The 72,089-nt window shown below is 48.3% G+C and overlaps 1 protein-coding gene and 1 pseudogene across 1 annotated transcript; both read left to right on the top strand.

The window, feature by feature from the left end:
• Positions 1 to 30,976: 30,976 nt before the first annotated feature.
• On the top strand, positions 30,977 to 31,675 carry LOC144144133 (uncharacterized; annotated as a pseudogene).
• Positions 31,676 to 32,311: 636 nt separating this feature from the next.
• Positions 32,312 to 48,437, top strand: LOC144144132 (uncharacterized). Its single transcript, XM_077675514.1, has 5 exons — positions 32,312 to 32,451; positions 32,889 to 32,988; positions 34,706 to 34,766; positions 47,534 to 47,582; positions 48,358 to 48,437. Exons 1-5 carry the CDS (start codon positions 32,331 to 32,333, stop codon positions 48,435 to 48,437), a joined length of 411 nt encoding a protein of 136 aa, XP_077531640.1. The 5' UTR covers positions 32,312 to 32,330.
• Positions 48,438 to 72,089: the final 23,652 nt, after the last annotated feature.

The raw sequence follows: 72,089 nt of genomic DNA, 5'->3' as shown, positions 1-72,089 counted from the left end.
ATCACCAGCTCATGAGGCTTAATGTTTTCTTCCCAGGTTTGATGACAGTTCATGATAAGCTTAAACGCTTTCAATGTATTGCTGCACCAGACAATACCCCACCCAGAGTGCATCAGTGCTAGCGTACTTGCAATTCACTGCCCCATCCATGTGAATATATAGCTACATGGCGCAGGATAACCAATATGCTGCATGTGTAATGGTGAGTTCAGAGGGTTAAGTTAAAAGCAATAAGGGAAGTTGCCCTTTCACCTCATCCCTGTAGCGACGAGTGTAGTACTGCAAGTATTTTACCGTGACACAGGTCATTTTCCCGATTTTTCTGATTTAAGCCACTTATAAACTACTGCAATGATGACAAATGTTGTGAGAAAATTAAAATGTCGGGCAGTAAGTGCTACCTCTTTTCAAAACAAGTGCATGTGTTGTGCGTCATGGGCTTGCCGCTTCAACAGAGTGGAAAACTACATGAGCAATTGACGTTCTTAAGTTGTACCTGTGTGCTGGTTGAACATGCCAGTTTGACGAAGAAGTGCATAGCAATATTGGCTATGTTTGCTGCAGTAAACTGAGACCCACAGAGCGTTAGCAGGAGCACCAATGTATCAGATTCATGACGTTTGTCAACATAGTACTTGTGATGGGGAAGAAAGTCTGAAATAGGACATCTGGCACGGCTACCTATAGGCATAGTGTGTGCACTGTTGTCACATTTTGCTGATATGAATATTTGTGCACTAGGTGAACACCCTGGAACTGTAATGCTTGCCCCAGTTTACAGAAAAGAGGTTCATAAATTGTTTAATTGAAATTGTGTTACACTTGACTGCACAGACTAAGTTGCTCTCTTGGACAACTGATGTGTCCCACCAATGTATGTGAATCTTCGACACAATAGCCTTGAATGCAAAAAGTGCTGCATGGGGATGAATGTTAACGACTGCATCAGATGTATACTGCGCTACTGTTCTGTAAGAGGCCATCAGGGAGTAGTACCTTGGGTTTGTAGAATTCAGCATTAAGCACTGTGACCGTGTCTTGTGGCATTTACAGAAGGCATGTGGTTTCACATTCCTACATTCCAAGCGTGTGGTGACGACCCGGTCAACCTTACAGCAGTACCTGGTCCTACTTTTCCAACACCACCTCAGCTGCACCAATTGCAATGAGCCATTCTGTGCCAACGGCATTATGTCAGTGCTCTTGCATATAAGCACCACCAGAATTCCGTATACTTTAGTGGCAAATCAAACGAACAGTCATTAAACCTGCAATGAAATGGTTTGGTCGGGGGAAATTGTAGTACTTTACTGTATAAAGCGTGTGATGGTTTTTAATACCAATGTGTGCATAATGGAAGTGCATGAATGTGATCAGGTGTAACTTTGGAGTAGCATAGTTATAACACCTCCAAAGTATTGCTGTAACCCAACCAGTGCAAAGCCTTTGCAGACATTGTAGTTACTCAGTGCAGCTTTATTTTTTATTGTATAAAACCATGCAAATAGTACCTGCTCTTGTTGCCACCATTGTTTTATGCTTTAGACTATGAAGCACTGTGTTACCGTTGCTTCAGTACTATGCAAACACATAATAAGGTATCTCTATTTCTATACATCACAACGAATATCTTCAACAACAACGGAGCCACTGATGTATACGCCTTGAGCTTTGCGATCGCTGCGCCGCCTGCCGCCGCTTCTCCGCAGCCTTTGCGGGATGAGCACTAGTGGCGATAGGGGCTCATGCAGTGTGTCGGTTCTCGTTCGCTTCTCTTCGCCTTTCCGCGGCCTAAAGAATTTATGGTGACGCCTTGAAGCAAGCAGTACATTTAGGCACTTCAAGAAACAGCTGCATCTTGGTACGTCCTCGAACACCAACAAGAGTGTTCCGGAGTGGTGGTTCTGCGCAATTCTGGCGCACTGTTACGGCGGCGGCAGCAGTATATCACCACTGCCACCACCAAACACGCCAGACACAAGTGACTAGTGTTGTCACCTTGCTTAGACGTGATACTGGCACAGGGAGAGGTTGGTTGAGTCTTGCAGCGCGCACAACGAAGGCGGCTTCGGTTCGCATATATACGCCGCAGCAAAGTATGTTTCGGGGATGTGATTACTCAATGCCTAACACTAACTTGTGCGTTTAAGGGAAAAAGGTTGTGTCGCACTAAATATGTGCCCACCCATTTCCCATAGCAAGAACTAAGGTCGATTAATGAAACCACGGAAAGATAAATGCTCTGCAAGTCCAAAAGCAACAGAATAGCTCGTACGTGCGTATGTCCATTTCATGGTTACGCACATGGCATGAGTGGTTGGCATATATTTTATACATTGTTTTACATTCACCTGCCTGTTGGCTGTGTGTGCCTTGGATAAAATACGTTTTTAAAAAGACTGCCTGGAGACGACACGCTCAATGTGTATAAAAGGGTTTATTTTGTCTGTTTATTATCAGTTTAATAAATATTTTACGGCATTGCAAGAGACTTGCACTAAGTGAATTTGTAGAGTAAAAATGTCAGAAAGAGTGCAACCATTCACATGGCACCGCTGTGACAAGTAACGCGCGCACACCTCGGTATAAGGCACTGCTGGCAGAGGAGTAAACATGTCATATTAAAAAAACTTTACGCCACAAGAATGAATTCACTTGGCAATATCTCAATTAGTGTAATGGATGCCTGTGAGAAGTTTATCTGCGACTGTCGGAGCAATTTTTTTTGGCTGTACAAAAATGATGATGATGATGGTTAGTGTTTAATGGCGCAAGGCCAACGAGGGCAAAGAGCGCCAGAGAAGACGTTATTTAATGGAGAAGTGATTACCATACAAAGGTAGGTATAAAAGGAAGAAAAAAAAAAAAGTCTAAACCGAACATAGTAAAATCAATTAAAGAAAATGGTGATGGCTGGTGTATAGGGCCAGATTTGATTATGCGTGATAGGAAATGAGGTTTAAAAACTTGACGTCTAACAAATACTCAAACACACGTTTCACAGAAACAATGGCATCGTCACCTAGAAAAAATGATGGATGTAGGGGAATATGTTGTCTGTAGAGTTCTCTGAAGTGTTTGTGTCGTGTTGTGTGAAGTGCCTTGCATGTGATTAGTATGTGCACTACGGATAGGGCCTCTCCGCACCTGCTGCACTGGGGTCTAGAAGATCCCGTCAGCAGATGCGAGTGCGTCGCATGGGTGTGCCCTATCCGCAGCCTTGCCAAGACGACTTCTGTGTGTCTGTTGTGTGAGTCAGTTGTGTACCGTCCCAAGTGTGGCTTTATTACTTGTAGTTTGTTGTCTGTCTGTTCACTCCAGTGTGTTTGCCATGTTCTGCGCAGGTGTTGTTTTATGTGAGGCTTGAGGTCTGTATACGGTACGCTTGTTATGTCGACAGTGTTCCTGAGTGCAGCAGCACCGGCCCTCTCGTCCGCCAACTCGTTCCCAGCGATCCCAGCGTGTCCTGGGACCCAGCAGAGGAGCAGCCGATGCTTCTCCGCATACACCGACATTATAGTGTTGAATACAAGATTAATTATGTGGTTTTTGGGGGGTTTATGCGATGATAATGCGCGAACAACACTCAAAGAATCTGTGTAGATGATAGAATTGGGAATTTGATTTTCAAGGATATGTCGTACAATCAGTAAAATTCCGTACGCTTCTGCTGAAAAAATTGTTGTGTGCACGCTCATAGTTCTGGCTGCATTGAAATTTGGACCATGAGCAGCGCACGACACCATAGTGGAGGTTTTAGAAGCGTCACTGTAGAATTCAGCACGTGGGTATTTGAACTGCAAAGAAAGAAACTGCTGAAGTATTGCAGCTCGCGGTACCCGATTTTTGTCAAGCTTTATAAAAGAAAGGTCACAGGACACAGGGCGAACTTGCCAAGGCGGTAAAATGTTTAAAGAGGATGACCTGTACACGTCTAAAAACGAAGCACTCAGATCCGAGGCTCGCTCTCTCGCTCGAAGTGAAAAAGGCGGGGTAACGGACGGGCGATTTACAAACAGCACAGATGTGGATGTATCGTTAAGGACAGGATAAAAAGGATGATTATTCAGCGATGAAATTTTAAAAGCATAAAGTAAGTCCATGTACGTTCGCTGGTTCTCAAGGCTCCACTTATTACATTCAACATATAGACTCTCGACAGGGCTAGTGCGAAAAGCACCCGACGCAAGCCGTAGCCCCAAGTGTAGTACTGGGTCAAGCATTCGCAATGCTGTTTTACTCGCCGACCCATATACCACACTGCCATAGTCCAAACGAGACCCAACCAAAGCAGTATAGAGCCGCAGTAGGAGTTCTTTGTCAGAACCATACGAATGGTGGGAGAGAACCTTCAGGATATTCATTGTTTTAAGACATTTTTGTTTTAGTTGTTTCATATGAGGGATAAAGGAAAGTTTTTCATCAAGAATTATACCGAGGAACTTGTGTTCTTTTTTGACCGGAATCGAGACACCATTCAGTTTGATGTCTGGATCTGGCCTGATCCCACGCCTTTTGGAAAACACAACACAAGTGCTCTTGACTGGGTTCAGCTTAAAACCGTTCTGATCTGCCCAGCCTGCTAGTTTGTTGACACCAAGCTGGACTTGGCGTTCGCAGATTGACATATTGCATGATTTAAAAGATATTTGCACATCATCTACATATATTGTACAGGAAATGGTTCGTGGCAACGCCTTTCGAAGTGAGTTCATCTTGACAATGAACAATGTGCAGCTCAAGACGCCGCCTTGAGGCACGCCGTTTTCCTGCAGGAAAACATTTGAAAGGGCAGTGCCAACTCTCACACGAAAGGTTCGCTCCGCCAGGTAGCTACAAAGTGTATTAAACATATTTCCCGAGACACCGAAGGCTTTTAGGTCGCAAAGTATCCCGTATCGCCAAGCGGTATCGTAGGCTTTCTCGAGATCAAAAAACACCGTAGCACAAAACTGCTTATGGACAAACGCATCCTTGATATACGACTCAAGGGCGACGAGTTGGTCGTTTGTGGATCGCCCCACCCTGAAGCCGGCCTGGCAGCTCTCGAGAAGACCATTGAACTCTAAGAAGTACACAAGTCTCCTGTTGATCATCTTCTCGAGAAGCTTGCCCAGGCAGCTTGTGAGGGCGATGGGTCGATAACTGGCGGGAGAAGAAGGGTCCTTACCCTCCTTCAGGACGGCCACTACAATAGCCTCCCTCCAAGATTTTGGGATGTGCCCCGAAAGCCATATGTTGTTGTATAGGTGTAGGAGTGTTTCAAGAGTGTCCGGGTGTAGGTGTTGTATCATGGTGTATGTAATCTTATCTGCGCCGGGAGCTGAAGGTTTACACGTGCTCAGTGCAGCCCTCAACTCATAGAGTGTAAATTCAGAATTGTAACCAGATTTTGACCTGTTATTGCAATGTAGGGACTTCTTTTCACATGTATTTTTATGTTTCAGGAAAGTGTTTGTGTAGTGTGCAGAGCTGGAAACGTGTTGGAAGTGTTGTGCAAGAGTGTTAGCCTGGTCTTCGAGTGTGTCCCCTGTTGTACTGACCAGGGGCAGGCTATGTGTATGTTGTCCTTTAAGTTTGCGTATTCTTGTCCATACCTTATGTGCATCTGTGTATGAGTTAATGGATGTAAGGAAGGTGCGCCAACTCTCTCGTTTTGCCTCACGGCGCACACGTTTTCCGAACGCCTTGGCCCGTTTGAACAAAATGAGGTTACCCGACGTGGGGTACCGACGAAGGATACCCCACGCCTTGTTCTGGGCCTCTCGCGCCCGCCTACAGTCCTCATTCCACCACGGCCTCCGCTGGTTGCGCGGGGCTCCAGAGGCGTGGGGAATGGACCTTTCGGCGGCGTCGAGGATGTGCGCCGTGAGGAGTTGGGTAGCTTCTTCAACGTGTAGGTGTCCTATGGATGAGTGGTGTAGTTTGGATGTCTGTGTAAATGTATTCCAGTTAGCTCGTGCTTCATTGAACCTATTATGGGAAGATGGACTGCTTGGGCCTTTACCTATGTATGTGAGTGAGGTGGGGAAGTGGTCACTGCCATATGGGTCAGTTCCCACTCCCCACTCGACAAGAGGAAAGAGAACTGCGGAGCCAATAGCCAAGTCAAGACATGAGTATGTGTTGTGACCTATGTTATGGTATGTAGGCTGTTTATTGTTGAAAAGGCATGCTCCAGAAGATGTAAGGAATTTTTCTATCAGGCGACCTCGGGCATCCGTTCTGGAAGAGCCCCAAAGAGAGTTGTGAGCATTAAGGTCGCCTGTAAGGATGTATGGTTCGGGCAGCTGGTCAACCAGCGCCTCGAAGTCGGAGCTCGTAAGTGAAACATCAGGAGGAATGTATATGGAGCATACCGTTATCAACCTATTAAATATTATTAAGCGTATTGCTACAGCCTCAAGGATAGTGTTCAAGGTGACAGGGTGGCATGCTAAGGATTTCCGGACGATTATGGCCACACCGCCAGAAGAGTGTGTGCAGCCATCCCTGTCTTTCCTGTATACCCGGTAACTATTCAAGAAATTTGTGTGTTTAGAATTCAAATGTGTTTCCTGAACACACATTACACTTGGCTGATTGGTATGCAGAATCTCATACACGTCGTCAAGATTATTCAGAAGGCCTCTGCAGTTCCATTGAACAATATTTTCTCTTCCCATTATTTAGTGTGAGAGCTACTGGAGTGTGTATGTTTATGTGTCGTCTTTCGGGGCTGTGACTCTTGGATTGGGCTTTTTGGGCGGCCTATCTGAAGGCTTGGACGTCGGAGGCCGCTCCTTGCGCTGCGTTGCAGGCAAGAACGGCACGACGTCCATCTCGTCGTCCGATGTCCTGGGTGTGCCCGTCGAACCGGGCCCCCCGGACTTGGCACCCCTTCGGGGGCCCTTCGTTTGAGCCGCCACCGCCGGTGGTGTCGGAGGCACCAGAAGTGGCACGGGCGGTGCGGTGGCGGTGGGAGCCGGTGCGGGGCTCGTGGTGTCCATGGCACACTCCAACGCACTGGACGATGGGGAGTCACGGACGGGAGCGGCACCGGTCCCGACGGAAGAGGTTGCCACCACAACCGCTGCTGCCTCAGCAAGCGGCGTGGTGGTGGGTTGGGCGGCCAGAGGCAACCCATGGGGGGGCGGGGGCGGGACCAAGTCCGACTCGCGGTACTGGGTCCCCGCCGAAACCAGACGCCGCTCCGCCCCCCGGCGAGCCGCGTCGGCGTACCTCCCCAGGGGGAAAGAGGCGAACCTCTTCCGCGCCTCTGGGAAGGTGATGTTTTCTGTCACTTTTAGATGGATTATTTTCTTTTCCACTTGGAATTTCTCACACTTCCTGGAGTAGGCCGCATGAGGGCCCCTGCAGTTTGCACATGTGAGGTTGTCAGAATTGCAATTGTCAGTGGGGTGGTCCTGCGCTGCACATTTCGCACAGGTAGTTTTGCCGCGGCAAGAGGTTGTGCTGTGCCCGAACCGCTGGCACTTAAAGCAGCGGCGCGGGTTCGGTATGTACGGTCGAATAGAGCATCGGATGTAGCCTGCATTTATATATTGCGGAAGTGTCGAACGGTCGAAGGTCAGGATAATGTGTTTGGTTGGGATTATCTTATCGTCCCTGCGCATCGTGATGCGCCGCACAGCTGTGACGCCCTGTTCCTTTAAACCTTCAAGAAGGTCGGAATCTGTTTCTGAAAGGAGATCCGACTCTGAAATCACACCCTGGGAGCTGTTCAGGCTCCGGTGGGGCGTGATCTTGATGTCCAGATCATGGATGCGAGTTTGGGCAAGAAGTGTGCGGGATTGTTTTTCATTGTTGAGTTCGACAAGGATTTCTCCTGTCCTGAGCTTTTTGGCTTCATACTTTTCACCTAATGTGCTTTGCAGAAATTTCGAGACAAGGAATACCGACAGTGAAGCGACGGGTCTCGTTGGGTCAGCTGACTCGATCACAAGAAAACGAGAATAGTTATTCATGTTTGTTGAAAGGACAGTTGTTGACAGAGGTGGGAATGAAACTTCGGTGCGGCCCCTTTTCGGGGGCCGATCACGTCTGGGGGGGGGTTTAGAAAATGCCATATATCATAGTATAGAAGCAGGGAGACGGGGGTACTTTCTTCCACAACCTTACCCTGATAGCTGAGGAGGTCCCGGAGCTCCCTGCCTGGTAAACAGACAGGGAGCCCATCCGCCGGAGCTTGACCTGGGCTCCGACGGCCACCGTTAGAGGTTTCTACCCTTCACCTTAAAAAAACACATCACCACGGTTGGATCCAGCTTATGTTTGGGGGCTCGGGGTCCGCGGTATCGCCAGTACCGTCACCATGATTGCTCAAGGTGCCCCGTGCGGGGGGCTGTACAAAAATACATACATTGTCCGCCCTGAGACGCGTACACATTGCAAGGACCACCATACCCTTTCCCAGTATGTAAAGCACACAATATGGTTCTGTGCATGGGGTAATTAGCGTAACGCTGCACACTAACATAGAATAATATACACAAGCACACCGATGCAACGTGCTGGAGCTATTGTAGAGTCATGTCATATTGAATCTAAGTTATTAGTATTTGCATATAGGTAGCCAAGTAAAAAGACGGCACAAATGCATCCTACAATTGACAAGGACCCAGAACCCTTGATGCATGAACAAAAAAAATTCAGGTAAAGTTTTAATCTTTGGAACGAGGGCAGCGAAAGTTTTTACATGCTTCGCATGGAAGTTTTGTCTTCGGAAACTTCAAAATATCATACGAATTAGCATACATTACTGTTTTTTGAAGGGCTGTACGATGCCCCATTGCAGGCGTGTGCAACTCTCTAAGCATGTATCACTTTGTCAGAGCACCAGAGCTTATGCTTACTGCTCCGCTCTGAGCGCGTGCGATGTCAACCAGTACCTGTAGATAAGCGGGCACAATGATCTGATTTATTGTAGGGTTTAACGCGCCGACGCAACAAGGGCGATGAGGCGCGCCGTAGTGAAGGGCTCCGGTTTAATTTTGACCACCTGGGGATCTTTGATGTGCTCCGAAATCTCGTGCACACGGGCGTTTTTGCTTTTCGCCCCCATCAGGAAAGCGGCCGCCGCGGCCAGGAAACGAACCCGCGGCCTCGTGCTCAGCAGCACAACGCCTTAGCCACTGAGCCACTGCGGTGAGTGCGAGTACAATAACTACTGTTTTGGCCACCTATTCGGGATGATACATTCCAAAGCATGCCTTGTGGTACCGGGGTCTTAGCGCACGGCCGCGGCTCCCAAGAAAGACACCGAGTCCCCAGAAACCACACCTTTAGTCAGCTCTGACCCGAACCCGTCCGGAGACGTCTGATCTTCTCCAAGCCCAGGCACGCACTGCCTCAGTCCCTCGTCACGCTCCATCCAGCGCGCACCCGCTGCGCGTGCCCCGAACAGCGTCTTTCTCCTCTTCTGCGCGCCGTTCCCACACTCTCCCCCCCTCCAAAAACAAAGTCAAGACTCGTCGGGCATGTCGATGACGTGGTCGGCCGGGAGAGGGTCGCGGAGGAGGTCCGGGCGGTGGTGAAGCAGCAGGGCAAAGGCAGCAGCGACTGAGTCTTCAGTTCGGGGTCCTGCGGAGGCCGACGCTGCAGCAATGGCGGCAGTCATGCAGTCACGGTGCAGAGCACCTGCCAGGTGCGTGGGCACATGGATTTGCGGCACCCGGCAGTAAGGGCAAAGGCGACGGAGCTCCTCTGCCGTATAGATGGATGGAGGTTCCTGGGGATGTCGATCCGAGAGTAAACGGCCCCGGAAAGGCTCTGGGATGTCGGCCGCTGGATCCCCACGTTCAGGACGGGGCTGGAGTTCCCAGGGGAGGCGGGACACCCAGCCAACCGAGCGATCTGCCTCCACGACTGTCCAAGTGGCCACGGTGCGAAGTGTTGGAGGGCGGTGACGTGGTGCCCGGGGAAGCCAGGGATGGAAACGGGCCTGTGCGTACGCAGAATGACCCCATCCCCGAGAGGGCCCAGGAAGATTGCGTGGTGGCGGGGGCATCTACGAGAGCGTGCAGAAGAACATACAAACAAAAAATATTGAAAGGGGACAAAAAAGAGGAAGCCAAGCTGGTACTACGGAACAGGTGAACCCCACAATAACCATAAAGGACTGATCAAGGCTTTACAGAAAAGACAAGTCAAGAATAAACAGAGGAGAAAAAAGAAAATGTGGATAGTAAAAGAAAAAAACACTAATTCGGTTATTTCGCTAGCGCCCATACGCAACGCTAGGCGAAGGCGTCCTCTGAAAAGAGAAACATGATCAGTCCGCATGGTACCGTTTAAGGTCGGCTATATTAACCGGGCCTGCATGTTCACCTGTCCTGTTGTTGCGTAAAAGATACGTGATGGAAGAAAGCTTCTCGCTTACGGTAAAAGGGCCCTCCCATTTAGGAGCTAGCGACGCGGAAAACTTGCGTGAAGCGTCGCTCAGCGGATGAGTGCGCCGGAGAACCATGTCGCCAACCGCAAGCTGAACATCTCGACGACCCCGGTTGTACTGCTCCGCCTGCTGGAGACGAGCAACATCAAGCTGCTCTCGGGCAGCCTGTATCGCGTCACGCAGGCGCTGGCGGACGGCCACAGCATGAGGCGACAGACCAGAACCCGCGTCCGTTTCTGGAAGTGTCCTGTCGAGAGGAAATGGCATCTCCCGACCGTAATTCAGATAAGCCGGCGTAAACCCGGTTGAACGATTCACCGTGGTGCGAGTGGCAAATGCAATCTCAGGCAGCTTAGCATCCCAATCCTTGTGTTGCTCCGTATGAGCAATTAGCATCGCCTTGAGGTTGCGATTCACACGCTCAGTTATGTTTGTCTGAGGGTGATAGGTGGTCGTACGTTTGTGTTTCACGCCTACAGCTCGGCAGTTGTCCTCAAACAATTTGCTCGTAAAATACGTAGCATTATCCGTTATGAGCTGTGCGGGGAACCCAAAGCGCGAAAACACTTCCATTAGGCACCTCCATACATTCGGTGTATTGACGGTACGTAGCGGGAACAGCTCTACCCACTTCGTGAAATGGTCCGTCACCACAAACAAATAACAATTCCCACGCGGGCTGCGGGGGTAAGGGCCCATGATATTGCAAGCAACGATTTGCCAGGGGCTCTTACTATCAACAGACTGCATCAATCCGGGCGGGCAACCGACTCGGGGTTTTGCTGTCTGACACACGTGACAGCTCCTGGCGTACCGCAGCACATCCTGCCTCATTCCCGGCCACGTGACAGTCCGACATAACTTCTCATAAGTTTTGCTGCTAGAGCTGTGTCCAGCCAGAGCTGAATCATGAAAGTAACGGATGAAAGCCCTCCGAAGCTTACGGGGTACAACAGCGCGGAATGGGGAATTAGCTTCTTCATCGTCCTGCGGGATATACCGTAGCAGGAGACCGTCTTCCGCCAACACATATGTATCAAACTCACCGCTGTTGCTGGTGGGAGCTGCGCCCTGTGCCCCGACGTGCTCAATGATCTTACGGCAGAGTCCGTCGGCACGTTGCGCCGCGAGAAGATCTGCCCTGCTCACCAGCGTACCCCAGCGTGCGTCAGCATCCACTGCAGCCACCAGCGCCGGCGCTGCCGCGTCCGAGGATGGCGGCAGGGGCGCGCGCGATAGCGCGTCAGCGACTTCGTTCTGCGAACCCTTCCGGTGCTGGATAGTAAAATCGTAGCGCTGAAGCGCAAGCACCCAGCGCGCAAGACGGCAAGCAGGGTTCTGCAAACGCTGCAGCCACGTTAATGCCATGTGGTCTGTCTGAATGGTGAAAGAGGCACCGTCAAGATACATGTCAAATTTCTTTAGTGCAAACACAATTGCCAGGCACTCACGTTCTGTGACCGTGTAATTGCGCTCAGCCGGAGTGAGCGTATGGCTAGCAAATGCGACCGGACGGAGAACGCCCTCAAACTCCTGCATCAGCACTGCGCCCAGTCCATAGTCGCTAGCATCGGTCTGCAACACAAATTGCTCGTTAAGGTCCGGTATCCTTAACGCCGCTGTTGTCGCGATTGCGCGAGACAGTGCTTCAAAAGCTTGCTGTTCAGCCTCTGCCCATTGCCATTTCACGCCTTTCCGTAGTAGCTGGTTCAGCGGACGTGATAGCTCCGCACAATGAGGGATGAAGCTGCGGTAAAAGGCTATCATGCCCAAGAAGCGCTGCAAGCTCTTAACGTCACGCGGGCACGGATACTCTGTAATTGCTTTCAGTTTGGCATCGTTAGGACGAAGCTCTCCCTTGTCCACGGGTCAACATGAACTCGTCCGAAGCACCCGACGCCGTCTTGTAAACATTGAGATCGTTCAGGAAGTCCGCCACGGATTTGAAGTCGTCATAGCCCGTGAACCGTGGCACTGCGAGGCTCGGGTGGAATGCCGGCACGCGCTGCGGCGCCTCGAGGCTCGTGGGGGGCGCATGCCCGGAACCAGCGGGCCCCACCTGCAAATTCTCCAAGCGATTAACAAGATTCTCGCAGAGGCGTGCGATCGGGCCCAGGGTAGCGACGACCTCCGAGGCATCCGATCCAAAGCCAGCACCGTGAGGGTCGGCCGAGAGGCTCCGTCGAGCAGAAGGCGTGGCTGCACCCTGGCGAGGCCTACGCTCCATGATGGAATCCGGTGCACCACGAAACGAAAAAAAAAGGCACACAGCGATTACCGCCGCCGCGCTATCACAAGGGAAATGCCACTGTTTGCGAGAAAAGCGACACAAAAATCTCCAGAGAATTACCGGGGAATACCCCAGACACCAGCGACGCGAACAGCGAACGCTCTAGAACAAAGAGGAAGAAGACCACAATGTCTTTCCCGAGAACCAACGGCCGGCCCCACGTTCAGGGCGCCAAATGTGGTACCGGGGTCTTAGCGCCCGGCCGCGGCTCCCAAGAAAGACACCGAGTCCCCAGAAACCACACCTTTAGTCAGCTCTGACCCGAACCCGTCCGGAGACGTCTGATCTTCTCCAAGCCCAGGCACGCACTGCCTCAGTCTCTCGTCACGCTCCATCCAGCGCGCACCCGCTGCGCGTGCCCCGAACAGCGTCTTTCTCCTCTTCTGCGCGCCGTTCCCACAGCCTTTATGGTGAACATTGGGTCACCGCAGCCCTCACCTCCTCTTTCTAGTGTGAATCAATTGCTGCACACATGGGGTACTCACAGGAAAACACAGGTGGCCTCAGTAATGGTGCCACCAATTTCACAGACACTTGCAAAATGTGGATGACCATCACCTTGTACACCGACTGTGGGTGTTAAATACACATGGTGGCTTACAAAACCCGTTGATGCACCACTACTTAGAGCGGTCATTGCCGAACCGTACCCAACGTGTAGCAGCCTTAACAATACCAATGCAGACTGGCCTCTATCCCTCGCGTGTACTTGAACGACTAGATTAACAGCATCCCGGAGAAGACACATAAAAAGTCAACAGAGAATACAGCTAACCACAAAAAGGTACTAGGCCACATATATAAGTAAACCAGTCGTAGCTTGCCATAACAGCACACAGCAATAACACGAGCATTGGATTCCGTTTCCCAACTAGTGGCAATAGTTCAGCATGGCTGGACTAGGCCATCGGCTTGCAAATGCATGGATGAACTTCAAAAGGTAAAGCAAATGAAACTACATACCTTTCGATATGTGCACCATGTGTGAACAGCTCAAAACAAAGTACATGTGCAGTAATAATGAACTGAAAAATTAGCATAGTAAACAGGCAAAATGACACATTAAGTGACCACAAGGACATACTGCAGCCACAAACATAGGTCAGAGTTGCCACGATAAAAAAAGAAGACAACGCAGGCAGACCAAACTACTTTGCGAGAGCCACCGCAAAGCAGAAAAATGTAGGAAAAAAACGAAAAGAAACGTACTCTCACAACTGCGATTGGTGGTTTCCAGACCAAGAAAACCTGTTTCTTTCTTGAAGTCACCAGTGGTATGCGCACATTGTAACGAAGCCCTTCCACCATTCTGCGCATTTCGCGCTGGCTTAAGGCATGCAAGGACATAAATCATCGACCACAACTTCAACACATCCCACAATGGCGATTTAGTGCCTTGCAAGTTTGTCTGAGCACACTTTGTGGCCAGAGTACACGCTTTGGCGACGGAGACAAAAAGCCATAATGGGAGTGTGCAAGATTTCACTGAACGTGAGAAATTCCCACATTATGCAACTAAGTCTGCAGCCCTCTACAGTGGTGATCTGTCTTCTTGCGCCAGGTATACCTTTGGCACACAAAAAATCAATTGCACCAATCAGACAAAGCTTACTTCGGAGAAATAAGTTGTTCTTCGTAAACAGGCATCCATATGGCACGCTGTCAGTAGAGAAAAAACGATGAAAACAAATTGCAAAGCTGACAACATGGTGCAAATTAGGGTGATGAACTCGCCGACTTTAAATAGCCGTGACTAGCAAGAAATGGCCGTGCAGCTTGCACGCTGTCAGTACAATGGAATGCGCAAGGGCAAAAAATGAAAGGAATACGCAACCGATTATGTGTCAGGGTGTGACACCTGTCGTCCCTGAGTAGACGTGACTAGCAAGAAATGGCCGTGCAGCTTGCACACTGTCAGTACATTCGAATGCGCAAGGGCAAAGATGAAAAGAATATACAACCGATAATGTGTCAGGGTGTGACACCTGTCGTCCCTGAGTAGACGTGACTAGCAAGAAATGGCCGTGCAGCTTGCACATTGTCAGTACAACGGAATGCGCAAGGGCAAAAAATGAAAGGAATACGCAACTGATTATGTGTCAGGGTGTGACACCTGTCGTCCCTGAGTAGACGTGACTAGCAAGAAATGGCCGTGCAGCTTGCACACTGTCAGTACATTCGAATGCGCAAGGGCAAAGATGAAAAGAATATACAACCGATAATGTGTCAGGGTGTGACATCTGTCGTCCCTGAGTAGACGTGACTAGCAAGAAATGGCCGTGCAGCTTGCACATTGTCAGTACAATGGAATGCGCAAGGGCAAAAAATGAAAGGAATACGCAACCGATTATGTGTCAGGGTGTGACACCTGTCGTCCCTGAGTAGACGTGACTACCAAGAAATGGCCGTGCAGCTTGCACATTGTCAGTACAATGAAATGCGCAAGGGCAAAAAATGAAAGGAATACGCAACCGATTATGTGTCAGGGTGTGACACCTGTCGTCCCTGAGTAGACGTGACTAGCAAGAAATGGCCGTGCAGCTTGCACACTGTCAGTACATTCGAATGCGCAAGGGCAAAGATGAAAAGAATATACAACCGATAATGTGTCAGGGTGTGACACCTGTCGTCCCTGAGTAGACGTGACTAGCAAGAAATGGCCGTGCAGCTTGCACATTGTCAGTACAATGGAATGCGCAAGGGCAAAAAATGAAAGGAATACGCAACCGATTATGTGTCAGGGTGTGACACCTGTCGTCCCTGAGTAGACGTGACTAGCAAGAAATGGCCGTGCAGCTTGCACACTGTCAGTACATTCGAATGCGCAAGGGCAAAGATGAAAAGAATATACAACCGATAATGTGTCAGGGTGTGACACCTGTCGTCCCTGAGTAGACGTGACTAGCAAGAAATGGCCGTGCAGCTTGCACATTGTCAGTACATTCGAATGCGCAAGGGCAAAAAAATGAAAAGAATACGCAAAAGATTATGTGTCAGGGTGTGACACCTGTCGTCCCTGAGTAGACGTGACTAGCAAAAAATGGCCGTGCAGCTTGCACACTGCCAGTACATTCGAATGCGCAAGGGCAAAGATGAAAAGAATACACAACCGATAATGCGTCAGGGTGTGACACCTGTCGTCCCTGAGTAGACGTGACTAGCAAGAAATAGTGTGCGTGTAGCTTGCACGCTGTCAGTACATTCGAATGCGCAAGGGCAAAAATAAAAAGAATACACAACCGATGATGTGTCAGGGTGTGACACCTGTCGTCCCTGAGTAGACGTGACTAGCAAGAAATTACCGAGCAGCTTGCACACTGCCAGTACATTCGAATGATCAAGGGCAAAGATGAAAAGAATACACAACCGATAATGTGTCAGGGTGCGACACCTGTCGTCCCTGAATAGACGTGACTAGCAAGAAATAGCCGTGCAGCTTGCACGCTGTCAGTACATTCGAATGCGCAAGGGCAAACATGAAAAGAATACACAACCGATAATGTGTCAGGGTGTGACACCTGTCGTCCCTGAGTAGACGTGACCAGCAAGAAATGGCTAGCACGCTGCCAGTACATTCGAATGCGCAAGGGCAAAGATGAATAGAATACACAACCGATAATGTGTCAGGGTGTGACACCTGTCGTCCCTGAGTAGACGTGACCAGCAAGAAATGGCTAGCACGCTGCCAGTACATTCGAATGCGCAAGGGCAAAGATGAAAAGAATACACAACCGATAATGTGTCAGGGTGTGACACCTGTCGTCCCTGAGTAGACGTGACCAGCAAGAAATGGCTAGCACGCTGCCAGTACATTCGAATGCGCAAGGGCAAAGATGAAAAGAATACACAACCGATAATGTGTCAGGGTGTGACACCTGTAGTCCCTGAGTAGACGTGACTAGCAAGAAATGACCATGCAGCTTGCACGCTGTCAGTACAATGGAATGCGCAAGAGCAAAAAAGGAAAAGAATACGCAACCGATTATGTGTCAGGGTGTGACACCTGTCGTCCCTGAGCAGACTTGACTAGCAAGAAATAGCCGTGCAGCTTGCACACTGTCAGTACAATGGAATGTGCAAGGGCAAAAATGAAAAACTACAGAGCTGATTATGTGTCAGGGTAAAACAACCGTCGTCCCTCAATAGCAGTGGCTATTCTTCCCGTTCCCCGGTCAAGAGCAGCAATCAGCTGCTGGTGCCTGAGCTTCTTCTCCTCCTCTGCCTGGCGTCGAGCAGCCAGGCGCTCTTCGTGACTCTTCTGCCTGTCAGCCTCGGCTGCCTCGATGGTGCCGATGGCCTGCTGGATGAGTGCCCGCGTGTGGTCTTGCCGAGCCCTCCTAGCAGCACGGCCCACAGGGGGTGGCTGCTGTGGCTGGACGTCCTCCTCAGCTGCCTCCTCCTCCTGCTGCTCAGTGGCGTCGTCCCCCACACCTGGGCCTCCTGGTCGGTCAGCGTCGGCCAGTTCACTGGGAGCAACAGACGACTGAATGACCAATGAGCACATGATGGCCACCTCAGCACATGTGGCCTACAGCTTCTCCCTTTACTCCGTTACGCAAAAGGTCCTGCCAAAGAAAAGCAAAATGCTTTTCTCGTGTCCCCCTGTGGAGCATGCACAAGATAATTTAATAGAGTTAATAGAGTAGACTGGTAATGTACTTGTTTGTTGCCATCCACGCCATGCTAAACCCTTAAAATTAATTATATTTTTCTGAACACATTCATACAGTTAAGCCTCATTGTAAGAGACATCCATGGATGTAAAAGACAATCGAGTCTACGTGACACTTTTCACCCACATAGTTGGCTGCCCTACCTTTCCCATTAAATTGACCTCTTTCATACAGACATCGAATGTAGGAGATAGTTGGACATAAAGGTCAGGTCATCCTTGAATTTTTTTCAACAATATTGCTTGTAACAGGCATTTTAACTTCAGATGCAGTGCCATCGGTCCCTAGCTGCAGTTGCTTCCATTTGTGACATCACAGGGGGACGACGGACCCCCACAGTCGCTATTACAACGTTAGCAAATGAAGGGGTGGTTCAGCCAGCTATGAGGTTACACCGAGAAGCTCTACTAAAGGGAATGCAATGTACAAAGCTGGTGAAAGCATGAAATGAAATTGCGCTAAAAGGACAGGGGGAACAGAAGACACACCATGCAGCGCAGTGTCGTGTTTTCTTCTTGTGTGCATCCTGTCCCTGTAGCACACTTTCATTCCATTTATGTCATACCAACTAGACCGGCATATCGCTTTCATTACAGCTCACTGCTATGCCCATGAGCGTGACCGCGCATGTGGGCTTCCACACAAGCCAAGAATACAGTGACTACACAGTGGGCTCTCCCAATCGCGTAGATCCCAATAAAGAGGCACCGCAGATGTTGAGCCGTGCAAGTGCTGTGGATAGCGCACACAGTGGAAGAAGAATTGCGCTCTGGCTAGTAATGAGGCGTGTGAAAGCGACATCTGCAAACCCTTTTCTGCAAACAGTAGGAGAGAAAGCTTGTAGAATCTGTTGCAAAAATACAGTCATGCAGCAAACAAAAATTCGGAACTATTTCATGCATTCTGGGGGCCAAACAGAAATGAGACTGACCCTTTTGCAACATGCTGTAGCTTAGTAAAGCTGTAGACTAGGCTAGTTGGTAATTCACAGTGATTGAACGTAGATCAGGTATGATAGCACAATGATGTGACTAGTGATCAAACCTAGATGAGGTTTGATCACATAGTGATGAGGTACCTATACCTGAGAATTCGCTTCCTTGAGGCCGAAACGAGCTGGTGTTACGAGTCTATTGCACAGAATCCCATACTGCCATTCACATCAGCTCATAGCAAGCTTGTTAAGACAGCAATTGCACAGACACATTTTTCGAATGCTTTGCAGAGGTCTTGCCACCACACCTAGTTAGCCAGTCAGAGCACCTAGATGCAGCAGGGTACCCTCGCCCATTGCTTGTATCTGTAGCCGAGACAATGCGAAGGAAACAGAAATGCAGGGGAACTGCCCGCGGCATACAAGGACAAGGTACAGGGGAAACACGAGAAAGAGGGGTTGTGCTTCCTTATATGCGCTTTATGTCCCTTCGCCTTAAGAAAATGGGACATCGTGTTAACGTGAAAGTTGTTTTAAGCGCTCTTCACAAGTTGTCCCAGCTGGATAGTAGTACCTGTCCCGTAAAGCAACGTAGGGCCCAACGCGCTGCCGAACACAGAACACAGTTCGTACAGTGTGTTCAAACGTTAATATACACAACTCCTTTGTCGTGTGGCGCAAGCTACGATGGAACAGACGGGCAGATAGATGCCTCAATGAGCGTCTACGTGAGCATGCCAATAATGTGCGTAATGGCAAGGAAGGCGTCTTCGCACAGCATGTCAGCTTGTGCACGGGTTGCACTCCGCAGTTTCCTGGCACCACAGTAGTCGATATCATCAAGTACGAGCAAGCGCACCTAATCAGTGCGGCAGCTGAGCTGGCACGTGGAAAAACGACTGTGTAAACAAACCGTCGTCATGCTACCTGACCGTCAACTGCATTGCTTGCAATGTGATGCCATACACAACAGGCCACTGTGGTTTTCAAAAAATGTTTGGCACGTGTTGGGTGTATTCGCTCTTTCTTTGACAGTATTTTGTTGTTCCCTATTTTTGTTGTTCCTGTGAAGGCAAAGCATACATATTTGCAGCTACATGAATAAAGAATCAGTTGGAACTTGGCGCTTGTCCATATGCATTCTTTCCGTCACGTGTGTTTCTTATGTGCTATATTTGATCACTATGCTAAAGCGTTCTTTTGAGCTTATTTTAGTCGTACGGTGCTTACATTGAACTAGGGGTTCATCAGTCTGTGAAAGCATGGTTCCCTGCTTATAAGAGATTCCTCGTATAACAGACCATAATGGCTCCCTAGTACGTGTCCCTTATAAAGGGGTTCAAATAAAGGTGAGGCTTTATTTGGATTAATTCTTTTGCGCATTACAATGTGCACAGTAAATCAAGCACACACATTCTGTGCGACGCCCAAAGAGCTGAGACAAGAAGCTGATTCCAGTGTAGCACGTTTACAAAAAAGAGCGTTCGATAACGTTAGCAGTCCACCACCTTGTTTGACTCCCAGAACACTCACCCTGCATCGTTCAACCTCCTGATTCGGCCTGGTCCTGCCAGGTATGTGGGGTTGGCCGTATGTTCTTTTTCGGGCACTTCGGTGAGTTCCCTGAGCAAGAATGAAATATTCAAAATGGCATTACACATTGCAGCTTTTTTGCCTTGTCCTTTATGCGTATGGTACATTAGCATTTCAAAGCTATAAACGCAGCTGGCTTTCTCAGAATCCTAGCAAACAACACGCTGGCCGAAAATTTCCCATGAGATTGACTCGACATACACGCGTAATTACTGCTGTCACTGGACTTCCCTTTATTTTTGCGAAATGACTAGTGCTTTGAATCACCTGCGCATCGATCCACTTATACATTTATCACGAGTTCATACGTCCAGGATCGCAATGTGTGCTGCTGTTAATTTTAGCTAGGTAATCACCACTAAGCATTTAACCCACTCATTTTTAATGGTTTGTACTTGCGGTAATCTACCAAATATTTGTACACTATACGCTCGAGGAAAGACGAGCTGATCTGCACGGGTTTTCTAGGAATAACTAGAACGTTGTTGCATGTGAAAATACCCTAGATAAAATGCGAGTTGTGGACAGCTGGTTCATGGGGAGTACTCAATTTGGAAAATTAAGCCCAGCTGGGGTTTGCTTGGAATGTGCACCCCATGCTCACATAGAACTTTTCGACGAAACGTCAATACGCGCACCGCCCACAAAATGTTCACGCTACATCAAGAGCGAAACGAAAGAGCTTACCTTTCATACTCGGCACCGGTTCGCCGATTCGCCGTTCGCGCACGGTTCCAGGCCCGCTCCATTGTGCGCCACTTGTTCTCAATCTGGGCCGGCGTCAATTCACTTCCCGAAAACTCCTCGTTCACCTGCGCCGCCAGGTCCTCCAACATCGACCGTTTGGTGTACTGCCTTCTGCTGTGCTTGGTGTGGAACAGTTTGAAGGCGGAAATTAGAAAGAGCGCCTTCGGCCGAGGCCAAAGTGCGTCCGACCTGCTGCCAGCAGCTTCGGGCGCTCCGACGGCTTCGGCAACGACGACCTCGACTGGCGTGCCATCTGCAAAGCGGTCGTTCAACTGCTCAGCGACGCTCGCAGCGCCACAAAATAGCGGACATGAGCAAGTTTTGGGGCCGATGCGCCGCTGAATTCCCTTCGTCGGAAAATCCGATGAGCGGACTTCAGGCGCAACCGCACCACAGAGCACGATCCCGCCACGGGCTGTATCAGCTCGCTTGACGGCACAAAGAATACGTAATACGTACCGACTGTCACGTACACCAGTCGGCCGTTTTCGACCACCGGTGCTCCGTTATTGTCGACCGACTGGTAGATTGCAGAGTTTGCCGACATTGTTGGAACGCGCCAACCAGCGGGACCAGACCAACCAGATGACCGCCGGAAAGCGCGCGAAAAAATGAGAAGCCGCGAGATTCGTCTTTGTCGTCTGCTACACCGCAGTTTTCTGCCGTCTGCTAGGTGCCGGAACAAAAACCTAGTGACTGCTCGGTGAGCCCTTGGTTAGTCCGAGGATAGCTATCCGAGAAAATCGAACGCGTTCTGACAGCTCTCGGGCAGGTGGGCGGGGCTCCCCGAGAAAAATCGAACGTCGGACTGGCAACATCTGGGAGTCCGCGGTGAGTCCGAAACGAAAATCGAAGACGCCCACTGTTTCTGGCACGGAGCGCGCCAGCCCTGCGGAGGCGGGAAATTTGAATTGCAGTGGGTGTAATCAGCTAGCGGATAACGGCGCTACAGCCCATTATGGCGAATCACTGCTCCGCACTTCCGTCAGCTTTCACGTTCACTAGAAGGGCTTTAATTTTTTTAGTTTTGTGCGGCGTGTTCTTCTGCTCTCCGTGGTTTCCGTGTCGGCGCTGCGGCGTTTGGTGACCTGCAATGAGCAAAGGTGAGTATCCTGTATGGGTCTGCAGAAGACCTACAGTATTGATAAACAAAATAAATAAAAAAATTTTATTTGGAGGGGGCGGATCTTCCCGACTGCATGTATTTATTATGGATACATCGAGAATCATATCGGTATGAGGGGGAGAAATAATGCTGCCACTTGGCTTGTAATTGCGCCATCGCGTTACTGTTTGCTATTCATAATTTTTCTGAATATTTCCACGAGTTTGCGCAATTTCCAGCCACATTTTCAAAATTTCCAGCGGTGCATAATGTAAAATTTTACAGGGAAGCGCAGTAATCCTTATGACTGTTTGAACAGCACCGAAATGTTAACCCGCTGTCATGCGAACAAATTTCGAGCCGCCTGGTCGTGTGGGCATATTCGCACGTATTTTTAACGGCGGCCTGTACACATAGGGGACAGGGAAGAATACCTCGGCTCACATGAGTTCCTACCGCTGAGAAACTGCTACAGCATGAACCCCCGTTGTAGAGGCCTATGCACATGTCTTCACTTTTTCTCGGTTTACACTGTTCGCGTTGGCCGGAATCGCGTTGATCGCGTTCTGATCGCGTTCTGATAAAAATAAACATTCTGATCGCGTTGCAATCAGAATGTTTATTTTTAAAGTGTGCTTTTATTGACAGGTTAAACTTTGGTTGGAGCACCTTTTACCCAAGTGCAATGTTTGCGCAATCAAAGTATATTAATGTTTTCGAAGTGCGATATTTTTATTTTTCAACTACCTTTTTCGAACAGAAGCTAGTTTGCAGAAATACGCTCATTCTAACAAACGGGTAGTACTATGTGGCTACAATTTTTTTGCAATCATAGTGTTTATTTGTTGATGTGTGATATCCTTTTTTAATGGTTGTGTTTAACCCAGGTTGAAACATCTTTACGCAGGTACAATTGTGAAATGAAAGTATTTTAATGTTTAAGATATGTGATATCATTTGTTTGAAATGGTTGTGAGTTGAGCGTAGTTTGCATTACTATTACGCAGGCACAATTGTTGTGAAATGAACGCATTTTATGAATAAGAAGGGTGGTGTATTTTTTTCAAAGAACGATTTATGGACAGAACCTAGTCTGCGGATTGTTTCTCAGTTATTTCATATGTTATCACTCAGGTTAAATGGCTTGTAAGAAGGTGCCAGCGCAATGCATAACCTGTAATATCCTGTTAATAAATTTTGTACAAAGGCTGTTTCAGTGTTGCGTGCATTCCATGATCATTAGCAGGTGTACTTTCCCCTGAAGTTGTTAAAAAGTAATTTTTAAGCTTCTGAGTTGATGTAGTAAATGTGGTTAACTGCTCGAAATCAAGCTTCTTCACCAAAGTCAAGATTTTGCTGCTCAGAAAACTGCTCCCCGAGACGTCGCCACGTGTATTGATAACAAATTATTTAGATAAGCTTGAAAAGACGCTCAATTCTACTGTTGTGACTTCATGGTAGTATTAGTGCTTCAAACCCGCCGCGGTGGCTCAGTGGCTAAGGCCTTGCGCTGCTGAGCACGAGGACGCGGGTTCGGTTCCCGGCCACGGCGGCCGCTTTCTGAGGGAGGTGAAAAGCGAAAACGCCCTGTGCGTAGTAGATTTTAGCGCGCGTAAGGATCCGCAGCTGGTATCAAATTAATCCGGAGCCATCCACTTCGGCGCGCCTCATCGCCCGCGTTGCGTCGACGCGTTAAACCCTACAATCAAGGAATTATTGGTACTTCAACTGCTTTTTTTATTTTAGAATTCTGTTAGCTTGACGCCTCTGTTACATTTGTACATTTTTTGTGTAATTTTTATTTAGGGCATTATTTATTTGTATTCTCCATCTTTCATTTTCGCATGGTATTTTGCTTGTTTTAGTCAATGATACTCCTGAAAACCCTCTTATTGCCCCCCCTTTATGTGATGCCTTTGGGCCCTTAAGGGTATAATAAATGAAGTAAAGTCTGACGGCTCAATGGGACCTGTCAGCTGACCTCCTTACGCGAGTAGTTCGGGTCTGGATTGATGTGTTACACATACAGTTATGATGCGTGCGAAGGGGCTATGGAAACGGACAGCCACATGTCTGCCAACTGAAACTGGAAAACTTGAAGTTCAAAGGCTTACAGTTTTATATCGTTATGGAACGAACGCATTTCGTTCACTTGCAGGAAGTGCAGCGGGAATTGAAAAAGCGTCGCCCAGAAGGGAAGCGCGAATGGGCTCAAAAACAACGAAAAGCTGCTGTCGCCATCATTACCGGCTCAAGTTACAGCTTGTCGAGTAGCGGAGAATCCATTCCGGGTGAACAGCAGCTTGCCCGTTAGGAACGCCGGCGTAATCCAATATCACATCTCCAGATTAAGGGCTTTCAGAGGGGTATTTTCGAGCGCCTCTGTCACTTAGTACGCGCACATGACCGGTTGCCGGTATAGTCGTGCGCAGGTTTGTAGTGCAAAATAGTTGGAGGAGGAGGGAACCTGCACGCGCAGCTATAGGTTTCACGCCCATAGTAATGGATATAAATGCCCGCTGTGCTGCTGTGAGGTCTAAACGCGGACGTCAAAAAGGCCCAATGGGTCTTCTCTAGTGTCCTTGGTGGTGGAGCGGATTGGGTCGCTGTGTTAGCACCAACAGTAAGATGCTTACGACGCGGGAGGGAGACAGGCAGCTGCATGTTTGTCTGCAACAACAGAGATTTGGTCCTTCATTCAGCTAATTAAGTAGGCAAACGGGTTTTGTTTCGTGCACCCCGTGGAGAGCGTCCACCTTCACGAGTCATCCTTTCGTTGTAGGAGACCTAACGGTTGGCAAAAACACCAACGTCGTTCTTGAAATTACGTTTCCTTTTTGCGCACTTCATGTTAATCTGGGGCCTTGGACACACGCAATCCAGCGGTGACAAACTCGCGGTTCACAAGCTCTCCGTCATCAGTGCTGCCTGTACAAAGATAAAACTGTGCCCGTCGTAAGGGTCGTAATCGGCCGGCTGGATCCGCAGCATTGAACGCTGCGCGGAGCAGCGCAGCAGTGATCGCCTGCGGTGTCATTTGGTTTGTCCATGAGGTGTTGACAGCACGGGCATCCCGCTGTTCGCTGAGAAGAGATGTGACAACCAGCTTGAATTTTGACGCTACTTTCTCGCCGGGATAAAAAAGGGCCTGTAAGGGGATAGTCGCTTCAGGGACGGCTTGGAAATGGCGAGTGTCGCCTCCTCAATACGGCTGTTGGCTGTTGTCAAACACGAGGAAAGCCTCGTGGTCTGGATCCGCATCCTGCACACGGTTCGATACTTTGTAGAGGAAGTCGTTGAAGACGACCCAGTGCATTGTGTCCACCATGGTCCAGTAGAGGGCACCACCAGCCAACATGCATGCCATTTTTATCCCTTTAATCGCCGAATACTGGAACGGATTGTCAGGTGACACCCGTTTCCTTCCCTTCGAGAAATTTATAGTTGCCATCTCTGATTCGTCGCGATTGTGCTTTTGTTATATTGTTCCGGCGCTCTGTTCAGTAGCTGTTCGAACTTATTCTGTCACTCCTGCCATAGCCCCAACTGGGGGCTGCAGTATTTACAAAAAAATAAAAAAATAAATTATGTTCAGGTTTTTTACCTTACTTGAACTGCTGAGGCTCCCTTTCTCGCGCAGACAAAGTTACGACAGCACCATATGTTGGAATTGCCTTCGTCCAAGTAATACCGGCTTGTTTGCTGGCCACTGGTTTGTAGCCACTGGACATACGTTTCCGGGTCTGCTTGACGTCCGTGCGGTCGCGGTCCATAGGCTGCGGCGTCGCCATTTTCATAGTGTTGTTATGGTCGGTCGATGTTCAGAGTGTTCAGAGGTCGGTCGATGCTGCTGGTGATGATGCTCAGTCCAGGCAAGGCCTCTTAAACGGCTTCTTGAATTTTCTTGAGTGTGTAATTACCATTTCTCTCGCGATGTTCAACCCTGCCATGACGTCGCTTGTGAACTTCGGTACATACCCACCCTTCGTCGTTCCCAGGTCGGTGGCCGCAGCAGACCTGGCAGTTTTGCGGTTGGTTCCTAGGGCCTGGCCTATTTTCTTTGTGTCACCACCTCGCCGAGTGGTATCTACGATACGCGACCTGTCTACTTCGGAGACACTTGCTCGTAGACACTCGCTCTCATCAGTGAACTCTTTAACTAAAGAATTATTTGCCCCACGTCTATTTATATAGCGCCAACAAGTGCATGCTCGTGACTACTACTTACCCAATGTCAACCTCGTGAATACGTTGTTGAGAAATAAAGATGCGCAGGCAGGGGGCGACAGTAGGAAGGTCGCAGGCGCTCAGTGGCTCGCTAATCCACTCCATCATCATTTTGGAAGCCAGATGCTGGTACTCTTTCGCTACACATTTGCTGGTGCCGTGGAACCCACGAAACCAGGCACGAGCGGACCCACGCTTGATAGGGCAGCGGCTCCAAAGCACGCGAGGCGAGGCACTGCTTTATCCTTGAAGCCTCGACCTCGACCGCCATTCCTTTCGGCTAGTGCACAAGCCGGCCTCGTCCCCTCGTTATTCCGAAACCCCAGCGTCTTCATCGACCGGTGCCATGGACGTACTGCGTATTCGCCGAGATGTCCTGCGCGCAGCCGTCTCCAGGACAATGACAGTGCTAGAAGCCTTGATGCGGAGCAAGGTAGCAACGGCCGTTGACAGACAAAATCTCCTCAACCTCATCTCGCATGACCCGATGAGCGTTCGCAAACTCGACGCCCAATTTCAAGCGAACCTGAAGGATGACGATTTTGAATCGGACATTTTGGTCGCGATCGACTGCGACGAACGCATCTCCCCCCTGCGAACGCGTTTACGCTTCTCTGCGAGTCAAAACTCTTCCGGAAGCCCCGTCCCTCAATTTCTGGTTCCCTGTTTATCATCCGCATCGCAACTTCGACTATCTGCCCGTTTTCTGAGGAGGCCCGGTCGATGTTTTCTGAGGAGGCTTGGCGGACAATGTTCCCGGGGTACGTGCCGCCCGTCCGGGCAATGACTGGCGCGCGGGTGGTAGGACAGGACACCCAGATAACGCAAAACGTCCCGAGGATGTCCTCAAATGGTCTAAACGTCCTGGATTCTACACTGGGCGTCCAGGGGACATCCCCAGGATTAGACATTGTAAATGATCCCTCGATGATTCATCATAGAGCTTATTTTGGATCACAATGGATTGCGAATGATCCCTAAATGATCCATTGTGTTACTTCGTTTGGATCAGAATCGGTATGGTGATCTGACGCTGCTGTTACCGTGGAGGCAAGGCTATTACACATGTATGATACGGAAATAAAAGAAAAACAGTCAAGAAAGTTTCTATCATGTTTTCTTTTCAAAATTAGCAAAGTCCTCTTTGGGTGGCAGCGAGAAAAACGTAGCTTTTTGCCACCAAAATAATGGCGAGAACTGCTGAAATAATTTTTTGCCATGTTGTAGAATGGAGGAAAGGATCTTATTTGAGCACTGAAATAGAAATGTGGCTGCATTACTTCCCTCAATGGTAAGTACTTGTAAAGTTCGTATCTGGCACACATTGATATGACACACAGGATTTGGCCCATTTCGGATAAAAAGTTGTTTATCTCACAGTTCTTTGCTAGTGAAAAACGGCTGTAAAAGTATCACTTAAGGTCTTTTTAAAGTAACCTGCATAAAAGTAGTAATACGACTGTCATTTTTCAGCTGCAATCCCTTGCTGCACCGGAACAGAGGTCACTTGGTGCCGAGAGCGCAACTAGATGTGGACAGAACTGTCTTGCCAACATCCGCACTCTTCCTGTTCGTCAGCCGCCGTTTCTTTATCTTAGAATCTCCTCAAAAAGTCGGAAAAGTACTTCAAGTCTTCATGCATCTGCCATGATTCTCCAAAGCTTTTAGAGAGAAGTCCCGTTACGCCTTTCACCTTCAGGGGGCTGACGTTGTGCTCGTACAAGCCACGCCTCTCTGGGGCATCTGAAAGATTCTTCCCTTTGCCTGAAACTGAAACAAAATTTGGCACCGAGAACTGGTAATGTGGTTCTGCTCGAACTTCCAGGCTTCGTCTGTTGGGGTTAAGTTCCATACGAGAAACATTCACTGTGCTAATCTTAAAGAACAGGCTTGATGTTGGCTTCAACACGTCTGCTGTATAGGACTTCCAGTCGTAGAGATCCCAGTGCTTTCCGACCTTCAGTACTGTGCCATGTTCTGCAAAAACTATTTGTAACTTTGGGTAGAGCATGATGTCATTCTTGATCCTTCGAAAGACTCTATCTGGTGGTAAGAAACTGTGACCAGTAACGGGGAATACGAGAGCAACTTTCGACACCTCAACAGGAACTTCATTTTGGAGCCACCACAGAATCATGCATGTCATGGCGGAGTTCTTGTTCTGGCCTGCACAGCCGTCGGCCACCAAGCATTTTTTGGACTCCGGCATATTTGATGCTTTGAAGGGTGCTGTGTACAGCACTTGCCACTTCATTGCTTCCTTTGGCACTCTCATCTTCGCTCCAGGTATAACAGTGGCCAACCTCTTTGGGCTATGAACCATTTTGTTGGTTTTGAACTATGTACAAGTGGTTTCCGGCTTCCGGCTGTAGTATGGCTGCTGGTCAGGAAGTTTGGGGATAGGTTGCTTTTGTAGGCAATAAAAGAAAAGCGTCGGAAGATCTGCTCTTCTTTCTTTCAAGAGAACGTAAAAAGCCCTATACTTCAGCATGTGCGCCCGTTGCTCCTTCGGTGACCTTTTGCTTCTGCAAATGGTCGTCCACCGTCTCGAAATAGTGTGCATTTTTCAAGCATACTAAACACACGTCTGTCCTAGGTGCCCTGAAGGAAAGGTTAAATTTAGTCCGAAAAATTCAATAAAAAAAGCCGTACTTCACTTGCGCGTAATTGAAAGCTTTAGCAGTGTACATAGGCCAAAAATTCCTGCTGCGGTTGAGCGCCGATAGCAAGTAAAGCAAGTAAAGTAAAGTAAATCCAACTACGGCTGCACGCTTGGCCCCATACCGTTTACTTTGTGGTCGCCGCCTCGATTTTCCAGCTTGATTTCGCCCATTTCATGCTTGTTCTTCAGAAATCGTGTGACTGTACTGTGCCTGAATCCTAGCACAGCACAAAACATATCACGGCATACTGTGACAACTTGTCGTAGAAACGTAATTGTATGTCGCTGAGAGCGCACGATGGGAGGGTGTATTTAGTGCGTTGCGGCGCTTCACAGGTGCAGAAGTGTAAAACAGTACACTCAAAGCACCACGTTTTGTTTCTGAAGTCCGAGAAATTTGTCCTTGAAACTTCTTGCTGAAGATGCCGAAACCAGAGGGCACTTAATTTTTTTGTGCGTGCATTTCGGCAGTGGTACGCTTCGCACTCCCTGTGCGCTACGTAGCCAAGGACCACTTCTTCTTGGACCGGTCACCAATCTCTTCGTTACCGTCGTCTTCCATTTGAGACGGGTAAACTCGGTCAGAAAACACCAAAACAAGGCAAGAGGTTAAACCGCGAATGGGAGTAGCGACGGCCATATTGGCTGTATGATCATTTGATTGATACAGGTGGTGGACTTAGCTCGCTTTTGAATTGAAATACCGCCTTTGAGTTTGTATTTCTCACTATACTTCGCTAATTTTGTTTTGAGCGGGTTTTGATATGAACGTTCTCTAGAAATAGTTTATATTACACCCACATTTAGTGAAGTTTTGGTTTTGGTTTCGGGCTCATTTTGAGAAAAATATATAAATATATATATTGTGTGTGCTTGTATGTGTGTGCGCGAGATGCCTGGCGGTTAATATAGGTTTACGGTTTACGACATAACCAGTGCGCTACAATGGTAATTTTTTTTCGGCCAATGTCAGCCGCTTCTAGCCAATCCATGCCGGTGCCCGGTGGCTTTTTTTGTGTGGTGTTTCTTCTCCCCTGTAGGTACGGTCGTACGGTGGCGACGTCGGCACATTTTCCCAAACAACAATGGCTTCACAAATACAAGACGATGACTCAGTTAATGGCGAGTATATAAGTTTTACCATGTTGTTATAACGTTGTTAAGGGCAGCTGCTTCCGGTTTCCTTCGTGCCGGTACCCTAGTGCCGTACGACTCAACGTTTGTACGAGTGGTTCATTTCTTGACGTCTCGGCGCTGGCTCGCTTCTTCAGCAAATGATGGCAAGTGCAGAGCGGCAGTTTCGTCGTAGGCGAAACCAACGTACCGAAGCCTGCCTTAGTCTTGTTAATTACCCGGGTGCTAAAATTGTTTCAGCTGTGCTGGGTGAGCAGTGCGAAACCAGACAACCGGCTGTCAGTGATAACGGCTCCGACACATCTCAGGAAGACGATGAGGGGGTACCTGCTACCCGCGAAAGTGCCTCTGAATGTCTGGACTCTCCGCAGCCCCACAACTTTCAGTGCTCGGGTGCTGGTAGTCGTTACTCTTCAGGTTTTGTGCACAGTGACATCAGAGAGCGGGAAGAAATGTCCGAAGCAGAAGGTGACACGGGGTCTTTTCGCAGCCGATTACAAACACTTGCTATTGAGCACGGTCTTTCACATTCGTCAGTGACTGCGTTACTAGGGTTACTTCGGACTCATGGTTGTTTTTCATCTTTGCCATGGTCAGCAAGAACATTGCTGGCTACGCCTAGGAGGTCCCAGGGAATTTTGCACATTGCTGGCGGGAAGTACTGCCACTTCGGTATTGAAGAAGGAGTTCGAGATGTTTTACGGCTGGCAAAAGCGCTTCCTCAGGAATTAGCCCTCAACTTTAATATTGATGGGCTTCGGATTGCAAAGAGCTCTGGAAGTCATTTCTGGACTATCCTTGGCCAAGTCAAAGACATCGACCCTCACAGCCCCTTTGTTGTCGGCGTCTTCTTTGGTTACGAAAAGCCTGATAATGGAAATAAGTTCCTTCGTCTTTTCGTGGATGATTTGGAGACCGTCACAGCTGCAGGCATTCAGGTTGGTGCTCCAACCATCCCAGTACGACTAAACGCACTTATTTGTGACGCGCCAGCAAAAGGATTCCTTCTAAATATTAGAGGTCATACTGGGTTACAGCTGCACAAAATGCACTGTGAAAGGCACCTACAAAAAAGGGAGAGTGTGCTTTCCAGACATTAGCAAGCTACTTCGGTCTGATGCTAGCTTTCGTGATCAGGATCAAGTATGGCACCACCATGGCACAACCATCCTAGAGGAGCTACCTATAGGTTTAGTCCAAGATGTGCCACTAGACTACATGCACCTTGTGTGCTTGGGTGTCGTGCTCAAGCTCCTCAAATTGTGGGTCCGTGGACCAAAAGAGAGCAGAAAGGAGATTGACATGCGGGAGGAGCTTTCTCTGAAGCTGAGCAAGCTTGCTATGTTTGTTCCGGTGGAGTTCAACCGGCGCCCAAGAAGCCTTCTTGAACTTGACCGATGGAACTCGACAGTTTCGCTTTTTTCTTCTGTATGGCGGGCCCCTAGTGGTATCTTCCATACTTAAACAAGGATTGTATGAGAACTTTCTAAGCCTTCACGTGGCTATCACTATCCTTGCATCACCAAGCAGCTTCCCAAGTGAAATTGACTATGCAGAGGAACTGCTACGATTTTTCAATAAAGTCTTTGCCAAAATATACGGCAAGCACCTTTTGTCGCACAATGTGCATGCACTGTCCCACCTTGCTGCAGACACGTCACCTAGGGCCCCTTGACACATGGAGCGCGTTCACATTTAAAAGTCACATGTGCATCATCAAGAAACGCCTGCGGAAACCGAGCTATCTCTTAGAGCAGCTGTCAAATCGTCTGGCTGAGAAGAGGTGTGTTCAAAGCACAGGACAGCCACCTGCAAGAAGCACTCCTCGTCTTGTGGCTGAGCACCACACTGGTCCACTTGTGCCGCAGTGTAGGGGACCACAGTTCAAAAGAGTGGTGCTTCCTGGAGGCACTGTGATCGACACAGGGATGAGGAACAGTTGCTGCAACCTTATCGATGGCAGTATTGTTGAGGTTGCGAACATTGCATATTCTCTTCAAGGCACACTGTGCATCATGGGGAGAAACGTTCTGAAACAAGAGAACCTGTATACCACGCCGTGCCCTTCGTCGGCTTTAGGCATCTTCAACGTTCCGCAACCGTCTGCCTTAACCTCATGGCCGCTGGACTGGTTTACTGAGAAATGCATGAAGGTCACTTTTAAAAAAAAGCAGACCGTTTTCTCTCTGTTGCACTTTAAGATGTAATTATCATGGAAACTCGCCTACAAAAATCTTACTCAGTGTCTGTGGCCGCGGCGGCCGCTTTTCTGATGGAGGTGAAAAGCAAAAATGCCCATACGTACAAGATTTCGCCGGACGTTAAAGATCCCCATGTGGTCAGAATTAATCTGGAGCCCTCCAACTACGGTGCACCTCATCGCCTGCGTTGCGTCGGTGTGTTAAACCCTACAATCAATACTTAGTGACTGGGTGCCAGAAGTGCCTTACAAGCTTGTTTTCGCACATATGTACATGAACCTTATAATGCATTCATTTTATTTTTAAGGTAATCACTTCATGCTTGTAAAATTTCCGGAAGAAGACGATTTGGCAAGAGTGCATTCCAAAGGATGAAATGCAAGGCTTGCTTCTGGCCACCTGACTCGCGGAGTGCTGAACAGCTTGCAAAATCTGCATCCTCACCGAAGAGTGATTGGCAACTTGTTCCCTGCACTCAACTACAGTCGTTCAGTAAGTTTTGTATCTGTGTTCACACTTTATTCCTTCGTAAGCTTAATCTCACACACAAGACCTAAACAAAACAAGGATACTCCCAGTGGTGTAAAAGTACTTTTTGAGAAATTTTGACCAGTGAAAACGCATGGTATTCCTTTTGGACTGCGAAAACATTGATTTAACCTTGCATTCACCATGCTGAATTTTTTTCCATTTGCAAAAATGGCATACACTGAGGAGCACAAACACCATAGACAGAATGGCCTGGTTTCTAAAATCTGTACTTAGCTTTTGTTCTTTTTTTCTCGTTCATTTTTCTTGCTCTTTAATTACCTGAAAACTGCATCATAGTGCTGTATTCGCGCTGTGTGAGAGCTTTTCAGCAGAAAAGCCTATCTGTTTATGATCATTCTTGCAAATTCCAGCTACAAAGTGTACTTGTGTTTTTTTAGGCACATATGAACAAGCGCGGAAGAAGCTCAGGCGTGCGGAAGACACCTCAGACCTGGAGAGTGAAATGGACCTTGGAAGGGGCAAAAAGAAGAAAAAGCAGCGCCGGGATTGAAGTTCTAGTCATGAAGTAACTGTGAGGTCCCCGCCGGCACCATGTTCCATGCTGAGAAGTAAGCTTCCTTTCATACGTGACAGAGAGATAGACTATTGCTCTTTGTTGGCTGACTTTGTAAGAGTTGCTTTCTGTAGTTAAGGTCTAAGTTAAGGTTAATCTTCCAAAATTGAACGTTTTTCCTGGCTGTATTTATTACGACTTTGACAGTTACTTTCATACCAACTCGCTTGTGCTCAGTACATGTTTTGGAATGGCTTGTAATGTGCAACATCATTTGTGCTTTTGCAAAACTTAAAACCAATTCATTTAATTAATTGGAAAGGCCTTCAACCTGCAGTGGGCACAAACAGGTGGATGATGATGATAATGGTGGTGAATGTATTCACTTTACTATAAGTAGTAACATTAATTTTTCCTGCCTGGCTTCAGAGGCAAGCGGCAGCTGCCAAAGTGCTACAGAATATCGCAACAACCAGCGGGCTTCTGGGCCATCAACAGCACTTTGTGCTGATGCATACAGTGAGAACTGAAGGAAATAAATTATCATGAAATGTTTTAAAATTCCTTTCTACCCACCTTGGTTGCTTAGTGGCCGTGGTAATGTTTTTATGTGTGTATGTGATTTCCGTACACGGTAATGATGCCCAGGTTGTATATTAACTTATAGTCCTCTGTGGTGCATCCCATTCTAGGCATTGCATTAGTGCAAAAAACCACAATTTTAACTTTTCTCTAATATTTTTTGATACGCTTTAAGGAGCTGAATCACAATTTGAGTAAACTAAACATAGCATGCATACGGCTAGTCAGTCGGCACTTTGTCCTTAGGAAAAATGTTTCCCAGCATAAGGTTTCATTTTGATTTCTTGCGGAAGCCATTCATTACACAGATAAAGATTGTTTGGGCTGATGAAAAAATACCAGTGCGCTTAAGCTGATTTGAAGCATTTTCAATTGCCCATGTATAGCCTTAAAGCCTGGAAGATCTTTTTGACAATTGCTTGAAATAAAAGTATTTAATATGTCAATGCAGTACGTTTTACAACCAAATAGGTAGACACATGCTGTCAGCATTTCTCACCTGGTGAAAGTGAACTTAGAACTGCCTCTTATGGGCTAAATGGAAGTCTCTGTCTGTCTCATGCAGTTATAATTATTCTTGGAGATTTTATCAGTAAAGGTTGTTTTTTTTTGCTTTTACCTTTTTTTCCAGACAGTGAAACAGACTGTGTTTCAGTGCACTCGCAAGCATCAGCCTTTTCACAGAAAATACGTACAGCTGGACGGCGGCCCTTTCATAGTACTTTGCACTGTCATACCCGAGATTCTTGTAAGTGACCAGTCACTTCAATGGGCAACTCTTTTTTTTCATTGCAAAATGTCTGTGTTTTAGCACTGGCAACGATTGACGGAGATACATCGGTGGAGTTTCGAGATGTTCATGTACGAGTGGCCGACAAGAGGGACAGATATTGAACACGTAAGTTTGTGCCGGCTGATAGAAAACTGCATGTAATCGTTGTGTAACACATTTTGCTAGCCTTGCAGAAGACATTGATTATTACAGAGGCGTATCAAACAGTCATCATCAAAGCAGTCTTCATCAGCCCACCTGCCGACTAGCAGGGGAGATGGAGTTCGAAACAACCTCTGTAAGTGACATGTCTGACTGAATTGCTTATTGCAAGTTTGCATGTGCAGGGTTGTGCAGATTTGGAAGCCTCTGAACATAACGGTGGAGCGAACAGGGATGCTAGATCAGGTGCGTTTTGGGGGGCAGTAAGCATGTGTGAAGTTACTAATAATCCGCAATGTGCAGCGAACCGGCAAATAGGGTGTTCAGAGAAAGACTGCCAGCAATTTACACAGGCCACTGTAGCTCCCCATAAGTGAACCTGCACCTGCAGAGGTTTGTTTTTTGCAGAACATTATGTCTGCTTTCTTCCAGGCAAGAATTTGTCCGTCACGGTGTATTGTCGGCCTCACCATAAGGAAGAGCCCAAGTGAATCCTCCGTTTAGAGAATATATTTTCATAACTATTTCTTTTGGCTCTCCACAACTCATTGTTTTTCCTTGTAAAATTTTGCCATGAACACATTAGCAAGGCTGGATTTGGTGGGGAGGCCAACTGAATACTCTTTAAAGTACAGCAGGTCTGCGCACGCAGGGGCGGAGTGCAAGTGGCAAGCATGTTATCTTATAAAACATGAACAGATTATCTCAGCAAGAAGATTTACTAAACTCTTTTTATGTGTTTAAATTTATTTCAGATCTAAGCAAGCAGCTGCTCCGCCTGCTGCAAACCATACTTCTCCGAATTGAACACCAAGGGACGCAACGAGATGCTATTGTTGCCAAGTTCTCGTCTGGTGCCCTAGAGGCTAGAGAGGATTTGTTGGAAGGACCTATTTCCGATATTGAAGAATTTGAGAAGTTTAACCAGGACCCTTCTCAAAGCAGTACATGAAGGCAAAAGTAGTAAGCCATTTTTATTGTTTTGTGTAATGTTTGTTTCTTCATGGCATTGACAGCTTTCTGGTGAAGTGCTAGCAGAAAAAGACACGAGGTATAGCTCTGGAGGGACAAGCTCTCAAACACTGCATATGTACGGGAGAGATTATCAGGAAAGATAAAATTATTGAGCCCTTCTTAGCCACTTGTGCACATGCGGTACTGAGATGAGGGACGTACACCAGGCGTCAAAATAAGCCGGGGCATGCGAGCGCGTGGCAAAATGCATCGCCGCGACATCTGACGTTGCACAGCTGGTGTCGAGACACCGATGTGCGCGTGCGCGTCCAACCATGCTCGCTAGCCTGTCTTTTCATTATCTTCAAACGGCAACGCTTGTCACATTCAGCGCTTGGCGACAGGGGCCACTTTCTTTGGGCAACCCCTCTTGCTCGCACACGCTTCAGCGGCCGAGGGCGAGGGTGAATATGCCTTGCTCGCTCTGCGCTGCTCTGACAAAGGATACGTGGAAGCGGGATTGCTATCTTAGTTTTAAATACTGCATTCTTTTTTACAGGAAAGCTGTCTATGGCTAGGATCCAGCAGATCGTCTCCTGTAATAGAGCAATGTAGACAAGAATGTAGACGACATGTAGACAAGAACTGCGTCTTAGGCCGGGTTCAGAGTTTTGTCGCAATTGTAGTATCTTTAAGTAATGACGTCATTTGACGTCTCAGCCAACCTAACGGTGTAAAACGCCGTTTTTTTATATCCATAGCGCGCGATACGACTGTTACGTATGTAGTCTGAACATAGCATTAAGCGACCGCACACCATTGTCGGGTGAACGCTCCCCTCACGTTTTCTCCAATGGTCGAGCGCCTCGTGCGGGCACAGCATACTGCCCCTTCCCTTCCCCAACCGCACACTTTTGGAGAGCGCTGGCTCGCCCACCACGGCGAACCTACTCCCCTTCCAATTTCGCGACATTCTCCTCCTTTGCTTTCCTTCACTCGTCGGTCTTCCCATCGTTCGCTCAGTCATGACGACGCCGACGCGGCTGAGCCCAGATAAGGGCTCCAAAGGGCTGTTCCAAAAATGTCTTCCTAGCAATTCATTTGTGTTAGGAGTTAGGCAGACATTAAAGGGACACTGAAGTGATATGTAAACATTGCGGGATTACTAGCGCAAATTGTAGCCCGGAGTCCCCAGGCCATGTTTCGACCACTCTGGGCGCGTTTACGCGATTTTATTTAGTAGAAAAATTAATTCGAAAATGCTGTCCTCCTCTCTTTACGCTCGCCCAATTTCTGTGGCGTTTTCGTGTGACGTCAGGAGGTGCCGAGCTCGCAATTGGCTGCGCTACTGCACGGCTCCCCGGCCTTCAGACAGCGTCAGTCGGCCCAGCGTTTCGTCCGCCGGCCGCCGACGGGTCGTCGCAATTCGTTCGCTCAGTTGAAACGAAGCCAGGACACGTTTGTGAATGGAAGAATGTGCCTTTCTTTACTTGGTTAGTTTGTACACTGTATCTAGCTCCAAGTCAAGGTCGCTTCACATAAGCGCTGCACAAGCGCACATGCGACGCTTCGCTGACTGGTACGCCAGTTGGAAAATATAAGGCCTCTTGAAGGCGGGAGAAGAGTCAGCGAAGTCAATATAGGTACTAAGAAAATAAAATCAACTGATATTTTTACCGTACAGCGTAAAACTAGGGTGCGGGAAGCACTTTTTTGCCCTGGGCGAACAACCACAACGGTCAGCAGCACGACTACGCATCTGCGAACGCTTTTCCGTCTACGAAATGCAATTGCTAGACGTGAGCTATTGTGGAAACTCGGGGTACGCTTACTGCACGAGCGCAATAAAACAAATAGTCATCTAAGCTGCTTGAAATGCCAAAACTAAATAAAAGTGTAAACGTGTTGTACAATATATACTTTATATTACCAAGGACGGCTGAGCTGGTCTCGTGGCCTAGTCGTCTGGGGCGCTAGGTGTGTTGTCGCAAGTGTTTTGTAAGTCACGCGTTCCAGTCCCCGCGGGTACGTGCTTTTTTTTTTGTAAGTTAATTTTTTCGTTTTCTGCCGATGTTTTCTACATTGAGTTCACCTCTTTTTTGGGCCGCAACGTTCATGGCTCCACGAACTAGTTCACAGAACGCGCGCAGGCTGGTGCTGGCGCGCTAGCGAGTTCTCGTTGGCGTGCTGTTGCCATAAGCACCGACTGCTTGCGGGCAGTGGGCACAGGCCAGAATGAACAGACCCTTGACCTGGTGCAAACACGCTTTTTACGGTACAGGCATGAGTGAGGCAAGCTCCAAATATGGGGGAAAAGCGCATGACATTTGGGCGCCTGCGGGTACGTGGAGGGCGTCCATGCACTGCGTAGGCCTCGGCTAGTGAATGCTACGATTCCAAGCCGTCCTGGGAGGCTTATCTTGATGCATTTTCACAGCTGACAACATGGCAGAAGCGCGGTACGATGATTACTGAGTTATTGAGAATGCCCATCCAACAACGCCACCAGTTGTGTTTTACAGAACCGAAACTGAAACCGAAACTTGTTTGGTTGCTCACCTTGGGCATCGTCCAATCACGGTGCCCGCTCCTCCTAACGTCACAACTTTAGTTGGTGCGGCCGCCGCAATCCGCGCATGGTAGTTTTTCTTCTTTCGCGCTTTGTAAAATAATTACCGATTTGTCAACCGTATAAACGATGAAAAGTGTGCTAATTTGAGCCAGTCTACGCAGTCCAAGCAAAAACGGGAGCTTGACAAATTCACTTCAGTGTCCCTTTAAGGGGACCGTTGTAAGCTTGATCTTCGGAGGGAGTACCATCACAGAAAGTGGCTCTTACGCTTGTTTCATTGAAACTATACCGAAACAAATTATATGACAATTAGCCGCTAAGACGATTATAACGCAAAGCCGGGTTTTATATTTTTCATAATTGCATGGTTCACAGTGAAATTGTAAATATTGTGTAATTATCGTCCGCTGTCAGTACATATGGGATTCTACGGGAGGGAAACGGACAGCCCCATGTTCGTCCACCGGAAGAAAACTCTAATTAATCAAACGTTCATTCAGTCATTTAACCAGGAACTATGCTGAATCGGAAATTATAAACAAACGTGTTTTGCTTCGTGCCCCCCTTGAACCCAGTCAAACTCACGTTGAGGCTCGGCACCGCAGCTTTGATGGTCATCCTTCTTCACAGAGTGGAAGGGCACTGAATTTTTTGTTAATTTTTCGTCAAACCCACGACCACGCCGACCTCTTCTCTCGTTTCCCCTTCTTTAATTGTTTCAGAATGTGTGCAAAGTGAAGTCTCATCACACCTTCATAAAATAAATTATTTCTGGCTTGAGTTCGTATTCTGTTTGTGTGCTCATTCTTAGTTAACAACCAATTGCATGTTTTACGAAAAAAATATGAAACTCGTTCCACCGATTGTGATTGAGATCTACTGCAATAGCGGGGAGCCGCAGTTACGACCGTTTTCTCCAATACATGGCAATCTCGCTCCGTAGATTGCGTTATAATGACAACAAACTAATTCTCCAACGTTTACTATTTCACTACCTAATTACGACAAGTAAACGAAACTCGCCACAGCGGTATAATCGACCTATCAGCATAGTTTCATAGAACTTGATTTTGAACACAATTAATAACACATGAGTTAAAGCCGTTTTCTTTAATCATACTCCCTCCGTAGATTTCCATGCTTCGCTGCGCAACAGGCAGTGTAGGAAGGCCAGCTTACAAAGACCAAGCTTCCGCCGATCTTCATAAAGTCGGTTTTACCTGTAAACACAAACGTTTTGCTGGGAACTCCGGAGGGAGCGTAAAACGATACAAGGACAGGCTGTAGTCAAGCCCAGCCCAAGAACAGCGTCGCTGTTAGAAATACCGAAGTGGGAAAGCATATGTGGGACACAAATTTGTCAGCGCGAGATGGGCAAGGATTAGTTATCTGATATAGCAGGGCAGGGCGAGCAACGCATCTTCACTCTCACCCTCGGCCGCTGAAGCGTGTACGAGCAAGACTTGTTGAGCAAAAAGGTGACCCCTGGCGCGAAGCTCTGAATGTGATGAGCGCTACCTTTTGAAGCGAAGTAAAAGATAGGCTAGCGAGCGTGTTTGGACGCGCACGCGCACATCGAGGTCTCGACACCAGAAGTGCAACGTCAGATGTCGCGGCAATGCATTTTGCCACGCGCTAGCGTGCCCCGGCTTATTTTGACGCCGGGTGTACTTCAGAAAAGCACACGTCTAGCAAACAGTTGGTAAAATAATGCCTATGAAGGCTGTGCAGCTTTCTGTTAACTACACGATAAAATTAGAACTTGCCGAGTGTTCGGACCTGAGCTAGCACAGTTGTTTAGAATTCAAATAACCTAGAAAACAGCCAGTTGCAGCACACAAATCCATTAGCAAATTGTTTAAAACAGTTTGATCTTTGCAACGTTTTTTGTCTACTTCGATCTGTTCAACATTCTGCAACTGGCTTGCCTCTAGTTACCTTATTTTCAAAATCTCGCAGTAGGCACTAGGCCGAAGCCACGTTCTGGTTTAAACTAATTTTCATCTTGGGGGTTTTAGTCTTGAGCTGTTTTTTTTTTAAGTTTCTTATCTTAGTCCACACCATGTTTTTGAAGTCAGGGATCCAAATAAGTTGCAGGTAATTTCTTTAGTTATTTGGTTGATAACCTAGGATGTGGTTCGTGCTGTTTAGCAATTAGTCTGTGTTTGTTGTTAGTTGAATCGTCCAGTTTTTCTTCTTTTTAAAGCGTATATACAGCTTTTACATTGTTGCAATTTTATTTTTCAAATTTATTGCATTCATGTCGTGCCAGTGGTGCTTTTACACTTCAAGGGTTTAGTTCATTGCAAACACAAGATATATTTCATTTTTGTAGATGCAAGAGCTCTCAGTTCTAGGTGGATCAAACAAGCACTGCAACTCGTAGAATTCTTGAAGCACTATTGACCCATGAGGTAGCAGTTCAATACATTTGGCTGGGACAAAAGGGCAAGAAGAAATTCTCATCACTGCCGGTGTGTCAGCTGATATACAGTGAGTGAAAGCATTTAATTTCAAGAATGTTAGGTGAATGTAAAATGGTAAAAATGATCCAAATGCATGAAAAAAAGCCCGGCTAAGAAAGGTGACAAAAGGGGACCGTGAAGTGTTTAAGCAGCTGGCGTTCGTCGATACTTAAAATGCTGAATGCAGAATGATTTCATTTTGTGCTCCTAACATTTGTGGCTGCTGTCGCCATAAATTTATTCCATAACATCATGCCCGCTTACTGGGTACAGTTTTACTGAATTGCATGCATATGTCAGCACACCTGCTTAATACATGTTTATTCATACTGCTGTTCTTTTTGAGGTGTAACTTGGTAAACATTGGCAGTACTGGCTACACAAAGAAAGGTAATCCAAGAAACATGCTGCCAACATTTTATTTTAAAATAGAGGTAATTCTGCCAAGAAGTTGCGTGTGCGACTTGAGCCAATTGTTCTCAAAGCTAAGACAGAATCAAATCCAGCTGAATAGGAATTCCAGGCCTTCTAAAATGCTACCTAGTCACCTTACAGAAGCTGTGAAGCGAATGATTTCCAGTGCAAACAACAAAGGCATCGAATACATAATCAATACGTGGCTTCGGCATGCTGGAGAGAAGCTTCACAAACGCCGCACGAACAGCAACTCCCAGGCAGTGAATGGTAAGTATTTTGACTTTAGAATCGTTACTTACAGTGGTTTCACATCCAGCATGTCATGTAGTCATTCTTAGTTTTTCCCTACCTTGCTGTACACTGGCAATGGTTGTGAGCATTGTCCCACCTCGGGGGATAACATACATTGTAAACGACGCGCTATATCTACAAACTCAGCTAAGCTCGTGCAACGAATGGCGACGATCAACATTCGTCCGTGCCGCCGGTGCATACGCCGTACCGCCGGTGCAGGAGCTCTTCGAACAAACGTGTTTCCGCCAGAGCTTGGAATGCTGATTGGCTACAGCATTTAACGGGGCCCCCCAATAGCGCAGCCGTACTGTTGAGAGCTTCGTGCGTCACGCTGGTGCGTCACAAGCGGTCTGTCGCACGTCAGAGTGGCGGCAAGGAAGCGGTAGGCGAGCAAGGAAGAAAGCATCTATGTAGCGTGTTTGTGCGGACCCTGCTTTACGCACAGGTGTAATATTTGGTATACATTGTCGTGAAAGGGTACTCTAGCAATTGCGCGATTGAAATGACGACCTTGAGAAGCCTATTAGGGCCCCTTTTAGTTCCAGCTCGCCGAGTATCAGAGAATCGATCCTGGATGTACACCAACTTGTCAGTTTAAAAAACTCCTGTGTTATACAATATCATAGCCGGTTGCCGGTATAGGCGTGCATATGCGGTATATGCGATTTGTAGTGGCGAATAGGGGAGCGAGAGGGGGGCGCGCATGCGCAGCTATCGGTTTCACTCCCGTAGAAATGAATCATATGTCCGTGGTGCAGCCAGAAGGTAGAAACGCGGACGTCAAATGGGACAACGAGAATTCTCTAGTGACCGTGGTAGCTGAGAGCATTGGGATGCTGTGTTGCGTTAACAGTAATATGTTTAAGACGCGGGAGCGACACAAACAGATGCACGTTTGTCCACGAGAAGAAAGCTTGGGTCCTTCGAAGGTTCATTCAGCTAATTAGCTAGGCAGTGTGCTTCTTCAGAAATAACAAACAAGCGTGGTTTCTTTCGTGCACTCTTTGGAGTGCGTCCAGCTTCACGGGTCATTCTTGCGTGGTAGGAAACTTAATGGTTGGCAAAAACACAAAATTTGTTCTTGAAATTAGTTTTGCTTTCTACGCCCTTCATGCTAATCTGGCGCCTTGGACAGATGCAATCCAGCGGTGACAAACTCGCCCCTCACATGTTCTCCTTGAGCAGGGCTGCCCGGATGAAGGTAAAACTTGTGCCGATCGTAAGCTTCGCAATCGGCCGGCAGTATCCGCACGATTAAACTAAAGGGTCGCCTGCTCAGCTCAGCTGTGGGCTGGGGCGTTGTCAAATAAGAAGACAGCCTCGCGGTCTGGCTCCGTATTCTGCACACGGGGCGATACTTCGGAGAGGAAGTCGTTGAACACGACCCAGTGCACTTTGTCCACCGTGTTCCAGTGGAGGACACCACGAGCCGACATGCACGCCATAATATTCAGATTTGCCCCTTTACTTCCAGTCGTAGTGTGAACTGCTGGGGCTCCCTTTCTCGCGCGTCTAAAGTTGCGACAGCACCATATGTTTAATTGGTCTCTTCCAGATAATACCGTCTTACTTGCTGCCTATCGGTTTGCAGCCACTAGGCATATTTTTTCTGGTTCTCATTGAAGTCTGTGCGGTTGCGGTTCATAGGTTGCGGCATCACCATTTTGATAGTGTAGTTATGTGCATCGAGAAGTCGGTCAATGCTGCTGGTGCTACTTCTCAGCCCAGTCAAAGCCTCTTGGACGGCTTTTGAATTTGATTGAGTGTGGGTAGGGTTTCTATCCACAATGTCCTTCACCACCGCCACAACGTCACTTTCAAACTTCGGGGTGGAGCCAACTTTCTTCTCCGGCGTTTCTCGGTCGTTCGCCGCAACAGATCTGGCAGTCTTGAAGTTAATTCTGAGGTCCTGGGCTATCTTCTTTAGATCTCCACCTCACCGAGCGGCATCTACAACACGCAACCGGTTTACTTCGGAGGCACTTGCTCTTTTGGCTGGTGGCGGCCAACAGGCCGTAATGGGGGTACCCGCTTTTTTAGTCTGTCCGGCGCACTCATAGTTGCAGAGCTTTGGTCCGTGATGACGTTTTGTCCTCGAATGATGCAGCCATGAAAGCTCGACGATGTCCGGTAACACACACCAGAGGCGGGCAGGCTAAGGTCCCTAAAATTACTAAGGTAGCGCCAACTGCTCCCTCCTTCTCCGCTGCCCTCCACTTTTTTATCTCCCCTCACCCGCGGCGCCGCGGTCCCTTTAATTCCGCGGCGGGGCCGTCATTTTTGTTGGCTTCCTCAAGCAGACGCCCTCGCAACGCTTCTGGCCACTGGTTGCTGCAGTTTTTCGTGCAGTTTGCTCTTGTTTTCGCGCCGCTATCGCCCTTTGGTAGCATTAATAGTATTTTTAGAGCCCCGTTTTAATAACACGCATTACGTGAGGCTGTTGTGTTGTATATTTTTGTCTAGAAGGGGATATTTGCGGGGTGGATGCCATGGGCGCATACGGACAGCGCGGTGTTTGTTTACGTGTGCGGCACGCTCAGGATGGTTCGTGAACGCGAAAGGATCGAACGTGGACATTTCAAACTGCTCTGTTACATAGTATATCTAGAGCCCCGTATTACCAACACGCCCTAAGTGAGGCTGTTTTCCTGTATATTTTTGTGTAGAAGGGGATACTTGCGGGATGGATGCCGCTGGCGCATACGGACAGCGCGGTGTTTGTTTATGTGTGCGGCATGCTCAGGATAGTTCGTGAACGCGAAAGGATCGAACGTGGATGTTTCAAATTGCTCTTTTACTGTAATTCCGTTCTTAAATTTGCGTGATTAAGTTGTGGTCGTGCAAGCGCTGCACAGAGGGCTTGCGCATGGTTCGCAGTGACCTTGGTTTGCGGCAGTTCGAGCGCTGCGCTGGCTTTTTTGCGTTCGCGTTTTTTGCGTTAGTTGTATATCATTAGGCAGCGCTCAGTATGCGTCCCGCATTAGCTGCTGACATTCATTCCACCTTTATTCCGTGCACTTTCCGGTGCTTTGACGTTGTTGCAAAATGTATGTCACCTTCACGTCGGTATAGGCTGCTGTCAGGGTCAAAGTTCTCGCTTCTCGTTGGCCTCGCGCATGACGGCTGTACTTTTGGCAGTGCGTCCGTGGTATAGCAATGTTCGTGCGATTGGCGTTCACAATTATTTCGAGTAAGGCCCTGTCGGGCATATCTGGAAAAGGCTGGCACAAAGAACGCGCAGTTAAAGAATGCGCTCATCCTACAATTAGCTGTAGTGCCCAGTTTTATAATAACTACGTATTCCAAGGCCAGAAGCGCGCTAAGAAGCGCAATTGTGAATCCTTTTCATGGTGTGCAGCTAACATTGATTCATGTGTGGGTTTTGATAAATTACAGCTTGCTACAGCCGAGCTGGCCGTGACTGCACTGCTACAAGATTTAGCAAACGTGGATCGAGTTGTGCATCGTAGTGAATTAAGGCGCACTGCGAAAACGCTTTTCGACACGTCGTACAGCACACGCGTCCTAGAGGTCGTCGCCGTATTTCGAAATTTCCTCAACTTGTTGCACACCATTTGTGCGTAAGTATACATAGTGGCGTGAAATCCCTGCTGCCCAAATTCTCAGCCGGACACATTAGATTGCACGTGCCGCTACCTTTTCAGGTGAGAACTGTGTAAAAAATGTAGGCTCTAATCTTGGGAATAGGCATTAGAGACGACTGCAGCAATGGATGGATAGACTGAAATTCGATTGTGCTCTCTTGGTTCTACCAGTAGAATAACAGATCAGTTTCTGCGGGATCAATGTTTATGCAAATTGCTCATGCAGGTAATTAGTGAAGTTAATTGCTCATGCAAAACCTGTTTTTCCTTATATGGCGTGATTGTATGCAGGCAATATTAAAAGAAGCAGGGACACACAATTGCTTTGTACTGGGATATATTCTGGCATATTTGTACATGGCACTAGCACAAGAATACGTCCAAAACAAATTCGAAAGAGAAACCATATCACAATGATTGAGACAAAACAATAAGGCGCACTACACAAATGAACCATTGTCACAAAATCAGGATTTTATTCGAAGTCTGCAATGAACCCCCATTGAATTGTAAAGATTATAACAACATGCTGTATCGCAGACAAACATCTATACTAGGTCATGATTGATAGAGTTCATAACTAAGAACTGCAAAGCACTGAATACAAAACTGTAGATTGACCATGACTAAGAAAATGGCAAAGGCTTTATATCAACGAAGAGGCTACTAAGAATACAGATCAGAATGTGCCGTCACACAAATGAGAGGTTTTTATGAAAGAAAGGACTACAGCAATATATTATTCAAACCGCGCTTGGAATGATGTTCCAATGACTGCATAATTGCAGCAAACATACAGCGCACAAGATTATAGGACGGTCTTAACATAATGTACATTCGGAACAAAATTTACATGAGGAGGGTGAACAAGCTTAACACAAAACACACTGCAAGGTAGTATGATGTCTTCAGGCTAACTAAGGCTATGCCTATGAACAAAAACTGATGAAAGTGATGTGAAAGTGAAACTGATCAACTGATGAAAAAAAATACTTGCTGAAAGGACACTGGAGCCCCATCCAATAGCAGGTATGGGATCTGCCACTCTGATGATTGCAAAACTGAATGAAACCTGGAAAAAGTAAGCTGCGAAACGTCAGAAACTTTAGCACACATAAATGCTGAAAATTACGTGTACTCACCAGCAGCAAAAGACTCCTTGGATTGTTCGGGGCCACCGTGAGCAACGTTGATTGCAGAATGGTGCATCTCCTGTATGCATAGGTAGGATTGCAGAAGCAAAGGTGGAAAGGTATCCAGTACACAAAATAGTAAAATGGTGCACTTACGTCGAGCAGGTGGCTTGCGCTGCTGAGGTGGCTTCCTGTGTGAAAAAATGCTGGGAATGACAGTTTGTTTCAGCTTTTTAACGCCAAGCTTCTCCAATATCCGTTTCTCAAATTGGTCGTCCGTGAAATGATCCTACTGAGAAAGATAAAAATTGCACCACCCAGTCTCAGATCTGCCACAAATGCTCCGCAAGTATAGGTATAATGCCAGAGTGTAGCGATCGTTCAAACGTGGCAGGGATGAATTCGCATTTCCGCATTTGCTCAGTGCCACATCCAACGTCAACTTGCCGCTAATAAATGCTGAACAAAATAGGTCTGCTCAAAATACATTTACATCGCGTGTTTTGGGTCACATGACAATGACCGGATATGCTACGCCGTTAACAATTAAAATGAAGCGCACAACCTGCTAGTTCACGCCCTCACATGTAAAGCAAGCGATAACACGTAATGAACGGCCCTCTGTGCGCTAGCATACGCGGAACATAGGGTACGTGTACAACCACTGCGGGGCAAATATGCATTTGAAGTTGCCACTGAAACGCGCACGAATTTAACGAAGCGACAACAGAAATTACGAATGAACGCTAGTGTAAAGGCGTGGTCACTAAATTAGGTAAGTTTTTTTACCCAGCCGCAATTTTTTTTCCCTTTAATCGCCCCAATATGCGCCGCACGTTACACAGAAAATCGCTTCAATGTCATAACAACTGGCTTATAATACTAGCGGGGTGCCAACACAATACTAGATTCCACGCAACAGAGCCCACACGCACTCTGAACGCATTCGCTACACTGTCGGACGCAAGCTGCCATCGAACAAAACAAGCGCAATGGCAGCTGAAAATCCTTGCGGTAAGGCTACCGTACGACCACCAACTGGAGATGATACACCCTTGATTCCGCCAAAAACTAAGAGCCCACACAACAAATGCACGGCCTCAGGCCTAAAGCAAAGCTTACGACGTGACGAGTGCGCAATGCCTGCTTATAACAAAGGGTGGACGACCGTTGCGGGGCGAATACGCATTTCTTCGTAAGTGAACACTCAAACGTGCGTAGAATTTGACAAAGGGGGAGCAAAGTGCAAAAACGTACCTACTGGCCGAGAAAGAACACCCGCACACTGAACACACATTCGCAACATAGTCGGACGCAAGCTGCCATCGAACAAAACAAGCGCAAATACGGGTGAACTTAATTTCGGCACGGCAACCTTACAACAACCGACTACGCCCCTGATTGTGCTGGAAAATAAGCGCGCACACAACAAATACGCGGCCTCAGGTCTAAAGCAAAGTTTACGGCGCGACGAACTGCCCGCAGTGCGTAATGCCTGCTTAGAACAAAGGTTGGACGACCGCTGCGGAGTGAATACGCATTTCTTCTTAAGTGGCCGCTCAAACGTACGCAGAATTTGGCAAAGCGGGAACAAAAAGTGCAAAAACGTACCTCGCAAAGTCGTGATGATAGCGTGGGCTTGAAGTCTGCCCGTCCAATTCTGTGCAGCCAAACTTTTCTCCATGGTACTTAATTTCGGCACGGCAACCTTACAACAACCGACTACGCCCCTGATTGTGCTGGAAAATAAGCGCGCACACAACAAATACGCGGCCTCAGGTCTAAAGCAAAGTTTACGGCGCGACGAACTGCCCGCAGTGCGTAATGCCTGCTTAGAACAAAGGTTGGACGACCGCTGCGAAGTGAATACGCATTTCTTCGTAAGTGGCCTCTCAAACGTACGCAGAATTTGGCAAAGCGGGAACAAAAAGTGCAAAAACGTACCTCGCAAAGTCGTGATGATAGCGTGGGCTTGAAGTCTGCCCGTCCAATTCTGTGCAGCCAAACTTTTTTCCTTTGTGCGTTGCGTTGGCCGGTCTGAATTAAGAAGTCTTTTGCCATCACTGACCTTATTCGAGCAGCCGAAGGCACAACTCGGCATCGCGAAGCTACATAAAGTGACGCCGACGCGACACTTGTTTGAAACAAGCAGCTGACTCTTTGGTTGAGAGAGAGAGAGAATTAACTTTTATTTGCACCCGTGTAAAATGACGAGGGAGAGGGCATTAGCCTAGACCCCCGTTCACCCCCTAACCGTCGGCCGGAATCCCTTGGGATTCGGCGGCGGTCAGGGCCACACCGGTTACTTTTCGTTGGTCTTCTGCTTTATGCTTGAGTAAGAAGATCTCCCAGGATTCCACATTTCTATTCGGGTTGTTATAGAAAGGGCATGTCCAGACCATGTGGACTGCGTCCGCAATGCTATTGCAGTGAGTGCACGTAGGAGTAAAGACTTCCGGATGCGATTTACTGTATAGTTGAGGGTTTGGGAACACCCCGGTTTGCAATTTCCTCCACATACCTTCCTCTTTTTTGCTGAGCTGTTTATCCGCCGCTTGATAGGTCTTGCGGCCGAGCTTATAATGAGAAATTATTTCTTGGAACGTCCTTAGTTCATCACGTGAAGGAAGGGGTTCCTCGCGTGAAGGCGGTGAGTCAGCTGCGATCGACCGGTAAGTGAGGCCTCGGGCGGTCGCATGCGCCTTCTCGTTCCCCCGCAGACCCTAGTGGGCCGGGCACCATATCAGTGAAATTTGATCTGCTGATACTTGACCTTCTATGAGAATTTTGGTGGCTGCAGCAGAGTTGGAGAGTTCATGGAAATTGGAGAGTTCATGGAAAGTAACACAGCGCTAGACTTTGTCCAGCCCGCTGAAATGGTGCCTGAAACGAGACCCATATGCCAGTGTGACAGTGGCTGCGTTGCATCACCTGTGGAGGTGCAAAGCAGTTATGGAAGGCCTGTGAATGCAACAGCTGGTTTCGGCAGAGCGTGCGTGTCTCAATACGCATAGTGATGGGCAAGCCTACTGGCTACGGGCCAACGGTCTAAATTATGAACCAACGGTCTAAATCAAGAAAAAAAACTTTCGCATTACACGTAAAAGAAAGTCATTAGTTGAAGCAGCTGTATCCCGATAAAGCCGAAAATGTAGGCACATCCAAACAGACCTCAACAGGTGCACAGTATTAGGCTGGTAGTGGTAGTGCCAAGGGAGCTTGCGAGGGGTGAATGTTTCTTTCCCCCACTATCTGCCACCCGGCTGCAGAAAGCTTTACAAGCACTTTAAATTGCTGCACATTACAGTCAATATGTTCTACACGTACATAAAACCACCTATGAAGCAGAAGAGTGAAGTGCATTCCAAGATGCGAGAAAAAAGCAGCAGGTTGAAAAAAGGACATGTTCTGTATAACACCAACAAACTCGCAAACAAACAGGGGTCCTCCATGCACTCAACACTCAAATACACTCAAATGTCTTGATTATGCGGCAATCCAACATTGCCGAAGCAGTGGATCCAAAAGTGGGCCTCCTTTGTGAAAGAGCTTCGGAAATGAACAAAGAGCACATTTCATTCAGTACCCATGACAAAAACAATGCCTGAAAATTTTCAGCTCAAAAAACAACAATGGTAACTTAGTGCTGCTGCATTGGCTTGCTCGGTTGTGGATTTAATGTTGGGCACCTGCTATCATTGACCCTTCTTTCTAAAAAAAGCAAATACCACGGATGGGTAAAAAGGCCCAATATATCACAGAAAGCAAAAGCTGGAGACGCTTCGCAGGTGATCAGGAAAAAATATGGCTGGTGTAGATGTAGTTTCAATGCACTGCAAGCACTGCAAGCTTGAAGGTTCTGATGCACAGCCAAAACATCCTGCAGGAATGTTTTTCAGAGTCGAGATTGAACCAAATGTTTCGTGCGAAGACCCCGTCACAAAATGCTGGCTCACCTGGAAGCACTGCCGGCTGGAATTTCCCACACAATGACATGTAACATGGCGGGGTACGGACAGGACTGAATCCCATGTCAAAACGCTGGGGCTCTAAGACAGCATCACTGCCTCAATGCTGAAAAGCTTTTAACACAGTGGTAACATTGATACGTTTCTGTCAATTTGTAGGAAGCAAAAAAACACCTTCACATTGTTTATTTTCTTTGTAGTGTTCACCATACTTAGCAACTTGTTTCAGGGTCAGTCAATTATTCAGTGGGGGGTACCACTTTCTTCGCACTAAATTACCGTATAGTCCAATATCCAGTACGTATGCATCACATATAAGACCCGGAAAAAGGGAGCAAAGAGCTCAGCCTATGGATAAACAAGACCCACTTCCAAGAAGACTAAATTAATGAAGAATATGAACCGTTGCCAACCCCAAAAGAAATCCGGCATTGCACAGCTTGATGATGATGCTTTTTACCCGCACTGGTTGTTAAAGGGACACTAAAGGGTAAAAAAGTTGACCTGCATTAATAGAATATTTTTTGCGATAGTATGCCCTTTGGCATAAAGTCTTAGAGTACAAGTTGGCACCCGTTTCCCAGAGGAAATTCAGAAGACAGCGGTGGTGGGGCCCCCACAGCCATCGTTGGAGATCAGGGGGTGTCCTAGGATCCAACCCTGTGCCGCGAAGGTGTCTGGATCTCGCTGCACTCAGGGAAGGGTACGTCCATAGCAGGTGGTTCGTGTCGGCGTCTTCGGCAGGAACCGTACAGAAGGGGCAGGTGTTGGTAAACGGGGCATGGTATCGTGGTGGCCACGTCCGAGTTGCCGCAGGAGACAGGGCCACCCCAACTCGAAGTCTACGCAGCAGGACCTCGTCCCAGCGAGCGAGCACACTGGGAAGGTCTGTTCCACACGGTGGGATGAGAGTGCGTGTGGCGAGACCCAGATCTTCCTTTAGTTGGACAAATTGTTCATGTGGGTCCGTTGTCAGCAAGGGCAGCGGTCGTGGAACCGAGGAGAGGTGACAGGAAGTATCCGCCGCAATATGCGCGGTGATAGTATTACGCCGGATCCACGACATTCGGAGAGGGCAGGGGTACGTGTCCAGCAGTTTATGAATCTCTCTTGAAACGGACGAGTTGGAAGCTACACGGCGCAAATCCCGTATGGCCGCCGTTGAGTCCGTGTACATTTGTACAGTAAAACTTCCAGGGGCTTGATGGTGCTGAGAGTCTAAATACACCATTGTCGCGCTAACAGTTGTTCTATCTGAAGTTTAAAAAATGGGCGACGACGTTCATCCGCTTTCAGGTACTAGTCTGTGACGTCACAAAAGCAGTGAATGGCGAGAGCTCATTGGAGATGCATCTATAGATGTTTTCCTGGGGCAACCGGTTCCTCAATGGCTGAGCACGAGAGGTTGATGTAAATCTGCGCTTTCCGTTACCTCATTGTATTTAAAAAACACAGACGTCTGCTTTTATACACTGCGAGGAAAGCTTCTTTCCTTATGTTTGCACTAGGGGGAGCGCTGGCAATGTATGACTACTTGACCTGGCTGCCATAAAAAGTGCTTATTTCATGTCGGGTTCGTGCCGTGTGGGAGGAGATAATATGAGATGGCTGTGATTGCCAAACGAAGTGAAATGACACCACCCGCTTGAATGGAACCAGCCGGGAGTCCAGGCCACCGCTGTACTTGAAATTCGAAATGGCACTTGTCGGTGTGAAGAGGCTTTGCTGGCAGTTGGTTCAATGGGATCTGTGAACGCGGAGTAGGCGGGTACACTTGCTGCTCGGGCATCTAATGGCGAATTCCATTGGGCGAACAGGAGCAAGTGCAGCGAGCAGCCAGAGCAGCACACGAGAGTAACGGGGACGTGTGCTTTCGTTCCGCGAATGAAACATTCGCGCTGCTCCGGGAGCACAAAAAAGATAGGGAGGGTGTGATGTCAAGGGTCATGTGACCAAACTTTTCCCGCGCTTGCTTCCCGGAGCATTTCGCGCGCTCGCGTTGTCCGCACGCAGTTATTCCGCGCCAGTTTTGCAAGATACGTGCCGGTCGTTTTGTGTCTGCCTTCCTCACGGCGACGAATGATAAAGTAGGCGACGAGTGTTAAAGTAGCAGCAATTCCTCGTCCAGACGGCGGCGCTTAGCTGCTGCCGTACGCACTGAACGACTATCGTGGCTGCTAGATTCCGCCACCCCGGGGATAAAACCAGAAGTGACGTAAAAGAGGTCATGTGACTTCCTCGGCGGGCGTTCCTTGTTACTCCGCCGCTGGCGACGGAGTACCGAGAACTGCGCTCGGCTGTTCTCGGCGCCAAAAAAGTGCTCCTCCTCGACCAATAAAACACAACGCCCCTGCTCCTGCCCGACCACTGGAAGACGCCAGACCTCGCGAGAGCACTTTGAGTGCAGTTAGAAGTGCTCCTGTTCGCCCAATGGAAAGCGCGGTAAGAGTGTTTCTCATTCCGTCCGTGAAACGTCATAAATGTCCAAGCCAGCCTCCTAGGCAAGAAAAACGTTGGCGTAGTTAGCCTTGGCTCGGTGCCGTAAAAGCTGCAGTCACCAGTGCTTACTCTCTAGACGGCATTGGTGCTATCAGTACGTCATGAAAAAATGAAAGGCAAGTTGTTGAGGGAAATGCGATCTTTTCCTTATTTCTACGCACATAACGCACATTGCTCATAGAACAAGAGCAGAGATAGCTACGAAACATATCAATTAAAACAAAATTTCATTCACCCTGTAGTGTTATGCCCTTTAGCATCTGTTTATCTCCAACAGACAAGCTTTGAGCCAAATGTGGGAGTAAAATGCTTTACCTTACCGTTCTTAAAATCGCTCTGCGCTAAACAGTGCAGTCAGGAGGGTATGCTGTGGCACTGCAAAACAACCGTACTGAAAGGGCGTGAAAAGCTCAAGGTGTCCTTAATTTTAGGGGAAGTCGATAGTGTGTAGTACGTAGCCCGCCAGTGAACAGAGGGTACGCCGCCCGGAATGAGCGTGTGTGCCTGACGAATACACACACATCGCAGGTCTATACTTCGCTGCATGCAGACATTTCTTTTCTGCGCTCGGCCAGCCCGACTGGCCGCCAGGGTACAGCATACCGGAAGAACAAAAAAGTACACATTTTACCCCCTGGCTCCACACCCCTCCACATCCCAGCAATGAATGCATGCCTTCCACAATGTTCGGAGACACTGATGCCGAATGCATGCCTTCCACAATGTTTGGAGACACTGTAGCAACACTCGTAAAAGGCTTCTGTGTGGTGTGCCCATAAAAAGAATGCCATGCAGTGCCAATGAAAGGATACCATGAAGCAGCAACTACTGGTCAGCAACTTAACCAAACATAGCCAGCACCACACTGTGCAGGCCAGCTCATGTATCGTTAACGTAATGGTAAATAGGCAACATTAAGGGAAAATCGCATGTCCTTTACTTGTTACTCTACAGGAGGAAGGTGCACGCTTGCACAAGCCGCCATGTGGATGGACATGTAAAGGTTGCAAGTAAAGCTACGCGTACTTTATCGGTGGATGCGCATGCCTAGTGCCCCAGTGGCAGTGAAAATTAAAATTCATCAGTGATGTTGGAAAGGAATTGGAGCAAACAAAAGAGCCACAAGGTACATCATTTCCCCTTGCCTTAGGCCCATGCACAAGGAATGGCTGCCACAGTGTTAGCAGACAGAAGAAGACGTCACCATGTGCAAGTGCCAGAAAGACGTCCTGCTGGTTATTTGCTTGTTCATTGAACTACTCGGAAATGTTTGAGTATACACACTTATGACATTGCCCTGTAGGCAAGGGCAATGTAGAATTATGTAAGAAATATTTCCTGGAGCAAACATCAGTTCCGCAAAGAGCCTAAAGAATGCAGGAACAATTAAGAAGTGCAGACATGCACAGACGATCGTCAGCGAATTGATTGATTGATTGTACCGTTTAACGCGCCTACGCAACACAGACGATGAGGCGCGTTGCAGTGGAGGGCTAGGGATTAAGTTTGACCACCTGGGAAACTTTAACATGCGCGAAAACTACACGGGCGTTTTTTGCTCGTGCTCAGCAGAACAACACCTTAGCCACTGAGCCACCGCGGCGGGTTAATTGTCAGCGAATTAAACGCAATGCATTTGCTCAAGACACAGTAATCTGAAGTGCTCGTATTTTTAGAAACATTGTAGTAGATGCAGAACACAGCTGATCAGACAAGAACAGTCTAGGATAGTGACTGTAAAAATACGCCCTTTCCCTAAATAAACAAGGTGTTGCATTAAAAGAAAGAAGGAAATGCGCATTTTGCATGAAACACAGGATAATACACGCCGCAGCACTGGCAAAGATGGCTTCTTTGCGCCACTTTTATTGCAAAACAATTCCTTTCATTTCCGGCCCACTTGGGAGCAGCACACTAGTTCCTACCTGTAGCGAGGGGCTGCCATTGACTTACTGTCAAGTCCACTCCCAAGATTGCGGTTCTGTGTTTCTCTTTGACTGCTCTTTTCCAAACAAATGCAGCCTTCCACAGCAGAACCTAGAAATCGTTTTTTCTTTTATGTTGTGGCATTCTGGAAGTACTACGCTTACAGTTGCCTTCGCCGTGGCAGCAATGATCTTTTGCGCTATTTTGGCTTTGTGCATGAGCATTGGCATTGCCTTTTGAAAAACTGCCTCGCAAGTCTTACGCATTTCCACCACCTCATCTAAAGGATGTGTGAGGCAGCCTTCTCTATATTCTTTGAGGGCAATGAGGCTGCCTTCCGGTTCACTGTCTGTGTTTATAAGCAAGCTGGCACACCTCTGACATGCCACATTGTTTCTGATAACTCTGGAAACAATGTACCCAGCGTAGTACTTAAAAGAAGTAAACTCTGTTGGCTCAAAGTCTTGGCTTAGCGTCATGAAATCGGGGCTGAATTCCTCTGAGCTACTGATAGCTTCCTCAAAATCATTCATGTCACCCAGCTAAAAAGCATCATCATCGTCAGCATATGAGACACTTTTTGAATGCCTCAGATACTGCGTCATTGCGATGATGCGCAATGCACACTTAAACTCAAGTGGAGTTGGAATTGGGTCCCTTTGGCGTACGGTCGAAAAATATTCTTCAACCTGTCCTGCGTGAAGCGGGACATAAGGACAAATTTATAGCCTTCATTCTTCAGCAGCCTGTGCTGGAGGTCCAGAATAGAGGCCGTAGACAATATGATTCCTGTTTGTACAGGTTTAAATTCACCTCCCCCATTTGCACGGTTTCAAACATCTCTTTAAACTTCCGAAGGAAATGTATGGCTGACCGGTACTTTTCCTGGTCAAAGAGGCGCAGTGCTGTTGTAGGGCTCCGTGTGCACATGAGGTCAAACCAAAGGTTTACCTGGTCGATGAACCAAGCTGTTGTCAGCACAGCACGCTCCCAGTTTTCGTGCTCCACCATGAACCGCAGGGCGCTGGCCGCTGAATGGCGAAAGATAGCCAAGCTGTTGCTCACCTGCAAGGAAAGATGTGCACAACATGTGACGTCACGACCGTTCTTCATTGCATATGTGTTTGCAATGTGTGCGCATGAGTGTAAACCGGTATTTTACACTCGCCTTCATTCTGTCAAACTGGTTCTGTGTCAGCAGCTCAGGTAGGAGCTTGGGAGCCAGCTTGAACGTTGCGGTTTTTTGGTCCTCGACAAGTATTTTTACTGGGGCTAATGATATTTTTCCTGGTGGGAGGTTGTTTTCTTTGGCGGCATGATGCCCGCAGAGGTTTTTTGCAAGGTGAGGGACATCTGCTATTACAGCGATTTCATTTGTTGGGTCAGATGGGTGGGGGAATTTGTTGACAAGCCTCGACTGCCTCCCTACAACTACACCTAACTCTCTCCACAGGCTCCTGTTGCCTGACCCCATGCCAGATGTTAATGCCACCACGTTAAGGCCGACCCTGTGACATCTTTCCAGGACGTCACGGACACACTTTCCCACGTCTTCAATATCAACTGAATTGCCTTGAGAGAAAAAAATTACATTGAGCTGTGCTGACGACAGCAGAATGTGACCTTTCTTCCAAATCGAACGCTTCGCAAAATAGATGATTGAAAACATGGCTAACCTGTGTAGTGGTAGCCCACAACTTCCTTCCACCGGGAAGTAAGTCCGCCCAGCATGAAGACTAGCACCTTCGTGGCGAGCACCTTGTCTGGAGCCCCGGGGACTGGCAACGTGGTGTAGCCACGCACAGAACCCGTGCTGGCATCGTACTCCATTTTCGCCACGATTGCCATCACGTCAAGCATTAAGACACATTGCCTTTCATTTTTGCTTAGGTTTGGAACTTTTGACTGCAGGAGGGCGAATACTTCGCTAATAATGCTAGGTTCAAATTTTACGTCTGAAAAAAAGAAAAAAGGAAAAAGGAGACTTTTACTACAGAAGAGTCGAAAAAGTTTGTGACAATACCTTGCAAGCGGTGCCTCAAGGTGCGTGTGGAAGGGAGGGGCTGGCCTTGCGCTAGAAGCATGTCATCGCCCGTTGCAGCACATGCGAAATGGAGCTGCAACGCCTGCTTGACGGTTTCGTTGGACCATTTGGAGCTACTACTTGAGCGCTTGGACAGGGCGCTCAGTTGGTGTGTCGAAAGACTTTTTGGAGACCTTCTTTCAGTCGGTGGTGGTCCTGTTATGCTTTCTTTTTTCTTTTTCCTCGTGACGCAACTTCAGCTCCAGCTTGTGAATTCTGTTTTGAAGTTGCTGCTGCAATTCCTGTGAAAGCTAAAACAACAAAAATAAAAATTCAGTGCACTGTCAGACCTGTTGCATGCCAACTTCATACCATAATGAGTTGACTAAATCGCAAACTCACTGATGCAAGACATTCACTTTTAAAAGAGCTTTTAATAACTTGGAATGCGGGAATACTTTCACAGGGGACATGAAGACAACATACAAGTTTTTTTTATTTAGAAGATTTGACGTTTTGCAGTGCCCCCAAGACTTTTTTTATTTGAAAGATTTGACGTTTTTTAGTGCCCCCAAGACTTGCACAGCAAAAAACGATGCAGTATTCACTAAGAGGTTAAACAATTTAACCCACAGTTCGATTCTGCCACTAACTCATGTGATTCATGCCGTCAGCGATAGCGAATACAGAGCAGGTACTAGACATGATTTTTAGTATGCTGACTCGGGCTGTAGGAATAGCGGACGCATATTCACCGCCGCACGAAGCCGGCCTAGGCGGTGCTCGCCACGCAACAGGTTCGTATCATCCGCGGTTCGGTCAGCTGACGGCGTACTACATCGTCGGCAGTGACAGCTGCCGTACCGAGCCGTGCATCGTATGTTGTAGCGTCGCCGTAGAGTGACAACGTTAGGCGATAACGACTATGGCTTCCCCCAGCGTGTTCCGCATTGAAAAATATAGGTTTGACAACGCATGCGTCCGCCAACGCATCCGTCCGCCTCACATTCCCCGTTCTTATCGCCGTCGCCGATCAGGCTAGGATTAGTTATCCTCGCCGCCAAGCGGACTTACCTCGCAAAGCTTGGCGTGTTCTCGAGGCTCCCACCCCTTCCGGTTGATTTTTCAGAGCCACAGCTGACGCCATTGCTGTTCTTTAGGCAGTCGAAACAATCGGTAGCCATCGAGGCTATTGTTCGTGCAGTTTTCAGCGCAGCAGCCACCCATGCTTCTTTTCCAGCCTGGCGCTGTGTTTACAAACAAACATGGCGTCGTCTCCTCTCCTTCCTCAACCGCGGTTGCTATGCGCGTCGTTAAGCAGTACGTCACCAAGACTGAGAGTGACGTCAAACGTATTTGCGGTCTACGCATGGTGCCAGGCTTCCCATTGAAATGCATTATTGGCCAAACATTGTAGTTGTATAGAAGGCTCTGATGCCGTTGAGCCGAAAGCGCCACGGTGGGCGCTGCGGGCTGCGGTGTCACCGATCTTCATACCGCGCCACTTGCTGCGTGCACTTGCTCAGTTCGCTGGGTTCACCGTTATTCGCAATTGTCTCCGCTCTGTCGAAGACGCCGAGGACTCCATACCGCTTCCGAGCACGAGCGAAGCCGTCGCTGCCGTGGCCCTGCTACGGCGATACTGCAGTGCCATTGATGACAGCGGTCTTGTGCTTGTCGACCGTTTAGATACCGTGGAGCAAGCAGTCACCAGCAACGCGTTGCGTTCCAAGAAGCAGGATACACTCACGCAGTTCTTCCGCCCCAATAAATTATTTTCTTTCCGAGAAAGTGTCGTATCAATAGTGAACTGCAGGGTGATAAGAGCTCAGCGTTAGCTCGTTACTCCGTCGGCAAGATTGGTCTCATATAAGTTTTTTGCTTCACTTTCAATATCGAATTTTCGCTATATCGAACTGTTTTACAATCCTCGCGCTGTTCGATATCAGCGGGCTTTACTGTACAATAAAAGAAAGCAGTTGAAGCACAAATAATTGGTTGATTGTAGGGTTTCACGCGCCGACGCAACGCAGGCGATTAGGCGCGCCGAAGTGGAGGGCTCCGGATTAATTTTGGACCACCTGGGTATCTTCAAAGTGCGCCGAAATCTAATACGCACAGGGCTTTCGCCTCTATCAGAACAGCGGCCGCCGCGGCCGGGAATCGAACCTGCGTCCTCGTGCTAGCAGCACAACGCCTTAGCCACTGAGCCACCGCGGCGGGTTTGAAGCACTAATAGTACCATGAAGAATTTTCCCAGCTTATCTAAATAATTTCTCATCGGTACACGTGACGATGTCACGGGGAGCAGTTTTCTGAGCAGCAAAATCTTGACTTCGGAGAAGAACCTTGATTTGGAGCTGTTAACCACAATTAATCGACTTAGAAGCTTAAAAAATAACTTTTTAACAATTTCAGAGGAAAGTATACCTGCTAATGATCATGGAATGCACACAACCCTGAAGCAGCCTTTGTATAAAATTTATTAACAGGATATTACAGGTTATGCATTGCGCTACCACCTTACAAACCATTTAACCTGAGTGATAAAATATAAAATATTTGAGAAACAATTCTCACTCTGACATATTTTGAAAGAAATATGTCACCCTTGTTATTCATAAAATACTTTCATTTCACAACAATTGTACCTGCGTAAAGATGTTTCAACCTGGGTTAAACACAACCATTAAAAAAGAAATCACACTTCAACAAATAAACACTACGATTGCAAAAAAATTGTAGCCACATAGTACAACGCGTCTGTTAGGGTGAGCGTATTTCTGTAAACTAGGTTCTGTTCGTAAACAGTTATTTGAAAAATAAAACTATCGCACTTCGAAAACATTAAAATACTTTGATTGCGGAAACATTGCACTTGGGTAAAAGGTGCTGCAAACCAGCTTTAACCTGTCAATAAAAGCACACTTTAAAAATAAACATTCTGATTGCACAAAACTAGTAGTGACATACTAGTACGCGTTTGCTTACGATGAGCAATATAATTAAGCACATTATTGTTTTGTTTTTTTGTACATCTGCCGATTTCGCTCTTCAAGCTTCCCCAATGCTTCGTGTAGGGTAGCTTTTCCTTTTTCCAGGAGAACAAAGTTCCTCTGCACTTTTCAGATGTACCTTGCTTGAGGTAACCTGATCCTCAGGAACTTTCATCTGTTCTGACAGCCCAGGCTGCTGTGGAGTGCTGTCGTCCTCTGTTGCCTCGGGTTTGCTAGTGGCTGCCTGAGCACTAACCCTCATTGCATGCTTGGCCCGAGGCTGCATTACAACTCTGATGAGGTCAGGATCCAAAGGTACCTTCGTGGCATGGCCGCCGTAGCGCTGAAGGTGAGATGTTGCTTGACGCATGGCGTTTATGCTCGCAATGTTCAAACAACTTCGTCCTCCGATCACGTGTTTGTTCTCACCGAAGCCCCGCTAGAAGTCGGCATTTTCTTGAGGCAGACAAAGCAGTGCTTTGATGGTCTTGTAGGAAGCAGACTCTGTAGGATGCGGTGGCCTCCTACATTTTATTGGAGAGAGAGTAGGCCCGGCCAGGAGTCGGAGAGGTGCAGACATGATGCCGCCCAGGCACTCGGTCGTGTTCCATCTCGTGGCGCGTGCCACTGCTGACGCTGGCCGGGCAAGCACCGCTGATGATGGTGGTGGGATGATGCAGATGATAGTGGCGCTGCTGGAAGATGAGGTGCGCGCCACTATATGGCTCCCCCCTAGCGCTGGGCGCGTTAACATGAGTTTTTAACATGTACGATGTTGAGTGCGAAAATACTATGCACAGGTATGTACAACACGAGCAGTCACGGAGGTTTGTCCGCATTAGAGTTGAGACAGCAATCCTGGTCGGTCGGGTGAGAGCGTCCGGGGTGTAGACAGACCTCCGGTGGCCTAGCCTGGCAGTGGCGTAGGGGACGCAGACTGACACGTACGTCTTCTGATGCGAAATCAAACAGGCGCACCCAGAGGCACAAGACAGGTCGGCAGGAGCTCGGGTGCATCGTGGGGTCCACAAAGCGGCCCCAGGAACTTGGCGGAGAAGGCTTGCGTGTGTTGGACGGCTCCGTCAGGACACCAGTTCTTTTGTTGCATGGAGCGCGCCAACGTCTGCGGCGTAAGCGCTGCGGTCGACCCTGTGCTCGTCTAAGAGTAGGCGGTTTAGGGGCCCTGGAGCATCGTGGTGGGTCGAAGGGACGCTTATGATGACGTGTGAAGACCGGCGAGTCACGTAGCATGATGGTGAATGCCCTGCTAACTCCAACGAACCGTTGTCGATAGGGGTGGGCGAAAGGGCATTTCCAGGTAGTTGGCGACGTCCGCACAGTCGTTTAAGGGTCGGATCGATGTTTGTGCGGTCGCTTGTAGCTGCGATCGGTCCGACCGGAAATGCGTGGTCGTCTTGCGAATGACCTGGCGAGAGTGCATAGGGAGGAGAAGGACGAATAGAGTCTTCCAGGTTCCCACTCACTGGTGCTATCCGAGCTTCGTGCGTCGCAAGTTTTGACGCGTCTACCATCGCTCGCTCCGGGTTGGCTAGCCAACATGGTTTGTGGTTGTAGGGCAGGTCACGCGGAAGCGCCGCTGGATGTGAAACCGCGTTGGAGTCTACACCGGCTGTGGATGACATTGGTGTAGGCGACTGAGGCAGAAGGGCTCCGACGACGTGGTGAAATTTGGTTTCTTGAGAGGTGATCCGAGCCAGCTGGAATTGCGCCTCAGGTTGCAGAAACCAGGTCGTCGGGTGGCGCTCCCAGAATTGCGGAAGCCGAACGGTCAAGGCTGAGACAGCTTCGCCGGCTTCTCGTGAACGGGTTGAGTCCTGGTTGTCGAGGGACATGGCTCTACATTAACCTCGGTGGCGCGTTCGGTATGGTCACAAATCGTAGGGCGCTATGTCGGGCAAGAGAAAGGAGCCTCAGGCAGGACAACCGTTCGTCGCAAGTCAAAGTCAGATTCTGTTTTGTGAGCACCAGCGAGACCCCCGTGTCATCGTGCGCTCGCGTTGCCGCGCAGCCTGTGGCCATGTCGATCGGGCTGCTGCGCGGGGAGATGCGCTCGATCCAGCGATGTCGCTGGACGTGCTGCTACACGGCTTCCCCCCAAGAGAGCAGCGAGAGTGACGATGGGAAAAGTCATGCGAAATTCCAGTGGACACGCCGGGGTGTCTTGTTGTTGTGGGCACAGCAGGTTCGAACGAAGGACTTCGGCGGGAGGCTCGAGGTACGCGGGCTTTAGTCGTTCATTGGCCATGTGGCTTAGGTTACGTTGGTGTCCACGACAAAAGTAGTCGAGTGACGTTGAACGACCGGATAGGGGCCGAAGTAATGAGGCCGCAATGGTCCTCGGACGGGTCCGTAGCGCACAAATGCATGTGTGGAAGGTTTGAGGTCAGGGTGCGTGTAAGTCGGGTACTTTGCAAGGCGTGTGGGTTGAGGCCGAAGGTGCCGAAAAACGTCTCGTAGGTGATGGGCGTAGTCACTTGCAGGGACAGGTTGCGAATACTCGTCGAACAAGTCCGCTGGCAAATGCAGAGGTGTATCGTAGACGAGCTCAGCAGACGTGCACGAGAGGTCCACTTTGTACACGCTGCGGATTCCAAGGAGCGTCAGTGGTAGTCGTTGGACCCACTCGGTTGGGCATCCGTGCGCTGGGAGTGAAGACTTGAGGTGTCGTTGGAAACGCTCGACGAGGCCATTTGACTGCGGGGGGTATGCCGCTGTTCGGAGAAGAGTCGTGCCGAGATGGTGTAGTAGTTCTGTTAACAGGGACGACTCGAACTGCCATCCGCGATCGGTGACAACAGTGGAAGGGCATCCGTAGCGCGACACCCTGGTAGAGACAAAGGCTGAAGCTACTGTGGTGGCCGTGATGTCTGTGAGAGGGCAGGCGTCGGGCCAACGTGTGAAGCGGTCAACACAAGCTTATACATAAGGGGGTACTTCTTCCCGCATGTAGAAGACTTCAGCAAGAACACCTTTGCCCAATAAACATCAACTTTCTCTTCCAACCTTAGAGGGCCTTCGCAACCAGCACACCCGAACAAGTGCCACTCATCGGCGAGTGACGACATCTACACATCAGTTACAACTTCAGGGAGCTTCTCAACAAGGTAGCGCAGAGAAAACTTCTCTTTCAATGCAGTTATAGTCGAGTGCGAGAAAGATGGCGTGCTTGATGACCTTGTTGGCTAAGGGGAGCGTTTTTGGCAGTGCCTTTCCGTAGGCCAAGTAGAAGGATCGAGCCTCAAAGCGCAATGTGTTTTTTTCTGCTGGGTCCCAAGCCTCCATAACTTTTTTGGTGTCCGCGCCGAGCTCTGACCGTGCCTTCCAGAGTGCTGAATTATCTAAGGCAAGCTTCATTAGATCCTGTACACTACGCATAGCTACGCCGACCTCGACTACGGACCCGTTGCACCAACGTCCCATTATATCGTATCATATATACCTAAAACGTGTGAAACAGATGTGGTTACCACCGGGAGTAAAGGTTTGCAGCAGCATCCTTCAAAAAGAAATTACGAAGTGCCGGTCACTGTTCTTGAATGCGAGACAATCGGTCCTCCAGTGTGAGCCACGGATTTGAGCCGAAGGAACACATCGGGTGCTCTTCCCAGCACTTTTTGTTGTTTTTCCGCCTTCAGCGCTCATAGCATGTTTGAAATATAGTATACATCCCCCACTTGTTCCTCCACATCGAAGCAAAACATATCAAGTGCCTTGGCTAATGAATTGTGCACGTTGTACAGGGTACATTATTACAACGGGCGGAATTTGTACATTCGACGTCATGATTGCCGGCGGAACGGCGCAATAGCAGCGCGACAGGACCGCAACTAAGGTGAGTATACTATGAAACCCAAAATTCTGGCACAACAATTATTGCACCCGATCGCCCGGCTATCGCGAGCAGTGTAAACCAAGAAAAAGTGAAGACGCATAGGACTCTACAACGGGGGGGGGGGGGGGTTCATGGTGTAGCAGTTTTCTCAGCGGTAGGAACTCATATTAGCCGAGCTGCTCTGCGCTGTACACCATGTGTACAAGCCGCCGTTAAAAATACCCACGAATATGTCCACACGACCAGGCGGCTCGAAGTTCCTTCGCATGACAGCCGGTTAACATTTCGTTGCTGTTCAAACACTCATAAGGATTACTGCGCTCCCCTGTGAAAGTTTACATTATGCACCGGTGGAAATTTTGACAATTTGGCTGGAAATTACGCACACGCGCGGGAATATTCAGAAACATTAGGAATAGCAAACAATAACGCGATAGCGCAATTACCAGCCAAGTTGCGGCATTATTTCTCCCCCTCATACAGATTCTATTCTCTATGTACAAACAGCAATAATAAATACATGCAGTCGGGAAGATCCGCCCCCTCCAAATGAAATACTCAACTTTAATCATTGCAGGCCAGCAAACGCCGCAGCGCCGACACGGAAACCGCGGAGACCAGAAGAACACGCCGCACAAAACTAAAAAAATTAAAGCCGTTCCACTGAACGCGAAAGCTGACGGAAGTGCGGAGCAGTGATTCGCCATAATGGGCTGTAGCGCCGTTATCCGCTCACTGATAACACCCATTGCAATTCAAATTTCCCGCCTCCGCAGGGTTCGCGTGCCCCGTGCCAGAAACAGCGTCAGCGTGAGTTCTGCTTTTAAATGCAGAGCATTTCTTTAACTCACGATGTCACCCGTTCTTGGCGTCCGTAGTTGTCCGCATCGCTCGCCTCGACATGCCCGGCTCAGACGCTTCGCTATCGGCGCGATCAACATTCGATAGCGCGCCCAGGCACGTTTCAAGGAGACTCTCTCCCCTCTCTCGGACTCAATGTGAGCCGAGGCAGCCAATTTTACTGCTGACGAGCCTCAGTGGCTAAGGCGTTGCGCTGCTGAGCACGAGGTCGCGGGTTCGATTCCCGGGCGCGGCGGCCGCTTTTCTGATGGAGGCGAGAAGCAAAAACGCCCGTATGTACGAGATTTCGGCGCACGTTAAAGATCCTCAGGTGGTCAAAATTAATCCGGAGCCCTCCACTACGGCGCGCCTCATCGCCTGCGTTGCGTTGGCGCGTTAAACCCTACAATCAATCAATCAATACTGCTGACGAGCGCTCCCTCGTCAGCAGTTGCCACAAGTGCAACAACGTTAACGTAACGCAAACTACTTAACGTAGTGCGCCCCCGGAAATGCTCTGCATTTGATCGTGGCCCTGGCGAGGTGGATGTTTCACTGCGTCGCCATGCGAACAGTTTGCCACGCTTTAGTTTCAGTTCCGTATCTCCCCGCCGCGGCCGTGGAGAGAATGCGGCCGGCCGCGACTCTCGCAACCGCGGCGCTGCGGTTGCGAGTTGCGCTAGGAAAGCGAACGTCGTCTGCTAGCGGGGAGCGGACCGCGTTCCGCTCGGCATCTCCGGTCTTCGCCACTTCTGGCTGCGCACTGCAAGTTTTTTTTGTGCTTGCTTTTCCTCCCGCAAGTGCTGGCGTTGCACTGCCACGTTTTCTCGCTTACTATCGCAAAAACCAACCCAACTAGCGTTCCTAACTAAATGAACACGGATGCTGCGGGTTAATTACATATAATTTGCTTCAACTTCACCTGCAGTTTTTTTTTTTACGCTAGACAACGACAACATTAAGAAACAGTCCGCCACAAATAGCCAACACACGACGCACAAAGCGACGCTCATAGTCAGCGCGGGCCGGAGGCTTTGCGTGAACCCAGTCGCGCAAGCGACGCTGAGACCATAGCCTCCTTTATAACGGACCATAAAGAAGGCTACATGTGCTGAGATGAGCAATGCGACGCCCGCAGTGAGCCTCGCCTTGAGCGTCGTTTTGGGCTTAGGAGCAGGCGGAGGACACGGAAGGCTCACATTGTTTCCTACAGTTCCTCGGCCGCCAACAGGATTCTCGAAACGACGAATATATGCATTTGCATGCCAACACCGCGTCGCTTCACAATGACGGAAGCCATTTTAGGGAATTCGGCACTAAACATCGGTGCTTTAAGGGGCTTTAAAGTGAATTTGTCAAGGTTTTGTTTAAACTAAGTAGACTGGTTCAAATTTTCACACTTTTCATCGTTTATCCGGTTGATAAGTCGGTAATTATTTTATAAGGCGCGAAAGAAGAAAAGCTACCATGCGCGGTCTGCGGCGGCCGCACCAGCTAAAGGCTGTGATGACGCGAGGAGATGCACCTTGATCTATCACTTTCACCCCCATTTGGTGTAGCAAGTCGGGCGCAGCTTGGCTGGCCTCACTTGCCCATTAAAGATGTTTCTCTGTCTATCTCTCTCTCGACGATGTCCAAGGTTAGCATACAAGTTTCGGTTTCGTTTCTGTAAAACAACATCCTTGACATCCGACGGCATCGTTGGATAGGCATTCTCGATATCTCAGTAACCGTCGTACCGCGCTTCTGTTATGTTGTAGGCTGTAAAATGGCCAAGATAAGCCTCCCAGAACGGCTTGGAATCACTAGCGGAGGCCTACGCAGTCGATGAACGCCCTCCGCGTCACCGCAAACGCTCAAATGCCATGCGCTTTTGCCCCATATTTAGAGCTAACCTCACTCAGGATTTTATCGTAAAAAGCGTGTTCGCACCGGGCCAAGGGCCTGTTGATTCAGGCCTGTGCCCACTGCCCGCAAGCAGTCGGTGCTTGTGGCAACAGCACGCCAATGAGAACTCGCTAGGGCGTCAGTGTCAGCCTGCGCGTGTTCTGCGAACTCGTTCGTGGAGCAGTGAACGTTACGGCCCAAAAATGGTGAACTCACGTTAAAAAACATCGGCCGCAAAGCATTCACCATCCGGGACTCGAACTGGCGACTTGCGAAACAAAATAGCTAGCGCTTTAAACCACTCGACCACGAGCCAGCACCGCCAAGAATGGATATATCACGTATATAATGTAGAACCAGTTTACACTTGTACTTAGTTTTAGCATTTCAAGTACTTTAGGTGACTATTTGTTGTATAGCGATCGTGCAGTAAACGTCCCCCAAAGTTCCACAATATCTCATGTCTAGCAATTGCAATTCTTAGATTAAAAAGCCCGGGTGATTTTCCACTATTCAACTCATTTATGGGTTCTTCGATTTCGTATGACATATCTTTGTTAAAAAATTTCTTCTCCTCACTTTCCAACTGCGGCAAGCAATATAAGAACTCTGTTTCAAAACCCATATCTTTTGGATTTCGCATTGCAAAAAGATCGCGATAGTACTCTGTGAAAGCAAGAGCTATCTCATCCTTGTTTTGTGTCACAATAACCCCCTCTTTCGATTCGTACGATATCATTTTTACGAGCATATCTTTTTTCGTCAGTCAGAGCATGCTTCGTCGGTTGTTCACCGGCTGGCATTTTTTCGGCAGGTGCCCTTACCGTTACTCCTTTACATTTTTCATCGTCCAGTGTCTCAAGGGCCCGTTTTGTGTTTCTTATCTCCTCTATAAACTTTCCAGGTTCTTTGTACTCCTCTTTTACAAACTGTTTAAGGTTGCTAGGCAGGCCTGCCTCTTTTTGTCTTTCGCTCCTCTTCATCTCGCTGGATCGTTCTAGAGCCAGCAGCCAGCCTTGCAGTAGTGGGATATATAAGGAATATAATGTACAACCAGTTTACACTATTATTTAGTTTTAGCATTTTGAGTACTTTAGGTGAATATTTGTTGTATAGAACTCGTGCATGAGCGTCCGCCAAACGTCCACGATATCTCCCGTCTAATTGATTGATTGTAGGGTTTAACGCGCCGACGCAACGCAGGCGATGAGGCGCGCCGTAGTGGAGGGCTCCGGGTTAATGTTGACCACCTGGGGATCTTTAACGTGCGCCGAAATCTCGTACACACGGGCGTTTTTGCTTTTCGCCTCCATCAGAAAAGCGGCCGCCCCGGCCGGGAATCGAACCCGCCACCTCGTGCTCAGCAGCGCAACGCCTTAGATATCTCCCGTGTAGCAATTGCATTTCTTAGATGAAAAAGCGTTCGCAGATGTGTGGTCGTGCTGCTGACCGCTGTGCTTGTTCACACAGCGCAAAAAAGTGCTTCCGGCTCTCTAGGTTTGCGCTGTACGGTAAAAGTTTCAGTTGGTTTTATTTCTTTAGTACCTATATTGACTTCGCTGACTCCTGTCCCGCCTTTAGGTGGCATTAGATTTTACTACTAGCTTAAAGTCAGCGAAGCGTCGCATAAGCACTTGTGCAGCGCTTGCGTGGAGCGACCTAGACTCGGAGCTTGATACAGTGTACAAACTAAGAAATTAAGGAAAGGCACATTCTTCCATTGACAAACGTGTTGTGGATTAGTTTCAACTGAGCGAGCGAATTGCGACAACCCGTCGGTGGCCGGCGGACTAAACGCTGGGCCGACTGACTCGGTCGGAAGGTCGGCGAGCCGTGCAGTAGTGCAGCCAATTGCCAGCTGATCTCCCCCTGACGTCACACGAAAATGCCGCTAGAAAATGGCCGAGGGTGCAGAGAGGAAGACAGCATTTTTTGAATCGATTTTCACTAAATAAATTCGCGTAAACACGGTCAGAGTGGTTGAAACATGGCGTATGGACTCCGGACTACAATTTGCGCTAGTCATCCCGCAATGTTTACAAACCACTTCAGTGTGCCTTTAACGCAATAATGCGAAGTTGTACAGCGGACGCAAATTTAATGTTGCATCATCCACGGCAGCTCCCCCCAACACCTGCTAAGCCACTAGTACTTCTGAGTGACTGATTCGTAAGCACTCTTTTTTCGACTTTAAAATTACTCCACTACAGCCTGTAGAACATGCCCACCGCCATTCAGTGGGATTATTCAAGCCGAAAAACGATAAGCGATGATTGTACCGTTTACGTGGTCTTGTGTTCTATTTGGTGTTCTTTTTTGCGCGGAAGGAGGAGACGGAACAAATTTCCGGGGGAGGAGTTGGGGAAAAAAATAACACCTTCCCACGTGGGAACCCTGAGGGGATGCAAAGCCGTGCAATCTCGATCAGCTACTCGCCGCTGGCGTTTCAAAGCGGCTTGTCGTTCTCGAAGCGAGGAATTGGGTGGTGGACGCTGCCGTTTACGTTCGTCTTTCTGTCCAGAAGCTCCGACCATCTTTCTGTCCAGAAGCTCCGGATGAGCATAACTGCGGCGGGTCGCCGCATCCTTCACCAGATTGGCTGGACAGCACAGAATGTCAGTCCGCTTGATACAGATGGTCCCTTTGCTTAGAAACATGAACCCCTCACATGACGAGGGTCGCCGACAAGTACGGGCTCAAGTGCTCAACACCATCCTCGGTGGGGATCATGCAGTTATCTACAAAGACGCCTCCCAACACCGAGGGCAGCAGTACGCCATCATCGTGACTACCCCCAGAACCAACGTCCTTGCTTGTGCAAGACCGAAGACATGACGGCAGCAGAAGTGGCAGGCATCGTCTTGGCTCTGACTCAACCATGGGTTCGTAAGCTAGTCACCAATTCCCAACAAGCCTACCGTTACCAGTGGGGTTTGGTGTTCCGACCTGCACTGCGTGTGCTAAAAACCACTCCCCAGATGGTTCCGTTCAGGTCATCTGGACACCCGCTCACGCTTCCATATAGGGCAGCGAATACGCCCACCACGGCTGCACTTATACCCCCCGTGCTATGGAGCTGCACGAGGACAGTGTACCCGCTTGTCTCGTTCAGGGACATAGCCCATCATTATCGCCTTCTAAGACGGACCCTACCTTCGCCTTACCCTGACCTTTCAATAGAACAACAAACTACCCTTCGGCTCATATAATTCGGCTCCTTCCCACACCCGACGCGTCTTCACTTAATGCACCCGATTCGCTACGAAGCTGAATGTAAATTTTGCTCAGAAGTAGGAACACTCCGCCACATAATCGGGGTGTGCGACTTTAGCACGAGCACCCTCCTCTCTTTCTGTCAACTACCGAACAAGAGCAATTGGAGATGCTACTGCCCAGCCCCTCTCTGCCTACCCAGCTTCAGCTGGTGGACAGAGCACAGGCTGCGCGGACTGAATATGGGCTGCAGTGAAGAAGGAACCACTCCGCTGGGCCGCACTATGGGCCGTTTAGAAATCTAAATAGAAGTACTTCCTTCTCCTCCGCCGCCGTCGCTGCCGCCAATCTCGTTGCCTCCGTCCGCGACGGCATAGACGGAGAAGTGAGATCGTCTAACACCTGGTTTGAGCTTTAATTTTATAAAAAAAAAGGGTTTCCGCTGATGTGCTACACCAACAGAACTCAACCAACCACCGTTCATGCATCATGCAATAATTTGACCTTACCAAGAATATCTCTTCGAAGTAATAGAGCGTGTAGTTAAGTGCATTTCACTTCTATCTGGTTTGATTATTTGTAGAGCGACACGCGGGCAGTTAAGTGCCGTCGATGGGTAATCGTTTTGGGTGCCGTTTAAGCTTTGGTTTCCAACCACATTCACAGGGTGGGTTGGCGCTAATTTTTTCCTTCTTTGCCGCTTTATAAAATAATTACCGACTTATCAACCGGATAAACGATCAAAAGTGGGGTAATTTGAGCCAGTCTACGCAGTGCAAGCAAATTTGGAGGCTTGACAAATTCACTTCAGTGTCCCTTTAACCGTTAGTGAGGCTATTAGTCAGATGTATCCGATACGGCTCGACGGAACGTCGGGTCCTACTACATTTATTCCCTACAGCCTGCATCCAAGCTTGGTTTGATCTCGCAAGAAAGATGAAAACTTGTTATTCTCACTAAGAAAAGACGTTTCTACACGATATTGAAATCAAATGCAAACAATGACAATCGGAGAAAGAAACACATGCTGACGAAAGTTGAGCGACATGATCTGCCTCGAGAGCTCTAAAACATTCGGGAACTTTGGTCCCCTGTTCAAGGTTACCGTTGTCTAAATTAGCAGTGCTGGAGCTTATGTGCACGGCATTAAACGGTAACGATGATATTTGTAACGATGATATTTACCACCTCGCGTAATTGGAAGCTGGGATGAATTTATATAACGCACTCGAAGGCGCCATGCGAACGTAGCACAGAGATGGAGGAGCGAAGATTCCGCCACTCGTACCTCCCACTCCAGACTGACAAATTAAGTTTATCGGCACCGTAGCCCCCGTCCACGTTTATAATGAGTTGCTGTTGTCACTCCTTATCAGACATCGTGAACTTGTAAAAGCACAGTTACTGCTGTAAAGGTCCGGGGCCCCGTTTCATTTGGCCGGCTGGTACGAGCATGCGATTGCTCTCCACACGTGCGGTGGGACTAAAATTACGTAGCTACAGATGTACTGCGCCCACACGGGGGCAGCTGTACGATATAAGTGAGTCAGAGCGCACGCGACATCACACAGGCCATTGAAAATGCATTTATTGAATGATTCTTAGTATGTTTTCAAAGGAGGTGGTGTTTCGTGCGGCAAAAACGTCTCCACGGGCTAAAAGCATCTCGGTTTCCATAACTCAACACTTAGTCAGCCTTATCGATGACCCAGACAATTATGCTTTGGCGCGTAACTTATGGATCATTCGCGACAATTCTACCGCCCCTGTTCCTCCACAGCATCATTTCTCGCATGAAACACATTGTCATGCTTGGCATAAGAACTTCGATGGCTTGCAAAGCGCAGTCTTTTTGCGACTTGGTCATTGTGAAGACTACGGCAGACATCCGAATTGAGCCGAGAATCTTACTGACAGTTACTTCGATTACTAGTTGCCTAGATTACCTAGTTACCTAGAGACGAAAGGTGTATCATGTGTATCATCCGCCTGACGGAGTGGCTTCCAACAGGCCGTAAAAGCAATAGGGGTCGGCCAAGGAGAAGATGGACGTATGAAGTACAACACTCTGGGGGAAAGCTTGAGCTTGGCTAGCAAGGGATAGAGACATGGCTTGAATCCTTTGGGAGAAGCCTGCGTCTTGCATGCGGCTTGTGCTGATGATGAAATATTTACGGCTAATAATTTCGCAAGTGTAAAAGAACCCAAGGTTTAGTCACAGTCAAGAATGTGTTTAGTAGTGTTTATGACACCATAATATTTTCATTTTTGAAATTTTGCACCAGTGGTTAGAGCTTCATGAAGAATTTTCGAATCGTCTTCATTGGTAATTTCTTTATAACGCAGGCGATCGTCCGAAAAGAGTCGCACTTTGCTGTGATACCATACTTTGCACTTCATTTACGCTGGGGCAGCGGGAACTTTAGGTAGTTGGCGTCAACTCGGTCGGCAGCCGTGCGGGGGCAATGTCATTGCTGTCATTTACATACTTTGTCGTTCTTTGCATTTGCGAACCCACAGTGTTGTCTCAAACTGTGCACACGGTTTGGTAAAGAATATCTACTGGAAAGGAACAACTGGCTGGCTGAGGTTTCCTAGAGCTTCGCACAGAGCCACAATCTTTTCTAGCTGGGTAAGCCTAACGTCGTGCTGCACACTCACGAGCTTCACTGTTATTTCCACCAGATGAAAACCGGTATTCCTTGCTTCGCTAAGTGTGTACAGCATCATCTCTTGTAAACCCTCTGACAGCCAACGCTGCGTCACTTGGCACAAGGTTATGTCATAGAGTTTCATACTAATACATACTAGAGGGAAATCTTTTTTTTTTTATTCAGAGATTATCCCTCATTACCCAAGGCGCTACAGGAGGGGGGGCATCAATAAATCTTAATTTTTACTGCACACTTGCGCTTCAGACCACC

The sequence above is a fragment of the Haemaphysalis longicornis genome, unplaced genomic scaffold (genome assembly GCF_048455015.1).
Source record: "Haemaphysalis longicornis isolate Haplotype H1 unplaced genomic scaffold, Haemaphysalis longicornis Haplotype H1 scaffold_63, whole genome shotgun sequence".
Classification (NCBI taxonomy): Eukaryota; Metazoa; Arthropoda; class Arachnida; order Ixodida; family Ixodidae; genus Haemaphysalis; species Haemaphysalis longicornis.
This window is presented reverse-complemented; position numbering and strand designations above follow the sequence as displayed.

Coding starts and splice junctions, on each gene's coding strand:
- LOC144144132 (XM_077675514.1), top strand. CDS start 32,331: ATGAAATGCAAGGCTTGCTTCTGGCCACCTGACTCGCGGAGTGCTGAA. Junction 32,452..32,888: donor CACTCAACTACAGTCGTTCA/GTAAGTTTTGTA, acceptor GTGTTTTTTTAG/GCACATATGAACAAGCGCGG. Junction 47,583..48,357: donor AAAACGTACCTCGCAAAGTC/GTGATGATAGCG, acceptor GGGCATGTCCAG/ACCATGTGGACTGCGTCCGC.